General features: G+C 48.0%; 1 protein-coding gene across 1 annotated transcript; it reads right to left on the bottom strand.

Annotated features, from left to right (window-relative positions):
• Positions 1–38,657: 38,657 nt before the first annotated feature.
• On the bottom strand, positions 38,658–41,455 carry FOXL2 (forkhead box L2). The gene has a single exon (XM_047701285.1). It carries the CDS (start codon positions 41,066–41,068, stop codon positions 39,935–39,937), a length of 1,134 nt encoding a protein of 377 aa, XP_047557241.1. The 5' UTR covers positions 41,069–41,455; the 3' UTR covers positions 38,658–39,934.
• Positions 41,456–71,328: the final 29,873 nt, after the last annotated feature.

Below are 71,328 nucleotides of genomic sequence, written 5' to 3'. Positions count from 1 at the left end.
GTTTATATATCTGTAATTTGGGCAGGGCTTGATGGGAAAGATGCATTTTGGCTCCATGCAGCATCAGCTGGGGCAAATTACCCAAGAGTGGGGATCTGCTTCTGAGGTGGCTCACTCACATGGCTGTCATGTTGGTGTTGGCAGTGGTCCACGACTAAGGCAGGGTGGAGGCATGGGGGCCTTGGTTGTTCGTGCAGATTGTCTTTCCTGAACTCAGAAGTCACAAAGCATCACTTCTGTTGTACTTTACTAGTTCAGCCAGTCAAAAGCCCTGTCCAAGTTCAAGTGGAGTGAACATGGACTCTACCATTTGAGGAGGGAGTGTCAGGGTTCATACAGAAATGGAAAGATTGCTCTTCTGGATAATTCTGGGTAATGCTATCTGCCACAGCTACGTCCTTAGCGTCGTCACTCTCACTGACCACCCTATATAAATTAGCTCTTCCTCCCCACCCCAAATAGCCATTATTTATCATTTTAGCCTCTGGTCCCTTCATAGTTCCTACCATTATCTTAAATTATCTTGAATGGGGCATTTGGGTGGCTTAGTCTGTTAGGCGTCCAACTCTCGGTTTTGGCTCAGGTCATGAGGTGGGGCTCTGCACTCAGCAGGGAGTCTGCTTGAAGATTCTCTCCCTCTGTCTCTCCCTCACTCCCACTTGTGCAAGCATGTGCGCGGGCTCTCTCTTTCTCTCAAATAAATAATCCAAAAAGAAAAAAAAGATCTTGTCTATTTATTTATTTGCTCACTTTCAGCCTTGCACAAGAATATCCGTCCTCTGAGAATAAGAGCCTTGCACGAAGAGAGGCAGACAGGAGGCTGACGTTCTAAGCTCTGGCAGTTGCAGTCACAGAGGTGATGGCTATTTAGAGATACATAAGTTTGGAGACGTTGGTGTTTAGACTGACTATGAGGGATGAGGGGAGAAAGGAGGACATTGGGTTGCTGGTCCCTCTCAGATGGAGAAAGGGCATGGAACTGAGGGTGTCCCTGGTTCAGGGTTCCCTGGCAGAGGCCATGCTGAGAACTATATCCTGGGGTGGTGGTGTTTGTGTGGGGAGACTGGCTAGATGCACACCGAATCCCTTTCCTCTTTTCCCCAAGCTTCCAGCCACATTTCCCAGCCCTCCTGCAGTTAGATGGGGGCCAGGCAAAGCTGTGTCAGAGAAATGCAAGTGGAAGCTGATGTGGACCTCTCTCTGGGGTGGCCAATTGAGTGCCACCCTGTAAGATTCGGCAGCCCCCTTTCCCTTCCCTATAGGCTGTGTGTTAAGGATGACCGCATCACAGAGAGGGCAGGGCTGGGCTCTGAGCGATTATGTGGAGCAGAGACCCACTCCCTCACCACCTTTCTTATTTTATGACACCAAATTTTGAAGAGACAAGGACAGTTGTACAGTGAGTGTCCCCACGTTCAGGATTGATTTCAATGTTTCTTCTTCTTCTTCTTCTTTTTTAAGATTTTATTTATTTATTTGACAGACAGAGATCACAAGCAGACAGAGAGGGGGAGAAGCAGGCTCCCCGCTGAGCAGAGAGCCCGATGTGGGGCTCGATCCCAGGACCCTGGGACCATGACCTGAGCTGAAGGCAGAGGCTTTAACCCACTGAGCCACCCAGGCACCCCCGAGTTTACTTTTTAAAAGTATAAAAATAATAATAATAAAATAAAGTTTTCTCATAGGGTTATTGTGATGATTAAAAAAGAAAATATAGGGGCACCTGGCTGGCTCAGTCAGAAGAGCATACAGCTAGCTCTTGATCTCAGTGTGGTGGTGAGTTCAAGGCTAATGCTGGGTGTAGAGCTTATTTTAAAAGAAAGAAAGAGGGTGCCTGGATGGTGCAGTCGGTTAAGAATCTGATTCTTGGTTTCTTCTCAGGTCGTGATCTCAGGGTTGTGAGATCAAGCCCCAAGTCAGGCCATGCACTCAGCTCAGAGTCTGCTTGGAATTCTCTCTCCCTCTCCCCCTGACCCTCCCCTCTGCATGTGTGCCCTCTCTCTCTCAAATAAATAAATGCATAGGAAAGAAAGAAAGAAAAAGAAAGAAAGAAAGAAGAAAAAAGAAGAAAGGAGAGAAAAGAAGAGAGAGAAAGAAAGGGAAAAAATACAGGTAGAACCCTGAGAAGAGTGCTCAGCACCTAATAAGTTGCTAAATAAATGCTAGAAAAATAGTAAATGTAAACAATTGAGGGAAGAAACCACAAGGTATGTTAAAAGATTAGACGAAATGTTGTTCAGGAACAGGATATTAGAATGGTGAGCAAGGGTTACCTCACAGTTTACATACTAATTGCAAAAGAGGGAAGTGCCTTTACAATGAAGAACTCTAACAACCACCATGTAAACTCAGTCTTCAAACGTAACAGGACCAGAGGTGGGACAACCTAACATTGTTGTCCCTCTGGATGGGATGCAATATAAAGTACATCATCTTTGAGATATTTCTTACCAAATAAATAAATACATAAATAAAATCTTTAAAAAAATATTCTGTTAACTTTTATAACATTTTTTTGAAGAATATTGACATCTTTGCAGCATATGTGTTTTATCATCTCTTTAGAAAATTTAAATAGATTTTAATTTTACCTATTGTCCTTTTTCTGGTTCAGGATCTCCTATTACCTTGAGTTGTTATGCCTCTTTAGGCTTTTCTTGGCTATGAGAGTTTCTTAGACTCTTCTTGATTTTGATGACCTTGGCAGTCTTTTTTTTTTTAAGATTTTATTTATTTATTTGACAGACAAAGATCACAAATAGGCAGAGAGGCAGGCAGAAAGACAGGAGGAAGCAAGTTCCCTGCTGAGCAGAGAGCCTGATGTGGGGCTTGATCCCAGGACCCTGGGACCATGATCTGAGGAAGCAAGTTCCCTGCTGAGCAGAGAGCCTGATGTGGGGCTTGATCCCAGGACCCTGGGACCATGATCTGAGCCAAAGGCAGAGGCTTTAACCCACTGAACCACCCAGGTGCCCCGATGACCTTCGCTTAAAGAGCACCAGTCCCTTTTATACCATGCTCTTTTTTTTTTTTTTTAAGATTTTATTTATTTATTTGGCAAAGAGAGAACTCAAGTAGGGGGAGTGGTAGGCAGAGGGAGAGGGAGAAGCAGGCTTGTGCTAGAGAGGAGCATCCTGTTGCAGAGCTTGATCCCAGGACGTGGTGTCATAACCTGAGTGGAAGGCAGACTCTTAATGACCAAGCCACTCAGGTGTCCCTGTCTCTTTTTCTTAAAGATTCATTTATCTATTAGAGGGAGGGAGGGAGGGAGGGAGAGAGAGAAGAGCGAGGGGAGGGGCTGATGGAGAGGGAGAGAGAGAAAATCTCAAGCAGACTTCACACAGAGTTCGGATCCCCTGACACGGGGCTAGATCTCATGACCCTGAAATCATGACCCGAGCAGAAACCAAGAGTCAGATGCTTAACTGAGTGCACAAACCAGCTGCCCCAACTTGATCTCAAAGTTTTGCTGTTATTAGTTACATCAGTGGTTCTCAACTGACAATGATTTTGCTTCCTAGATGATATCTGGCAATGCCTGGAGACATTTTTATTGTCATAACCGTGGGAGCGTTACCAGTGTCTAGTAGGTAGAGACCGGTGCTGCTGCTGACCACCGTGCAATGCATACCACTGTCTTCTACTGCAAAGAATGATCGGATCCAAAATGTCATTGGTTCCACCTGAGTTCCCCTTTGTCCACTAGGTAAAAGCAGCTCTATTTCCTTCTGCTGATCAGGGTCAATTGTCTTTTCCAGTATGGTGACTCTTTCTTTCACTGGCAGGATGCTGGTGAGGAGCTGTAGCTTGCCATTCAAAGGGAACTTGTCTGTCCCCTTGGGTACCGGAACCTCCCACCTTGCAGAGTTCAGAATTGCAGGCACAGGAAGCACAAACTGGGTCACGGGAGAGATGGTTAATGGGCCACTCCTGCTTCCCTGCTTTGGTTCCCAAACCCAGGAGGATGTTCTGTTCCACTGCAGCTTACCTTTTCTGGCTTAGCTGTCGGATGGTCTCTTGGCTGCCTACACTCCAGTCTCACTTTGCGGATCTCCTGCCCTGTCTCCTCTGTCTCCCACTTAGATTAGTTTTTTCTCCTCAGACTGCCTTTAAGCTCCTGCCACCAGGTCTCTGGCTTCCCCCTCCCACCTCTGGGAGGCTTCACGAATTCCTCAGGCGCTCTGGAAGTTACGACCAGCACCTGTATAAGACATGAATTCTAGTGCTATGGAAGGGCTACACAGACCTTTGTCCGGATAAAATGTCCTGAGGCTGTACGTTTACAAAGAACAGGGCAGACTTTTGGAGGAGAAACGCTTAGTGCTGAGTTAATCTATCTAATTCTTGTTATATCAATGCTTTGGTTGGAATGGCATATTTTATAGAATATACTGTGAGCCCCGCCGGGGCTGGTTGGGTTTTTTTTTTTTTTTTTTGGTGTCATTGTGGTTTCTTTTGAATGGGTAATTATTCACAGTGTTCAAAGTTCAAAAGGCACAAAACAGTATTCAATGAAACGTTTCCCTCCTACCTCTATTTTCCAGCTGCCCAAATTCCCCTTTCTAAGCACAACAAATGTTTTCAGTTTTTCCAGATGCCATAACACACACATTTATATTTGTTTAGCCACGTGGTAACATACTATACAATTGTTCAGAACCTGGTGTGTATGGTTTTTGAAAATCTAACGGTGTATCTTATAGCTTATTTCCTCATTCTATTTTTACTTTTACTTTGTTGTGTATGTGTGTGTGTGTGTGCGGGGGTGTTTGTGAATGTAGTAATTTATTTAACTAATCAACTAATTGATGGGTGTTCAGTTTTTTTTTTCTAAATGTCTGAGATTACAAACTGTTGCATGAATAATTGTATACATTCTAGGTGTAGGAGTCTATCTGTAAGATAATAGCTAGGTCAAAAAGCATTTACATCTGTCACGTGAATTTTTTTTTTTTTTGGACTGTATTCCCTATGCTGTACTTTTCATCGCTATAACTTATTTATTTTATAACTAGAAGGTTCTCTTAACACCCTTTATCTGTTTCATCCATACCCCCACCCACCTCCCTTTCGGCAACAACCAATTGCTTCTCTGTATTTAAGAGTCTGTTTTCTGGTTTGTTTGTTTTTTAGATTCCACATAAAAGTGAAATCATGTGGTATTTGTCTTTTTCTGTCTGAATTATTTCACTTAGCACGATATCTTCCTTCCAAATTACCTTCCTTAGAGACTGTACAGATTAGCCTTCTGCTCTCAGTGTCCATTTCTCCAGAGGTTTACCCACACAAAGGTGTTAGCAAACCTTTTTAATCTTTGCCAGTATGAAAGGACAAAGTTAATATCTCAGTGTTTTCTTTTTTAAAAGATTTTATTTATTTATTTGAGAGAGAGAGAGAGAGCATGAGAGAGAGAGAGAGCGAACATACAAGCGGGGTGGGGGGGTGTGGACGGAGAGGGAGAAGCAGACTCCCCACTAAGCAGGAACCCCAATGCAAGAATGTAGCCCGATATGAGACTTGATCCCAGAACCCTGGAATCATGACCTAGGTGGAAGGCAGATGCTTAAAGCCTGAGCCACGCAGGCATCCCCTCAATGTTGTTTTGTGTTAATATTAGCCACATGAAATTGCTGGATTTTTACGTAAAAATAATTGTTGAATATCAGCACTTTTTGTGGTTTCTTTCACTGTGAGATGGAGAATTAATTAATTAATTAATTAATTTTAGAGAGAGAGAGGCGTGTGCACGTGTACATACATACATACACACACATAGGGTGGGAAGAGGCAGAGGGAGAAGGAGAAAGAGAATCTTAGGTAGGCCCCATGCCCAGCATGGAGCCCAACTTGGGCTCTGTCTCATGACACTGAGATCATGACCTGAGTTGAAATCAAGAGTCGGATGCCCAACCAGCTGAACCACCCAGATGCTCCCGTTTTGGCATTTCTATTCTTATCTCATCTTATCTATTTATTTGTAAAGAGTTTATTTATTTGAGTGAGAATGAGAGAGAGAAAGAATGAGAGAGATCACAAGTAGGCGGAAAGGGTAGAGGGAGAAGCAGACTCTCTGATGAGCCGGGAGTCCCATGTGGGACTCAATCCCAGGACTCTGGGATCATGACCGGAGCTGAAGGTAGACGCTTGACTGACTGAGCCACCCAGGTGCCCCTATCTTATTTTATTTTTTATTGAAGTATAACTAACTTGTGTTTTTAATTTAATGCATCTTGTAGATTTTTCCACATCGGCACATATAGATTTGCCTCACTAACTTCAATGGCTACACAATCTTTCACTGGATAAATGCATCATAATTTATTTAACTATTCCTCTGTTGGTGGACATTTAGGCTGTTTCCATCTTTAACAAGACAGCCCCAAACCTTCTTATTCATGAGTCTTTGTGCAAATGTGCAAGTATATCTTTAGGATAAGCTCCTAGGTGCACCTGAGTGGCTCAGTGGGTTAAGCCTCTGCCTTTGGCTGAGGTCATGATCTCAGGGTCCTTGGATGGAGCCCCGAATTGGGCTCTCTGCTCAGCAGGGAGCCTGCTTCCCCCTGCCTCTCTGCCTGCCTCTCTGCCTACTTGTGACCTCTCTCTGTCAAATAAATAAATAAAATATTAAAAAAAAAAAAAAGGGAGAAGCTCCTAGAAGTAGAATTGCTGGGCCAAAAAAAAAAAGGTGCATTTTAAGATTTTGATTGATATTGACTAACTATTCAAATAACAGGTCGAATTAGCTCTTCTGGGAGGAACGGAGTGAAGTCCTCCCCAGTTCTGTCCTGCGACTCATCCAGCATTCCGAAGGACTCACCGCTTTTGGACATTTGGTCTGATTTGACCATATAAGTCTGAAGGTGTCTCTCATTGACACAATATTTCTAAAATTACATTTTATTTTATAGAATGGATGCACCACAGTCTATTTAGTCATCTCCCTATTGTTGGATCTTTATTGAGTTAAACAGAGTTAAGTAGATAATCTTGCAAAGAGCCTTTTGGTGAACAGGTCAGCTCATTTTTTTTTTTAAACTTGAGCATTTTTTTTAAAAGATTTTATTTATTTATTTGACAGAGAGATCACAAGTAGGGAGAGAGGCAGGCAGAGTGAGAGGGGGGAAGCAGGCTCGCCGCTGAGCAGAGAGCCCGATGTGGGGCTCCATCCCAAGACCCTGGGATCATGATCTGAGCCGAAGGCAGAGGCTTTGATCCACTGAGCCACCCAGGCGCCCCTCAGAGAGGCAGCCCCACCCAGGCCAGCGGGGAATATAATAATGGCTGACACTTAGTGCACACTTGCTATGAGCCAGGCCCTGCTCTAAACCCTTTGTGATGTATTTTCTCAAAAAGCCTATGAGTTGGATATCATTATTATTAGTTTAATTTTATAGATGTGAAAGCTCAGGCATACAGGTAAGAAAATATTTCTGGGGCCCTGGACCAGAAAAGGGATGTCAATCTAGCGGCACCTGTCAATCTAGTGGCACCTGAATAGCTCAGTTGATAGAGCATACTCTTGTTCTTGGGGTTGTGAGTTTAAGTCCCACATTGGGCATGTAGAGTTTACTTCAAGAAAAGAAAACCCAAACAAACCCAGTCAGTCTAGTTCCAGTTGGTGGTCTCAGATGGAGACATTTGGCTTAAAGTGTAACCACATTTAAAAATGAGATGTTGTCAAATTATTCTCCAGGAAGGTTGTGGCATTCTCCAGTCCCACTAGAGTGAAGGTGAAAAGGCCCTTTTTTCCTCCAAGCAGGGTATCTTTTTCATTCTCATATCCTGGGTGTAGGGGATATGAAAATGAAATACACCCAGTAGAAGGTGCAGCATGAAGCAGGTGGGTGCCCTGGACTGGTGAGCAAAAGGATGGCTGGCTGGCTGGCAGGATGAAGGGGGGCAGACAGGTGTGGAGCGAGGGTGCCTGGGTACATCAGAAGAACCATAGCCCAGAGTGGTCCTGCCTTGAAAACTCATTCACTTAATACAGTGTGAAGCGTTAATTTTTCTGCTCTTACCGCAGCTAGCTGCCTGGCCCTCCTCACCCCTTCTTTTAGGTCTGAAGTGTGTCCCTCTGAGAAGCCTTCCCTGACCACGCTGTAGGAAGAATCCTCACCTCATTCGACAACTCCTTATTCCTCTTACTCTGCTGTAGTTTCCCCCGTTGCATTTATCCCTCCTGACATCTCCGTACTTCGGTCTTGTTTATTGCCTGTCTTCCCTGCCTCCCCTCGCTGCCTTCACAACAGAATAGAAAGGTCACAAGGGAAGGGGTTTTATCTCTCTGGTTCACTCATTTATCCCCAGTGCCAAGGACATTTCCCAGCATTAGCAGGCGCTCAATCAGTATTTGGTGACTATGGCATTTATTATTCACTGTTCCAGGAAGTGAAGGTGCAGCGGCCAGCGAGGCAGAGGACCTGCCCCCAGTGCCCGGCATGCATCCTGCTGGCAGTAGCATCCGGAGAGCTTCTCCCCACCCTGGGGTCAAGGTCCCTGGGCTCTTTCTAAGGAAGTGTGACCGGTAGAGCCCCTCCCCCGGCTCGGCTCCGCCCCCGGCGGCCAGCCCGCCCTGCAGCGCCCCCTGGCGGGCTTCGTTGCCCGGGCGTCCCTGCGGCGTGAGTGCGCCCCAAGTTCGGCGGCGCGCAGGACCTACCCCCCGCCACCCCCAACCCCGGCTGCGGCGCTGGGAACCCCGGGAGCTCCCGGCCCGTTTCCTCCCGACCTTCAGACACTTCTGCTTTTGCCGGGAGCGAGAAGAGGAAGGAGGGCAAAGGGAGGGCGGAGCGCCGTGCGAGGCCGGCGGGGAAGAGGAAGGGAGGTCGGGGTTCGGGCGTCTTCTCCCACGGCGTCATCCGCCAAGACGTGGCTTTTCAAGTGCGAGTTCCCCTCAGTTTTGGACGGCCTGGCTTTGCCCCGAGCCCAGCTCAGGTCTCATCTTCCTCCCCTTCTCCGCGCGGGAGGCGAGGGGCGGCGAGGTCAGAAGGCAGTGGCGAGGGCCGTGCCAGCGTCCCAGGTACCCGACGTCCCTCGGTCCTGAACTGGGGCTTGGTGGTCAAAGCAGTTGGTGTCTCCGTGTTTGGGGTCCAGCTCCACGGTCCACTGGCACCAGGCGCGTCCCGTCGAGCGCCCAGTGGGTGCGCGTCCTGCCCCGCGACCTGCGGCAGCCGGAGGAGAGGTTAGGGCGCCACCTGGCGGCTGCCCTCCGCCGCCCAGACTTGCCTTTGGGGTCACTTGGCGGGGGGATCTTGGTGTTGGGCGTCTCCTTCCAGGCCCGCCCCTAACACAGGATCCCCAGTCCATTTCACTTCGTGGTTGGGGGCCTGGATCACTGGAAATGTGCAGGGTGCGGCGGGATCAATTTTGAAGAACTGAGGAATGACAAAACAGGGTAGTTTTTTTTTTTTTTTTCCAGAAAAGTTTTTTTTTTTTTTTTAAGACTTTATTTATTTATTTGGCAGACAGAGATCACAAGCAGGCAGAGAGGCAGGCAGAGAGAGAAAGGAGCTGGGATCATGACCTGAGCTGGAGGCAGAGGCTTTAACCCACTGAGCTACCCAGGCGCCCACAAAAACAGGATAGTTCTTGATGATGGAACTCGTTTGTTTGCCTTTGTGGGTGGTGTAGTGACCCTCCCTCCTCTGTAGTCTGTTCCCCCTCTACCCCCCCACCCCGCACCCCATCTATATTGTTCCTTTTATTCTGGTTTTGAAAGGGCACGTGTGATTATGAAAAGAATGCATTAAAAACAAAGAAGGGGCGCCTGGGTGGCTCAGTTGGTTAAGTGTGGATCTTTGATCTTCGGCTCAGGTCATGATCCCAGAATCCTGGAATCCAGTCCTGCATTGGGCTTCCTGCTCAGCGGGGAGTCTGTTTTCTCTCTCTCCCTCTCCCTCTGCTAATGTTTTCTCTCATAAACAAACAAATAAATAAAATCTTTTAAAAAATTTTTAAAAAGATTTTATTTTTTTTGACAGAGACACAGTGAGGGAGGGAACACAAGCAGGGGGAATGAGAGAGGGAGAAGCAGGCTTCCGGCTGAGCAGGGAGCCCCATTCGGGGGCCTGATTCCAGGACCCTGGGATCATGACCTGAGCTGAGGGCAGATGCTTAAGGACTGAGCCACCCAGATGCCCTCCAACTCTTTTTTTCCCCCTAAGGGGCTTTGCCTGAGGTTTTTCAGTTCTCTTTTTGCATAATGTGATGAATTTTTTTCTGTCCTTTTTGCTCTTATAAGGTTCTTGCCACTCAAAGAATTTTATTGTAGTAGGTTTACCTTGTTTTATTAGTAGTCTCTGTTATCATGCGTGAGCCCCTTTTTCAGTTGATTTGAGTTACAAAGGGCCATATGAGGGATGGGCCAAAGTTTGTGCGGTCTACTCCCCTGATTTAGTTAGGGGTGTCCAGTTTCAGAAGTCCAGGTCCTAATAGTGCAAAGTTATGCTGTTCGCATTTTCTACCTTACATGGTACATGACTGGAATTGTTTGTTTCCTAACAAACACATGAAAATACCCAGTTCAACAGTTCTACCAATGTCATGCCCTAAAAAACAGGTATTCTCTTTCTGAGAGCTGACAATCTGGATATGTCATGTAGTTCATTCAGGCAGCCTGTGGGTGGGCAGAGTGGGGACAAGTCTGGGTCCAGAAGTTGAGTGGTGGTTTCCAGGGTTTTGGAGTTCATGAACCTGGGAAGTATCCCCTGTAGTTACTGGGGAAACAGGATAGACTTGTTATTGCTTTGGCACATCGGGGCATTAGCAAAAGCCAATTCTATGATCAGTTCAGAAAAGAAGGGGGCATTTTACAGCAGCAATCTCTAAATGGAAGTTTTTCTCATTTCACTGAGGGCTGGTGGGGCAGTAAAGGGCACCATGGGTTCTGCTGGACATCTGGGAGCCCTGGATGGTTCCCTTTACAAGGGACTGGCTGCTACAAGAACCTTGAGGCCTTGGTGACCAAAGAGGGACAGCCACTTGGGAATGTACGTCTGAAAACAGAGACTTCACAGTATCAAGCTCAGCATTTCACCTCTCTGGTCTGTGGCTGGTCACCATCTCTAGACTCTGGGACTTTGGGGGACAGATCTCTGTCATTGCACTTCCCACATTGTTCTGTAGTTTTCACTGTCCACCCAAGGGCTAACTGGTTAAAGAGAGAACCTCCACAGATCTGACTGCTTGGTTGTCCAGCACAGTGTCCCACACTCAGCAAGTGCTTATGAAATGCTTATTGCCAGAATGAATTACACTCGCTTTCACCCTTTTGTCTTTTCAATTAAATAATTAAGGAAGTACTCATTGTAAGCTACTTTAAAATGAGAGGGGAAATGGCTAATTTCATGCTGGGAGAGGAAAAATATTTGCTAGTTTCCTCACAGGCTACTTTATAGCCACTTGATTTCCTTTAGGTTGTGTGTTTTCTGTTGGCCAATCTATACTCCACAAAACAGAGGTCCTGCCTTTCACTGTCCCACAGCCTCACTGCATGTTTGGAGAGGGAGAGGTTATAACAGCATTGCTCAGTGGACCTCTGACCAACAGAATCAGAGTCGTTTGGGGGGGTGTGAGGTCTGAAGGTTGGTTTTTGTTTGTTTTTTTAATCAGTTTACCAGCGATCCTAATGTGTATCAGGGACTGAGAACTGGTAACCTAGAAGCATCTCTTGGTGCTCTAGCTGCTGAGAGTGAGGAAGGGATGAAGTAGGTAGACACCGTGCTTGAAGAAGGGCGATTGCATTTGCAGGACTCTTCCCCGCCTTGTTGTGGTTTTATCTTTTGTAAAGGGGAGGATGATGATGGCTGTCCATAAGATTGTTGTTGGGGTTATCTGAGTGCCTGGCACTGAGTTAGTGCTTGTGATGGTCATTTTATTTATTTATTTAATTTTTTGAGTAGGCTTCATGCCCAATGTGGGCTTCAACTCATGATTCTGAGGATCAAGAGTCACATGCTCAGGGTGCCTGTCTGGCTCAGTCGAAAGAGCATGCGACTCTGGATCTCAGGGTCATGAGTTTGAGCCCCCCACATTGGGCATAGAGATTACTTACAAACAAACAAACACCTTAAAAATAAATAAATAAAATTTTTTTTGAAGAAAAAAGTCACATGCTCTACTACCTGAGTCAGGTGCCCCTGCAATGGTTATTTTTATGTGTCACTGGTCTAGGCTATGATACCCAGTTGTTTGATCAATCACCAGTCTAGATGTTGCTCTCTCATTATTTTTCAGATGTGACTGACATCGAAATTAGTCGACTTTGAGTAAAGCAGATATGTTCCAATAATGTGAGAGAACCTCTAAAGAGTCAAAGCCTTCAGAGGAAAAGACTGAGGTCCCCTGAAGAGGAAGGAATCCTGCTTCTAGACTGCCTTTGGACTTGAGCCTGGAACACCGACTCCTACTGCAGTTTCCAGCCTGTTGGCATGCCTTGCAGGTTTCAGGATTTCAGACTGGCCAGCCCCCATCATCGCATGAGCCAATTCCTTAGTCTCTCTCCCTCCTTTTGCTCTGGAGAACTTTGCCAGGGCTCAATGAAGGGTGGCTGCCGCTCTTGTCCTCTAACTCGGCAGTGGCTCGAGCTGGTTTGGGTTAATAAGGCTATGGCTTTACAGGTCAGAGCAATGGGCATTATTGTAAGGAAGTGGTAGCAATGAGCTCCCACTGTAGCATTCCAGAGTGTGAAGTCAGATGCAGCGATAAATGCTTGGTGCAGAAATCCTTGTCTCCTTCATCCGAAATACGGAGACTTCCCTCAGGAGGGGAGTCCTGTGGCACATGGCACAGAGCCCCAGACCCAGGGTCTGGAGGCTTGGCTTTGGCACCTGGCTGTGTCACCAACTTACTGTGTGACCTTGGGCAAGCCTCCCCTGCTTTCTCTGGTTTTTGGCTTCCTGAGGGACTTGGGCTGGGCAATGTGGAAGGAGCTTTCTGTCTCAGAGCCTCTGAGTCTAGAGTTTCCTCTGGTGCTTCGACTAGCAAAGCAGGTTTCCCTGCCAGTTTGTTTGTTTACCTGCTGGAGTTTGGTTTCTGCTTCCTAAGTGGTTGCAGGTTGGGCCACTTGTATTTATGCTCAAGAGAGAGGCCACAGGGCTGAATCATGGTTGCCCTAACCTGGCTTGAGAGGATGCCTCAGACCTCACGCTGAGCCATCCCTGTGCTCCTAGGGGCAAGGAGGCTCCAGAACATGGACTAGCCAGGCCCCTACAAGATCTCTGCTGCTGAGGTTTCCTTCCACGTCTGCTCAAGCACACCGCACCTTCCTTCCCCTGCCAGCGTGCTCTGGAGAGGTTGGAGACCACACACAGAAGACCTAATGCTCTTCTACAAACACACATGTGAAAGAAATATCACAGCTGTGGTCCTCTTCAAGTGATCCCGATTCTGACTAATCTCCATCCTGCTGGATGTCAGGGGCCAGACCTTACTGCCAAGTTGTTTGCTGTCCCGGGCTGCATGGTCCATTCGGCCTGGCATCACTGGTGTTGGAGTGCAGTGCTGGCCAAGCTGGGAGCCCCAGGGGAGCCTGTGGCTATTCCCTCCCATCATCTGTCTCCTCCCCAGAGCATCCTCAGGAAAACCTGCTGACACTCAGGTCCACCGGGCCTTTCCTGTCTGTGGGTGAGGGTACCCAGCTCTAACCTTGTCTTCAGTCTCCATCTGCAGAATGCAAGACCTCAACTTGCTGCAAAACCACCTGGTCCCCTCCGTGCTGCCTGCCGGAGTCGCCAGGGAAGTGTTCAGAGAGCTCACGTGGCTCTCACCTTGGTCTGCTCTGTACTGCCCCGCCCCCTTGTGGAATTTTGTTGCCTGTGAAGTCATTGGAGGGTGGCGGCTCCTCACTGTCCTGGCTGTGAGGCTCTTTTCCTGTCCAGGGGGTTATCTGCAAGGTTGGCAAAACTGCAGTCCTCGAGGATCAGAGGGACCACACCGTTGTGGGTCTCCCTGCCGCCGGGCTGTGACCTCCCTTGTGTCAGGGTGGTATCTGGTGGTGTGGGCACAGATGTAGCCCTGCTTGTGGCCAGAGGCTCTTAGAACCCTCTTGAGGAGGACTTCTGTCTCAGCTCGTGGCTGCAGGGGACCCCAACATATATCCCTGATGAGCTAACTTCTCAGTCCCCACATGTTAGATAGGACACTGCTGGTTGCAGTGATGGAAACTCAAGTTGCTCATTTTTTTTTCTTTTTAAAGGAAATTTATTACTTTATATTACTGAAAACTCATGGCAAGTCTTCAAGTATGGCTGGAACCAGGAGCTCAAAAAATGTGGTCAGAACTCAGTCCCTCTTCTGTGCTGTTTTCTTTTGTGTTAGCTTCACTCAGGCTGACTGTTTCCACTTGACTGACCCCAAAAGTTTCAGGCTTCTGTCTTCCTTATAGCTATCAGTCTCGGTGCAAAGGGATCTTTTCTTTGTCTTTAGTTCCTGTAAAAGTTCTGAAATTTGGTCTCCCTGGCTTAATTCATTGCCTGCCACTGAAGATGGGGTGAAACAGACCTCCTCTCCCATGAGACTGGAGGTGGCCCCATCTCAGCGACTGGAGTAAGAGTGAGGGAAGATCATTCTCCCAAGAACAAGGAGGTACCCTTAGAAGAAGGAAGGAGAAGAGATGCAGGTAGAAACAAAGTTTCAGGTGTGTGCCTCACCAGTCACATCTGCATCCCTGCAGGGAGAACACTTGAGGCTCAAGCTGGGTTCCCGGCTGCAGCTAGATGCCCAGGCAGGAGAGGTGTGAGGATCCGTCAGGTAAGAGGCCCACGTAGCAAAGGCTGTGAGGGTTCAGAGGGGAGGGTGAGTGTTTGGATTGCAGGGGTATCATCAAGCAGTGCTTCTCTAATTTTAATATGCATGAGAATCACCTAGGGTCTTGATAAAACCTAGATTCCGATTCCAAGTCTTAGAGTAGTGGTTCTCAAGGAGGGCTGATTTTGGTCCCCCAGGAGACACTGGGCAGTGTCTGGAGACATTTTTGGTTGTCACAACTGAGGGAGGAAGCCTCTAATGGGTAGTCTAATGGCGTCTAATGGGTAGAGACCACTGTTAAAGAACAAAAATTCAACCAAGTAAGTATGGAGATCTAATTAGCTTTATTAAGTGATTCATGCACTAGACAACATTTCTTCCAGCAAGCAGAGGGGATCCCGTTCAGGAGCTTGTGCAACATGGAGACTTTTTATGGAAGGATGGTGGCATAAGAAATTATTAGTGAATGAAAAGAAGGGATTGTTCACAGAAAAGTTAGCTTCCCTTACAGAGAAAGACAGAGGGTGTTTTTAAGATTTTATTTATTTATTTGTCAGAGAGCAAGCACAAGCAGGGAGAGCTGCAGGCAGAGGGAGAAGCAGGCTGCCCATTGAGCAAGAAGCCCAATGCGGGACTCAATCCCAGGACTCTGGGATTAAGACCTCAACTGAAGGCAGAGGCTTAACCAATAGAGCCATCCAGGGATACCGACAGGGGGTCTTATGATATGGATTATCTCATCGTCCTTTGGGGGCTGGAGAGGGCCTGTGTGACAGATTACCTTATTGATTCTTGTCAGAGAATTTCTGACTGACTGTTGGGACTTAGATTTCTCGGGGAGATTGAAACTACAGTTAGGTTAGGTAGTAAGCCCCGTGTTTGGTGACTTGGCCTCATCCAAGTGATGCCATTTTGGGCCTGTGGTTTTCTTTTTAACACCAGGAATGTTGCTAAACATCTTCCAGCATACAGAATAGCCCTTTGCAGCAAAGAATGATCCGGTCCAAAATGCTAATAGTGCTGCGGTAATCTGGAAAGCATGGAACTAGGGAGGACATTTGAAACAGAGGAAATTTCCAAGCAAAGGAACTGAAGGAGGAAAGTGTCTGATTGAAAGGGGCAAGTTGTAGGCAGCCCAGCAGGAGGTGGAGGGGTGCATACTGATGGAATCTTAAAACCTCATACATCCCGGGTTTGTAGAAAGTCTAAGCGTCACCTACAACTTTGCTTTTGAGAATATGCTCCAAACCGGGTGATGGGTATTAAGGAGAGCACGTGTTGTGATGAGTGCTGGGTGTTATACGCAAATAATGAATTGTTGAACACTACATCAAGAACCAATGGTGTGGGGCTGCCTGGGTGGCTCAGTGGGTTAAGCCTCTGCCTTCAGCTCAGGTCCTGATCTCAGGGTTCTGGGATCGAGTCCCACATCAGGCTCTCTGCTAGGCAGGGAGCCTGCTTCCTCCTCTCTCTCTCTCTCTCTCTGCTTGTGATCTCTCTCTCTGTCAAATAAATAAAATCTTAAAAAAAAAAAACCCAATGATGTACCATATGTCAGCTAACTGAACTGTAAAAAAAAAAAAAAAAAAAAGGAAAAAGAAAGTGTGTTCCAGGGGAGTTGCAACTGTATCACCTGTGCATGTTTTTAGAATGCAGAACTCAAGCCCCATCCCAGATCTTCTAAATTAAAATCTCCATTTTAATCAGAAAGGGAGACAGACTATAAGAGACTCTTACTCTAGGAAACAAACTGAGGGTCGATGGAGGGGAGGTGAGGGGGACATGGGGTATCTGGGGGATGGGTGTTAAGGAGAGCACGGGATGTAATGAGTGCTGGGTATTATATGCAACTGATGAATCCCTGAACTCTCCCTCTGAAACTAATAATATACTATATGGTAATTAAATTGAATTTTACTTTATTTTATTTTTTAAAAAGTGATTTTGTGTACTCATTTGACAGAGAGAGAGAGAGCACGCACAAGCAAGGAGAGTGGTAGGCGGAGGGAGAGGGAGCAGTAGGGAGCCTGACACTGGGCTCCATCCCCAGACACTGGGATCATGATCTAGCCAAAGGCAGATGCTTAACTGCTTAATCAACTGAGCCATCCAGGTGCCTCTTAAATTGAATTTTAAGTAAAAATATTTTATTTTTTATTTTATTTTTTTTTTTTAGATTTTATTTCTTTATTTGACACAGAGAGAGAGAGATCACAAGTAGGCAGAGAGGCAGGCAGAGAGAAAGGGGGAAGGAGGCTCCCTGCTGAGCAGAGAGCCCGATGGGGGGCTCGATCCCAGGACCCTGAGATCATGACCTGAGTGGAAGGCAGAGACTTAACCCACTGAGCCACCCAGGTGCCCCAGTAAAAATATTTTAAAAATCTCCATTTTAACCAGATCCAGTTGATTTGCATGCACAGTAAAGTGGAAACACAGGCCTATAACAACTCCTTAGGATGAGCTGACCAACCAGCTTTTATTTACTGAGCACCTACTGTATGCTTAGATTTGAATTAGATAAAGAGTTGACTTTTGGACTGCACATTTGGTTATAGAAAAGCAAAATGAATTCCAGATGTCAGACCTTATTATGGGAAGTGCCCTGCCCAGACTTCCCAAAGGGGCAGATTTCAGCAGTCAGGTTTCATGACAAGTGACCCTGCTCCCTTCCTTGTTCAGAGCTGATTGGAGCTGGGGCAGCTCATTTCCTCAGGGCAGCCACTCCAGATGCTGGGCAGGCTCGCAACCTCTCAGGTGGCTTGCCTTGATGGGATGAGCAGCCCTAGACAGAGTCAGTACTCTCGGCAATTGGAATTAGGAATTTCCAAGAGAGGTTGTTAATTTGCAGAGGAAGTGGGAGGTTGGAGGAGACTCGGTGGCCACCAAATCCAGGAGTGACCCAGTGGTTTGAGGGAGCATTTGAGAAAGCAGAGACCAGGGAGATGTGTGGGGAAGTAGGGAGGCACTGGGTGAGACCAGGCAGTCCAGGAGAGACAAGGCCAGACCACAGAGAAAAATCTGATCTCGTTGGCAGTCTGGTCTCAAGGTCATTTTACTTTTTCCTTTCTTTTTTTTTTTTCCTTTTTTTTTATTAAGTTCAATTAGCCAACATATAAGTACATCATTAGTTTTTGATGTAGTGTTCAATGATTCATTAGTTGCATATAACACCAGTACTCATCAGATCACGTGCCCTCCTTAATGCCCGTCACCTAGTTACCCCTTTCCCACACACCCTCCCTTCTGCAACCCTCAATTTGTTTCCCAGAGTCCAGAATCTCTCATGGTTTGTCTCCCTCTCTGATTTCTTCCCAGTTTTCCCTCCCTTCCCCTATGGTCCTCTATGCTATTCCTTATGTTCCACATATGAGTGAAACCATATGATAATTGTCTTTCTCTGCTTGACTTATTTCACTTAGCATACATTCCCTCTAGTTCCATCCATGTCGATATAAATGGTGGGTTTTCATCCTTTCTGATGGCTGAGTAATACTCCATTGTATATATGTACCATACTTTCTTTCTCCATTCATCTGGGCTCCTTCCACAGTTTGGCTATTGTGACATCGCTGCTATGAACATTAGGGTGCAGGTGCCCCTTCTTTTCACTACATTGTATCTTTTGGGTAAGTAGTGCAATTGCTGGGTTATAGGATAGCTCTATTTTTTTTAAGATTTTATTTATTTATTTGACAGACAGAGATCACAAGTAGGCAGAAAGGCAGGCAGAAAGAAAGGGGGGAAGCAGGCTTCCTGCTGAGCAGAGAGCCCGATGCGGGGCTCCATCTCAGGACCCTGAGATCATGACCTGACCGGAGACAGAGGCTTAACCCACTGAGCCATCCAGGTGCCTCGATAGCTCTATTTTTAATGGCTTGAGGAACCTCCATACTGTTTTCCAGAGTGGCTATACCAGCTTGCATTCCCCTCAACAATGTAGGAGGGTTCCTCTTTCTCTGAATCCTCGCCAACACTTGTTGTTTCCTGTCTTTTAATTTTTGCCATTCTAACTGGTGTGAGATGGTATCACATTGTGGTTTTGATTTATATTTCCCTGATGACAAGTGATGTGGAAATTTTTTTCATGTGTCTGTTGGCCATTTGTATGTCTTCTTTGGAGAAGTGTCTGTTCATTCCTTCTGTCCATTTTTTGTTTGGATTATTTGTTCTTTGGGTGTTGAGTTTGAGAAGTTCTTTATAGATCTTGGATACTAGCCCTTTATCTGATATGTCATTTGCAAATATCTTCTCCCATTCCATAGGTTGCCTTTTAGTTTTGTTGATAGTTTCCTTTACTGTGCAGAAGTGTTTTTTATCTTGATGAAGTCCCAATAGTTCATTTTTGCTTTTGTATCCCTTGCCTTTAGAGACATGTCTTGGAAGAAGTTGCTGTGGCTGATGTCGAAGAGGTTACTTCCTGTGTTCTCCTCTAGGATTTTAATGGATTCCCATCTCACATTTAGGTCTTTTTTAAAAAAATTTATTTAATTTATTTTTTTTAAAGATTTTATTTATTTATTTGACAGAGAGAGATCACAAGCAGGCAGAGAGGCAGGCAGAGAGAGAAGAGGAAGCAGGCTCCCTGCTGAGCAGAAAGCCCGATGCGGGGTTCGAACCCAGGATCTGGGATCATGACCTGAGCCGAAGGCAGCGGCTTAACCCACTGAGCCACCCAGGCGCCCCTCACATTTAGGTCTTTTATCCATTTTGAGCTTATCTTTGTGTATGGTATAAGAAAATGGTCCAGTTTCATTCTTTTGCATGTGGCTGTCCAATTTTCCCAGCACCATTTATGGAAAAGACTGTATTTTTTCCTTTGGATATTCTTTCCTGCTTTGTCGAAGGTTAGTTGACCAGAGTTGAGGGTCCATTTCTGGGCTGTCTGTTCTGTTCCATTGATCTATGTGTCTGTTTTTGTGCCAGTACCATGCTGTCTTGATGATGACAGCTTTGTAATAGAGCTTGAGGTCAAGCATTGTGATGCCCCCAGCTTTGGTTTTCTTTGTGAACATTCCTCTGGCAATTTGGCGTCTTTTCTGGTTCCACACAAATTTTAGGATTTGTTCCATCTCTGTAACAAGCGTCGATGGTATTTTGATAGGGATGGCATGGAATATGTAGATTGCTCTGGGCAGCATAGACATTTTAACAATGTTTATTCTTCCAATCTATGAGCATGGAATACTTTTCCATCTCTTTGTGTCTTCCTTGATTTCTTTTCATAAGTGTTTATAGTACAAATCCTTTACCTCTTGGTTAGGTTTATTCCTAGGTATCTTATAGTTTTTGGTGCTATTGTATACAGGATTGATTCCTTAATTTCTCTTTCTTTAGAGACATTGTTAGTGTATAGAAATGCAACTGATTTCTGTGCATTGATTTTGTATCCTGCCACATTGCTGAATTGCTGTATGAGTTCTAGCAATTTTTGGGGTGGAGACTTTTAGGTTTTCCACATAAAGTATCATGTTATCTACAAAGAGAGAGAGTTTGATGACTTCTTTGCCAATTTGAATGCCTTTTATTTCTTTATGTTGTCTGGTTGCTGAGGCTTTGAGTCCCTTTTTCTTTCCCCAAGGAAACTGCAGAGTCTAACTAAGACAGTATCATCTGACAATTTACATTTAACTAATTTACTTAAGACTATAGACAGATTTAAAGAAGAGTAATAATATCCCAAGTGTATGTGGGTGGCAGGGAGGAAATTTCCAACTTGTTTTCACTTTAGTTCACATACATCACTGTTTTGGTACATATCCCTTTAAGATTATGATGCTAACTACCCCTTAGTCAATTCCCACCTCTTCCTTCTTCAGAGAACCCTAATTTTGTTCAGGGATACCACCCAAATATTGCAGAGACCATAGCTCCACTCTGGACCAATTCTAATTAGTCTAAGCCAGCCACAGTGATCTCATTTTTTTAAAAGATTTTATTTATCTATTTTATTATTTTAAATTTTCTTTTATTTAAATTCAATTATTAACATGTGTATTATTAGTTTCAGAGGTAGAGTTCGGTGATTCATCAGTTGCATATAACACCCAGTGCTCCTTATGTCATGTGTGCTCCTTAATGCCCATCGTCCAGTTACCCCATCCCTATACCTACCTCCTCCTCCAGCAACCCTCAGTTTGTTTCCTATAATTAAGAGTCCCTTATGGTTTGTGTCTCTCTCTTTGATTTTTATCTTCTTTTGTTTTTCCCTTCCTTCCCCATGACCCTCTGTTTTGTTTCTTAAAAACCACATATTGGGAAAGCATATGATAATCGTCTTTCTTTGACTGACTTACTTAGCTTAGCTGAGCAAAACATAATACACTTTAGTTCCATCCACGTCATTGCAAATGGCATACTTATCTATTTTACAAAGAGAGAGAGAGAGAGAGTGAGTGGGGGTTAGGGGTGTGTTTGGGGGGAGCAGAGGGAAATGGACATGCAGACTCCACACTGGACACAGAGCCTGATGCAGGGCTCAAATCTCATGACACTGAGATCATGATCTTGAGCTGAAATTAAGAGTCTCCTCAACTGACTGAGCCATCCAGGTGCCCATGGTGATCTCATCTTTGCCAGCAAATAGGAACAAGTGCGTGGGTCAGCCCTGGCCCATGAGATGAGTGGGGAGGTCTGCTGAGGGTTTCTGGGAAAGTGGTCCAGATAATTAAGAAAAAATCTGGAAGAAATGGGTCCTTTTCCCATTGGACATTTTAAAATCTGAATGTGATGCTTGAACATGCTATGGTCCACAGAGGTAAAAGCCAACAAGTAGAAGGGCTCACGCTCAAATCTTTGAGTGACTGTATCCATAGCTTAGAGCCACTAATCTCTGTGTTCTCATTTGTGAACTAATAAAGCCCTCACTGTCTTAATTCAATTTAAATAATCCAGAAGTATTTGGATGCCTGGGTGGCTTAGCTGGTTAAGCCTCTATCTTTAGTTCAGGTCATGATCCGAGGGTCCTGGGATCGAGTTCCTCATTGTGCTCCCTGCTCAGTGGGGACTTGCTTCTCCCTCTGCCTGCTGCTCCCCCTGCTTGTGCTCACCTTCTCTCTGACAAATAAATAAATCTTAAAAAAAAAAAAGAATTCTTTAAAAAAATTGAGAAGTATTGTAATCAATGCAGAGATGCAGCAGGTTATTCATCACAATTAGATTAATGTAATCCTGAATCAGAAGAGATTTTAGAGGTCATCTGTCAATGCAATTCTATTCTAAGTCCATACAGGGAAAGGGCAAGAATGTGAAGTCACTTTTTCAAGGATGCTATTTATAAGATGGGTGGTCCTGCACAAGTTGTTTACTCTCAGTCGCACTTTCCTCATGTAATAACAGCAATTATAATATAGTTTGTGGGAATTTGGTGAGATAATGATGTGTTAGGTCCAACACAAACTAGGTACCCAATAAAAAGTAGCTGTTATGGTTATTAGCCAGATTAAAAAGGTATGGACTTTGTTTCAATAATATCATAATGAAGGTGATATGGGAAAGACAAAGAGCTATGAAATATAAAGCAAGATGAAAGTGAGCAAAGTCATAGAAATCTAGGGACATGTGACATTAAGAGTTCAGAGTGAGAAAACTTGATGAGCAAAAAGTTGGGATGATAGTTGATTTTTATTTATTTTTATTAATGTCCTGAATTTTTCAAATTCTCTGCAAAAAGTATCTATTGCCTATATAATTACATAGAAATTATTAAAATATACACTCCTCAACAAACTATATTTATTCATTTTTCCTCAACAAAAAATTTAAAGGAAAGAAACAGTCAAATATCAAAGACCCCACTTCATTGTGTTCTTTTTTAAAAGTGAAAAACTTGGGAACATTCTAAATGGGAAAATTAAATAAATTAGGCCACATCCACATGGTTGAATATGATTCAGTTATTAAATAGTTGTAAACTGTGTAGGAATGTGGACAAATGAAAATACTTGCTTTGTCAGTGGTTGGACTTTGAATGATTCTTGGCTTTCCATTGTAATTTTTTTTTTTTTTTTTTTAAAGAGAGAAAGAGAGTGAGAGAGAGTGAGGGGAGAGGAGAATCTCAAGCAGGCTCCATGTCCAGCCCAGAGCCAATGTGTGGCTCTGTCCCAGGACCCTGAGGTCATGACCTGAGCTGAAATCAAGAGTCCCACACTCAAAGGACTGAGCCACCCAGGCACTTCTTTTCATTGTATTTTTAAGTTGCTGTGATTATTGGAGTACTGTTTGTGCAATAAGAAAAAAAAATGAATGAAGTCAAAGAAAGTGAATGTGAAGTCTCACAGGAACATTAGGGCCTATGTCGTACGTTCTTTGCTCTGGTGGTTGGAGGGATGTCTGCTGGCTCTCCAAGCCATGGCAGATCCAGGCACAGAATCTTAACCACTCTGGGGAAGCCAGGAAGTGGAGGTACAGCTCCTTGATTTGGCCAGGGTAGGGAGACCACCCCCTTCTACAATGGGTGATGATCTGCTTTCAGCCTTCCCCCTTGTCTGCAGGAGATTGTAAGGCAAGGAAACGGGGTGGCTCTTTTTTAGTATTGTCTTCATTGATGTTCTGTGCTGTTCGTGAAATGAACACCAAACTAGGAGACAGACCAGTGTAGCATGTTCCCCTGAGCAGCTGTGAGGGACCTCGGCTCAGGTAAACAGGTAAAATGAAACATTTTCTGGGGTTCTGGGGAATTCCTGCTATGCTTTCCTCCTCAGGTGCTGCGTTTGGTAGGCCCAGGTCCTAAAGCTGAGAGCCCCATGAACTAACTTCCACCGAGGCGATGGGGTCTGGAAGTGCCCTTTGAAGAAGGGCAGTGCCTGACCTTAACCAGCACCACCAAGGGTCTAATGGCAGGTATCATACCTGCCCAGCTGCGGAGGGGAGCTCTTTGGACGGCCAGGGAGGGCTCCGGCCATGGAGTCCTGATTTTCTTTAGGGCCATCTGTAACCAGGGAGGGAGGAGGTGGGGGTCTCTGGGTGTCGCGGCGCACGGGGCGGGTCAGCTGAGTCCTGTTAGCCGGGACAGGCTCCCGCCGCGTAATGGGGACCATGCCCGCACTAATGGGAAGCAGCCGCAGCGCCCGGCAGAGCCTCTTCCTCCCACCCGGCCCCAGAGAGGCCGAGATAAAACGGAAGCGCCGCGAGAGGCGCTTTGATTTCAATACGAAACAAATTATTCCTCCCGGAATGGAACAAAATAAGTCAGAATGGAGTCTCACGGCCGTCATTCCTCCCTGCCAGGCCACTGCCGGCGGCCCCGGGGCCTGCAGATCCCGCGACACTCGGCGGGGACCGTACTCTGGAGGGCCGCGGGGCTACGTGGGCGGGGAGGTTGGAGTCCCAGGTCTCTGGGCCAAGGGCACGCGCGCGGGCGCGGGGAGGGCCTAATCCTGTAAGTCAGGCACCCAGCTGCTGGTCGGGCTCCTGATCGAGCTGGAATCACCTCCCTGCCGGTGGTCCTCAAAATCTCCTGGAGGACTTGTTAAGGCACAACCCTTGAGTCCCAACCCCAGAATTTCTGACTCTCTAGGTGGGGTCTCATAATTTCCATTTCCAGGTGCTGCTCGAGCTGTTGGCCCAGGGACACTACTCTGAGAATCGCTTGACAAACATGTAGGCGGGAGCATTCAGTGGGCTGAGTCCCAGAGAGGTTGGCAGGGGGGAAACTGGACAGTAACTGTCGCAGGACCCACCGACTGATGAATATGCTTCCGCTTCACTTTCCTTTGGAGCCTGTTTTTGTTCGACAGTGAACCAAGCAAGTCGTACTCCAAAGCTCAGGGACTGGAATTTCCCAGCAGCCTGTGTAGGTAAGGGGGCAAGTGCCAAAAGCCTTTGAAGAACACTGGTAACTGCCCTAGGACTCAGGCAGTGTGATGCTTCTGTTCAGATCCCTGACTGCTAGAGAGGCCCCTGGCTTTGTGTCGCTGTGCCTGGGCCAGAAGTCATCTCTGGCAGGGAGAGTCTCTGTGTTTTGGGGGGGAGGGTGTTATAGGGCGTGGGTGGTGGCGAGGACAGTGGCAGTATTTCTTGCTGGGGTGACATCTGAGGTCATGAAAACTGCTTAGAGATCTAAGAACCCAGAAGAGATTAGACTTACTGTGAGTTTCAGCATGGGGGCTGAGACGAGTTAGTGCCGCCCCTCCTTGCATTCCCTAGAGTAGACCAGTGGTTCTCAAACTTGAGTGTGCATCAGAATCACCTGCAGGCCTTGCTTTGTTGCCCCACCCCCAGAGTTGCTGCTTCAGTGTGTTCGAGGTAGGGCTGAGAGTTTGCATTTCTAACAAGATGCCAGGTGATTCTGATGGTCTGGGTTCCACACTTTGAAAACTGCTAGCTTAGGCTGTATTTGGCATCTCCAAGCCCTTTCTGTAACCTCGAAGTGGTCACGGTATCTGTGCCCAGCCTGTACATCCTGCCTCAGCCACTGGCCTTTGTGTGACTGCCTTTCCCAGTTTTCTGAAGGCGATTTGGTCTTGCTGTCTGTCTACCTAGTAACAGGGCCAGGGAACAGCTCTCAGGGTCATTCAGGCTTGGGAAGAGCCACATCCCCAAACTCCCATCCCCATTCATGCACTCAACCAGGCATGACAGTTCCCTTCTCCTTCCTATCATCCCTTATCCTCTTCCATTTGCTCAAGTCCCAGCCCTGGACCAGGCTGGAAAGAATAGAAGTTGAGAAAGGGATCCCTTTCATATGCTCTTAGGATCCATGCTTAGGCCAGGCCTAGAGGGGTCGCTGTTGCACTTCTGCCAGTAACAGGATCTCTTCAGGATGATTCTTCTTTTTAAAGATTTATTTATTTGACAGAGAGAGAGAGATCACAAATAGGTAGAGAGGCTGACGGAGTGGGGGGAGAAGCAGACTCCCTGCCGAGCAGAGAGCCCGATGAGGGACTTGACTCCAGGACCCTGAGATCATGAAGGGAGAGGCTTAACCCTCTGAGCCACCCAGGCACCCCTGATACTTGTTTTTTTTTTTTTTTTTTTTTAACTCTGTACCTTGCACATCATAGCTATTTGGGAAATATTTGCTGTTTGGCTGATAAATTGTTTGGGAATTTACTAGGAAGGGGAAAAAAGCAAAACAAAATGAAGATATTCCTGAAGACTGCCACAGACTAGGACAAGGTTTTGATCATTGTTAGCCAGTTTGGAGAAGGAGGCACAGTCTTAGGCTCCTGTGTCAGAAGCTCCTGTGTGGGAACCCTGAAGCACAGGCCTGTGGGCATGAGCATACAAGGTCAGTGGGATTGAGAGTTGGGAGGTTTGAGACTGCCTCAGCAAGCTGGAGACCTTGGGAAAAAAGGGACAGATGATCTGTGGGGGGCTGGGGTCAATCATGGCCATGGGGAGGCCTCCCTTGTTCTAGTGGCTCAGCATCTTCAGAAAAGGCAAGTGTCTTTAGGAATGCAACCAAACATTTACACCAATAGGTTTAGAAAATGTTAAATGTGAGGGGCAACTGGGTGACTCAGGGGGTTAAGATTCTGTCTTTAGCTCAGGTCATGATCTCAGGGTCCTGGGGTCAAGCCCCAAGTCAGGATCCCTGTTCAGCGGGGAGTCTGCTTCTGCCTCTCCCCCTGCCTCTCTCAAATAAATAAATAAAGTCTTAAAAAAAGAGAAAATGTTAAATGTGAATAATCATGGCATTTGAAATTTGGATTAGGATGTCAATCTCCAGTTTAGATGAAAATCAGCCAGATACAACCCATTAGGTTTTAATAATTTTCCTCTTAATTACTTGTACTTTGAGGCTGTGTATTTAGGAAATGGCTAAATTGGCTGTAGGTTTCTTATTTGGTTATTGCTGTGATTCTCAATGTTAACTGTATATTGGATTCACCTGGGTTGCTTTGAAAAATCCTGATACCTTGGCTATATCCCAGATGTAAAGCCTGGGTGCAATATTATTTTGACTCCCCAGGTGATTTTTGGAGTGCAGCTAACTATTTTACTGCATTGTTGGAGGGGCCAAAATGAGACAAATCAAGTTTTGGGGTGGGTGTCTGCTTAGCCTTCAATGAGAGCTGTGACTGCTCTCTCCCCTCTGGAAGAGACCATCAGAAATAATTACAGGACCCTCCATCTTGCCAGTAGCTCCATTTGACAAGACCAGGGGTGGACCTCCAGGACCAGATCTGAACCAAGTAGAACCAGTTTCTCTCACAGGAAAATGGAATTGGGACTCAGAGATTATAGCTGTAACTGCAGTCCTGTCCTGAACAGAGCAGAGGAGAGGCTGGTCAGAGTAGCTGGCAAAGTTGGTCTGCAGAGGGAAGCTACCTGGGTTCCTGTCATCATCTCAGCTCCTGTTCTAGCCCTTCAGGAAGTCTGGCTGCCACCCCACTCAGGGCTCCAGGGCTTACCTACAAGTCCTTATAACAAACCCACATCCCCACTGTTTTGTTTAAGCCAGCTCCAGTGGATTTATGTTACTTGTGACCAAAGAGGCCTGACATGTATACAGACAACAGCACAAAAAAAGCACACAAAAACAAACATGTATTCCCTCCCCCCCCACACGCACACGCGCGCGCGCGCACACACACACACACACACACACACTCACAGACACACAAACATCCGGTGTTTGAACAGGCTCTTCCTAACTCCATGTGGTCCCAATGGAAGTTTCTTCAGAATCTGTTTTCTGGAGTCCACTTGGAGAAACCTCAGCTTTCAATTCAATTGGGAACAGCAGTGGTCCCCTACTGTGGTTCCATAGGCTTCATCAGAATCACCTGGAGGAACTGACTTACAGTTACACACGATGTAGATTGCCAGGCACTGGCCCCAGAAAGGCAGGAGCTAGCCAGTTTGAACAGGACCCTGAAATCTACACCTTAAAAACTTTCTCCATGAGATTTTGATAGGCGGTTGAGTCTACTGGGATCAGACAAGCTAAATTAATGTAATTTATGAAATTCTTCTTTAGTTTTATTTCTAGATGGAGCTGGCATCCCTATCAAGTTTGGGAGATGGTGTTTTGTTTGGGAGATGGATAAAAGCCTACTCTGAGTCCAGGCAAAATAAGACCCAGTGACTTTCAGGCTTGTTGGAGCCCATATACACAAGCAGTCAGGCCAAAGGGACCCTTCCAGATTGACTGCTTGAGCTGGTCAAATAAGCCAGGTCATTTGCTTTGCCCTCTTAGCTTTGTAGACACAACCAAAAAAAAAAAAAAAAAAAAAAAGTGTGTGTGTGTGTGTGTGTGTGTGTGTGTGTGTAAAGCAACAAATGTACCTTTATTTTAGAAACAAAAATATCATTTCTGACCCAACAATAGCCGGATCCCTGTGAATGAAGGGTTTGCATATTTTCCTGTTTTAACGGTTCTAGTATAAACAGTCCAAGCCCAGGCCTGATTGTCAGAAGGTCCTGAGCAGTCCAACCAGAGTGCTGGAATGACTTCTTCAGCCCTGAGAACCTGGACCTGGCTTGGTGCCAGGATTCAGGTTTGTGTTTAACAGTAGCAATGGGGTCAGGAGTTGAGGGAGAGGGCAATTGCAGTGATCCCCAAGACCAAAGCTAATGCCAGAAGCAACAGCAGAGGCAGTAGGAGCAGTAACTATCATGTATTGAGGATTTCTTTGTACAGGCAACAGGCTAAGTGATGTAATTATTTATTTGAATACTTTAAAAGTTCAGTGTGGTAGCGTTATTTTTCCAATTTTAAGAATGAGATTCAGAGAGGTTTAGCAGTTTTTCTGAGGTCATGCAGCTCAAAGGGGAAGATTCAGGCTACAAATAAAGGCATATTTGTCTCCTATTACAAGATACTGCACACGGGGGGCCTGGCTGGCTCCATCAGTTAGTGGTGTCTGACTTCAGCTCAGGTCGTGGTCCCAGGGTCCTGGGGTGGAGCCCCGAGCCAGGCTCTGTGCTCAGCAGGGAGTGTGCTTCTCCCTTTCCCTCTGCCCTTCCCCCTGCTTGTGTTCTCTCTCTCTCTCTCAAGTAAAAACAAACAAATAAACAAACCCAAGATAGTGCACACAGAAGCTCAGGTTGCAGACACCACCAACTGTGGGTATAGGGCTTTGGTCCTAGAAGCTGTCCAGGGCAATTCTTCAAATACATTGCTCGTCCCTGCTTTCTTTCAAGACATTTCCCCCAGCACTCCAGCTCCACTGGTCGGTCTTCTGGAAAGGAAGATACTTGTCAGCAAGGACTGGAGGGCTCTTTCCCAGCTCCAGGCAATCCCAAAGTTTTGGGTGAATACTTTGTGCTCTGCAGGTGGGATGACTCTCCTTTTTGGGCTAACAAAGGACTCAGGATTTATTGATCAATGACTGATTATCTATTTAGTGACCCTGGGACTGAGACTAAGTGACTTTCCTGGATCTGAAACAAAGAGATTTGTACTGTTATATAAAAAATCATGGTTCATGGGGTGCCTGGGTGGCTCAGTGGGTTAAAGCCTCTGCCTTCGGCTCAGGTCATGATCCCAGGGTCCTGGGATTGAGCTCCGCATTGGGCTCTCTGCTCAGCAGGGAGCCTGCCTTCCCCTCTCTCTCTGCCTGTCTCTCTGCCTACTTGTGATCTCTGTCTGTCAAATAAATAAAATCTTAAAAAAAAAATTCCCTTTCTTTAAAAAAAAATCATGGTTCATCCATATGATGGATCTTTAAGCATTCACTGAAAATCAGGTTTCAGGGGCACCTGGCTGACTCCGTCGGAAGAGCATGTGACTTTTGATCTTTGGGTTGTAAATTGGAGCCCCACATTGGGTGTAGAGATTATTTAAACAAATAAGCTCTTAAAAAAGAAAATCATGGGCGCCTGGGTGGCCCAGTGAGTTAAGCCTCTGCCTTTGGCTCAGGTCATGATCTCAGGGTCCTGGGATGAAGCCCCCCCACATCAGGCTCTCTGCTCAGCAGAGAGCCTGCTCTCCCTTCCCGCCTGCCCTGCCCCCCCCACCTGCTTGTGATCTCTGTCTGTCAAATAAATAAATAAAATCTTAGATTAAGACATGGAGAAACCCCAATGGTGAAAGGTTACAAGATGCAGGATACAAAGTTGCAAATTCTATATAAAATATGTGTTTAATGATGTAAAATTATATAAAATATATAAATAAAAGAACAGAGGAATGTCACCAGAATTTTAGCTGTGGTAACCTCATGGGGGAGGGACGGGATTTCCTATAAGTTTTGTTTTCTTTACAAATTTTAATGTTTTATTTCTCCAATTTTCATCGATCTGAATTATCTTTGTAAAGGAGGGAAAATGTGGAAACGTGAAAAGTTCTAATATAGGGCACTGGAAGTACACAGGTATGATTATTGATTGATTTGGATCTCACCTTGGACTTTAGCCCACGGAGTGTCTTCTCCACTCACTGTTTAGGGCTCATTTCAAGGGCGAGGATGGGCGAATTTTGGACCAGTTGCGTCCCCTCTAGCAGAACCTGAGAGAGGCTCTGTGTGGGGCAGGTCAGAAACTGGCCCCTGCAGGTCCTGAAGCACTCTTACTTTGGTGGGGGAGACAAGTGCACTGAAACAGAGGCATCCCAGCGCCAAGGCTACTTACTGTTCAACGGGGTTGGAAGTTAATCCGAACGGGAGGACAGGGTTTTCTTGGTTTGGGCAGTTAACCCTCGGGATACCAATCCACGCTATGGTGCTGGAGTAAAAGGGCTTGAACGCAACCCGGGGCTCTCCCTGGGTCCCTGGGGTCCCCAGAGTCGGCCAGTGGCCTGCAGGGAGACGCCTGACGGACGCCTGTGGGTTGCGGCTTCCCACGCCCTGTCCCGCGACACCCCGAGGGCCAGTCGTCTGGGGATCTCGGCGGAAGCCGCAGAGCAGCTGGATTGGCAGCATAGAGCTTTGGCTCTCTAAGCAGCCCCCTAGACCCAGCACTCAGAGTCTTTGGTGCCCGCGCGGGCAGGGGCCAGAGATTGAGAAACACGGGAGGATCTAGACTGTGGTTGAAAGTGGGGCGGCCAGGATCCAGCGAGAATGGATCGCCTTGCCCTGCGCGAACCCCTTGTGGGCTCCGATTCTGAGCCGCTGAGGGAGGTGGCAATGCTGTCGCTTGGTGCCAGCAGAGGGCAGCCTCGAAGCTATGCGGCTGACTGGCGACCTCGCCGTGCAGCGGGCTCCCTTCCAGCGCCCAGGCTTTGCTGGGTGAGGGCGGCCTTGGAGCCCAGAGGCCAGCGATCTCTGTCTGCAGGAGTTGGGCGCCAAGGCCCAAGGGCATCTGGCGAGTTGTGGTCAATTACCTCCCTCTGGCAATCTCAGTTTCGGAGACTGGGGATTTGGGGCGGGTGGTAACCAAATGCACCAGGAGAAGCAGCAAGAGGCAAAACCCTGCACACAGAGGGAACACATGTATACACACACACACACACGTATACATATATACACACAAACAGATTCCAAGCTCGTAGGAACCTTTTAAATGATACTAGTGAGGGCTAGGATATTCTTGTCCTTGGGGAGTGAAGTCAGAGGCTAGGAGCTGGGTGGGTCCCAGGGCTCTCAGGAGACGTGGCTCAAGCAGGGACCCGGAGATCCGTGCTGGGGACAGAAGAACTGTGGTCTAGGGATCCCAACAGACGAAACTGGGGATTCCAACCCCGACAATACTCTTCTGTAAAATGGTGGTCTCTGGTTCTTGTAGGGCCTTGAGAGATTCAAGACAGCAGAAACTCAATGAATTCAAGTTTTATCCCTGTCCCGGCTATGGCATAACATAGGGCTCCTGGGTTTGCCTGCTCAGGTGAAAAGATCCTGTCACCTCACTGTTTGCATAACGGGGTTGTACTGGAGACACAGGCCCTTCAGGCTTTGGGACCAAGCTGCTTGTGGCCGGCCTGGAATTTTGGATGCTCTATCTCAGCGCTCCAGAGAGCCCTGAATTCCCCTGTGTTCAGCACCAGGTCACCGAGCTCCAGCAGAGCTCAATTATTGGATAACGAAATGAAGCCCAGTGACGGCCAGTTGAGTCTCTCGGCAAGCCTGGAGAAGGGCCAAAGCCCTTGGGCCTGGGGTTGCTTGGCGCTAACCAAGCCAACCTCAGAGCGTGCTGGGCAAACACATCTACCTCCACAGTGGGCAGTCTTTATCTGGCCTCCGTCTTTTACAGACTGTGTGCATATGGGCATCTGTTAAGTTCTCTCAGTTTGTTTCTCCGTCTAAAATGTGAAACGAGAGCATTTCCCATGGTAGTTGTGAAAATTGTGATTGAACACTGGCTAGGTCTGTGTAAAGGTGAGGCGTAATTACCATTCAGGAGTGGCCAACTTCATTGGTGCTTGCACTATGTGTGAACAGCATACATGCAAGAACAGCATCCAAACATGTGCACACGAACATCACTCGTGTGAAAATATGTATACCTGTCTCCCTAGGTGCATAGCAAATGCACACGTGTATGCATCTACCGTACATGCACATAGATACGGGACACCCTCGTGCAGACGTGTGCAGGCGTATTCCGCATGCGAACGCTGCTCTTTGTGCCTGGAGTCCGAGTGTGCGGCGCTGCTCAGCTGACCCGTTTCTCCCGAACTGGGTCACTGCCATCGGGGGAGACTTTCTGCTCCAGGGTGCGGGAAAGCCCGGATCCGGTCAGCGACTCGGCGCCGCCAGGCTCCTTAATCTCTCATCTGCCGGCCGGTGAGCAGCTCCAGTTTCAGTAGGGACCAAGGTCCCCAAACGGGCGGGTGGGGGCAAGGGGCAAGAAAAGGAAGAGGTGGAGGGCACTCCAAACACGGGAAGCTGCAGGGCCTCACTCCTCAGGTCTGTCGCCTTTTCTTTACCTCCCTAGGTCGCGTCCCCAAGGAAGACAAAAGAGGTACCCTGATCCTCTATTTAGCGCAGGAAACATGCCCTGGGCACCCTATCCTGACAAGCCATTCGGAAAAGGCGACCCGAGAGTTCGGGTCATTAGGGAGATAAGCGGCGGCAGCGCCGGCCTGGGTCCCAGGCCCTGCAATCGATGTGCGTGGGAGGCGCACACTGTGGGCAGGTCGCTCCACCTCCTCACCCGCAGGTAGCCGGGTTCGTCTTCCCTCTCTTGGGTAGGATTCCAAGCCATGCAACCTTCGCATCACCTAAGTGTGTCTGCGGAGAAAAGAAGACACGCGTACTCTGGGAAACCAAGGCCGCCGCCACGTAAACGCAACGCGGCCGAGGCCTGAGTTCCGCGGCAACCCGTGTTTCTAAATCACAAAAAGCGCCAGGACAGGGTCACAAACGCTCTCCCGTCGTCTCCGCAGACCATTCCGGCGGACAGGAGAGCTTCACGCAGAAAAGTGGAGGCTAAACGCTGGGGGAGTCTCCCGGGGCTGCGAGAAGGCACAGAGGCGCCGCGGCGACAGACACCGCACGGGTTCGGATCCTGCCAGCCAACCGAGCCCAGCCGCCGCGAACGCGAGTCTCCGCTAAAGCGGCGCACGGTTCCACTTCGGAGGACCACGTCGGGCGAGGTCGGGCGGGGAACCACGGTCGCTCACCCTCTGAGAGCCTTGAAGCGGAGAACGCAATGCTGGTGGGAACTTAGTGGCAGAAAGAATTTAGTGGCGGAAGGCTTTCGGGGGACGTCGGGCAACGCGGCGTGGGGTCGCGGCCGGGCCCTGGCCTGGGAGCCCGGGTTCAGGCAAGGCCGGCCTGCTGGAAGCGGCCGGTGGGACTGCCCCGCGGCCCCCTCCCTCGGGATTCCACAGGGCTCTGACCCGGCCTTTATCTCGGCGCGGTCAGCAGTCGGGGGCTTCAGGAAAGAAGACAAAGGCCCGGTGTCACTGCAGGCGGGGGCTCGGTTTCCTGACTCTGCTCACACAGCCTTTAGCGTTGGCCGGGGTTGGAGGGGGGGATTTTTAAAAAATATGTGTCCAATTTCCTTCCCCCACTCCCCTAAACAAAGAAAAAGCAAAAAGCATATTCGCCTTCCCTCCTCGTCCATAGAGATGAAAGTTTCCTGGGATCCTGCCCTTTCCTTTTCTTGCCTGCCTAGAGAAGGAATTTTCCTTTGGACATAGAGGAAAATCCCGGGAAAGGTTTTGCTTGATTCGGCTTGTTGGTATTATTACCAAGGTCAGGCTGAGCTCCCACCTCGGAGAAATGGAGTTGGCCTCCCCGCATGGCGGGGGGCTCGGGTGGCCTCTGGCCCCTGCGTTCGGTAGGTATCGCTGGGGACATTCAGGGTCTCTTGCGCTTCCTCTGACCGACCCTCCGGCGGGAGCACCCGGTGCTCACCCGGGCCGGGGCATTTACCCCGAATTTTGTTTAGAGCCGCCTGGGAGCGCTCACTCCACTCCCGCTGCTCCGCGCTGGCAGCGCCGCTACCAGGCCCGCAAACCGGAGGCTCCGGCGGCGCAGGCCCGGGTCTTCAGAGCCACTGGCCCCACACGAATCCCGCTCGCCACCCGCCGGCGGCGCCTCTGCTCGCCGCAGCTCGGCCCAACCCGCTTCCTGCGTTTGCCCCTCAAGTTTCCCGTTTCTGCACAAAGACCGGGGCGGGGGGTGTCTCTCCCACAAGCGGCCTCCGCCACCTACGGCCGGTCGCTACCTACTGCTTTTCTGAAAAAAGGAGGGGAAATGTTCCAACAGCTCCGCGTTCCAGAAGGAGGCGCCTGAAGGCAGGAGGCGCCGGCCGAGGAGCCTGAGCGTGGCCGGCTGCGCCCGGACTCAAGCGCCAGGCTGGCTCTCACTCCTCAGGTCGGCTGGGCCTTTGTCGGAGAAAACCTCAACTACCGGCGAAGATTGCCTTAGGAGAAGAGAGAGGGAGGTTGGAGGAGCCCTGGGCTAGGCCCTCCGATCTGTGTCCCCAGGGCTCAGGTATTCACCGCCGGGACAGCAGGATGCGCTCTTGCTAAAAGCCCGGGGACTGGGACAGTGGGGACGCAATCGCCTGCGCTCTACATACATTGGAAAGGTGCTCCATGGTCTGGGCTCTTGGGGGCTCCAGGGTGGCTGTGGCCACTGCACTAGAATGTCAGACCCTTTGGGATTAAAACCCAAGGCCTGCCCTTCCTTCCTTCTTTATTTCCTTCCTTTCTCCCCTCCTTCCTTCCCCCCATTTCTTCTATCTTCCTTCTTTCAATATGGGAGGGAAAACCATATTGACCATCTACTACAAAATGGGCATTTTGTCTTTAGAACATTTAATTACTCTAATAACCCTGCAAGGTAGATATAATTGTTTCTATTTTATAGATGACAAAACTGAAATTCAGAATGTTTGTTTTGCTCAAGGCCACACAGTTATTAAAGCAGGTTGCTGGGTTCTACACTAGGTCTTTCGGGCTGAACTGGCCTTGCCCCACCCTGCACAGGCCACCTCCATGGGCTGACACTGTCTCAGAACAAGCTTGTCAGAGCTTATCACCAAGCTGGAGCCTGTGTAGCAAACAGCAGGATAGCAGAATGTTCTGAGGGACAATCTGCGTGTGGCTCAGTCCTGTGCTCCTTTCTCCTCTGGCTGGCCACCCCTTTCCCAGCTCCCTGAACATCGCACATTGGCCTGCAGGGCCTGTGCCACTCGGAGATCCCAGTGGGCAGCTGGGCTCAGTGCTCTCAGGTCTCTCCATAAAGTTTCCAGGCTATTTGCCCCACAGATGGCTAGGTGACCTCTGGATGGCCCCTTCTCTTCTCAGGACTTCTGTCTGGTTCCTTAAATGTAAGCTGAGAGCGTTAGGGTTCATTCTTTTGTGACAGAATGGCTCCCTGTCTCCAGAAAGTAGAAACCAGATAAGACTGCCTGGTTTTAAGAATCCTCAATCTCTTTTGTCCCTATAGCAGAACTGGGGCATGAGGGTTACTCACAACCACTCCATGCCTCTGGTCCCCACCACGCAGGAGAGGTGTGCCTTCTGGTCTCATCCTTTCCGATAGGTCCCACAGATCTACTCCAAGAAGCAGGGCCAGCCCTAAGGAGGCAGCTGGACCAACAAGGCATGGTCATCACCAGCTTAGCTCCACAGAGTGGGGGTACCGCTGGGCTCCTGAGCCTGACCAAGCAGCTTCCTGGCCTGGACACCCTCTGTGGCCCAGTGGTTCTGGCGCTCCAAGCCTCCACTAAGGGAAGAGCTTATTCAAGAGCAGACTGTCTTGGTCTGACCCAGTTTCCTGGCCCATCCTCTCCTGCCTCACTGACTGCAAGAAGCCCTGGTCTGCCCCTGATTTCCACCTACCACCAGAGGGCTTGTAGAAACCTGGAGCTCCAGCCTCCCTTCGTGGGAGAGCCAGGAAAGTGCCAGAAGGCACCTAACCTGGGGTAAATATCTTGAGCTTCATGCCCACCCAAACTGGGCATGTGGGGGCAGTGAACTCTTTAGTTATGCAAAGGGAAGCAGGCTCAGGACACCCTCTGCAGTAGAGAGTGAGGCCATCCCAGAAAAGACCCCAGTTCCCCTCCATTCCATAGTTCCCTGGGGCATGCACTGCACTGGTGAAGATTTTTCCCACAGCCCCCTGAGAACAGGACACGTTACCTCCTTTAACCCGTAGTGTTTTGGCTGGGCAGTCTTAGGGGGCAAGGATGACCAAAAATTTGTGTGTAAATGTGAGGGGGGTTTCATATGGTCAGTAATGAGTGTCAGGATGTTTACATGCACACAAGCAAATACACACTCCTCATTCAATACCATGTGTAGGAACTCATTAATCAGGACAAGCAGAAATTGGCAGGGTTTTTGCATCAAACTCTCAGCTGTATTTCTAGTATACCTTGACAAACATAAATACATACATCCCCATGGTCCAGCCATCTAGACCAGACTATATATGCTAAGGCATGATTGCTATATATGAGGAACTCTCTCAAATACTTCTGCCCTTACTTAGGGAATTCCTTAAATCATCTTCTCTAATAGAAACTCGAAAGTGCAAGGAAGGAGAGGAGAGAAAGGAAATGAGAGATGAAGAAAGGCAGCCACTGCCTCAAACTCTTAGCACTGGGGAAATGACCAAACTACAGAGTTATGGAGAAACCCCTAGGGCTGGAATTAGAGACAGATGTCTTCCTGTGGGCATCCATTGGGAAGTGGGGTATAATCTGTCTCCCTTCTCTGTGTGGGATCTCTCCTCCAATCCCTGTGATTGGAAAGCAGGAATCCCTCACTGATTCTTTCATTTTATCCTCCATACTTGGTGAGACTGCCAGTGAACTTTGGGTGCCTCTTGCCTTTCAGCTCTTGGGGACAGAGAGAGGCTGTCCTCCAGTGCTGGCCTAGGCCAATTTCCCCTACCTCCCTGAAGTCTCTGCCCTGGAGACTTTCCTCTTTTGCCTTCTATGCTGGGGATAGCAGTTAAGGGGTGCCTAGGACCGACCCTGGAACAGACAGCATCCATCAGCTCAAGTAAAGGCTCTATATGCATTTTTTGTTATCATTCAGCAAGCCAGGACTATATACCAAGAACGTAAGTGCACACATTACCAGTGACTTATGAATGCAACACACACTGTGGTCCCAGTAAGCACTCCTTGAGCATTAGGCATATGGTTATTATGATGCCCAAGATATGTGCCCTCTCCAGAGGCAAATGATAGATATACACACCCCCCATCCTGTCACCAGGATACGACTTACACTATCCACACATATTTGCAGCAGGCATCGACTACACAACTACCCACAGCATACATGTTCACACCACAGAAAGCACAGATAGACACAGGCACAGAAGCCCAGTTTCCTTTCTGCAACTTGTCTTAGCCAGACAATAGTGCAGTGGCTCACTAGAAGCACCCAGATACTAGGCCTGACCTGTCTCTCGGGCTTACCACCCCAGCTGAACCTTCCTCTCCAGCCTGCTCCTTCCTGCTACCCTGGCATTGGCAGGCTCCAGTGGAGGCCTCAGGATGATGCTCCTTAGAACAGCAGTGGCTTCATCCTCCACCTTTCAGTATCCCCAGGGATGCCCAAGGGAGAAAGCTGTCCTGGGTCACAGCCACTTCCCCTTAGGCCCAACTACACATAATAGGGATCCCACCTTCATGATCCCACAGCAGGACCGCTAGTATAGGCTGAAGTGGGAAGCCTGCAGCCTTTGTCCCTGTTACTAGCTCCCTCTGATCTGCTTGTCAGCCTGGACCTGTGGACCTTGCTGTCCAGGCCCAGAGTGGGGGCAGTGAGGGACACATGGCTGGAGTTCGGTCCAGCCCAAGCTGCACCACGGTGGAGGGGAGAGCTGGCTGCTACCTCTCATTTCATTAGCAGACTCAAGGCTGAGCACTCCTAATACTCCTTGAGCTCCCGGTCTGTAACATGGTCAATTGCCCATGTGCCTGTGAGGAAGCACCGGTCTGAATTCGTTGTTGGAGGAGTCCCAGTAGAGGAAAAGAAGGAAAAAAAAAAAAAGATTTCTAGAGCCACGCAGTATGTTCATTCCTCTCTGATACTCCTAAATCTCTTACACATATCTCGAGGAAAATGAATTCTGATTATTAAAAATAATAAGGGAATCAATGTAAGTCGCTCCTTCCATTTGTACAGATGTTTGCAGCCTATAGAACATTTCCCCAAACAGGATTTTTATCTATTTGGAATAAACTTTTCTGGTTATTATATTTGTCTGGAAAAACGAACGTATTCATTCAATATAATGAACACACAGTCCATACACCTAGTGCGACAGCGTAAGAGGTAAAATACAAACTCGAATAGGTGCAGAAATCGAACAAATCCTACCTACACCCACGTCTTGTGAACAAACCACCACTGATAAAATCTCTTTGATGACGTTATACAGTCACTACAGACCAGTGATGACACAGAAAACAAACAATCCCCCCAGAAAACAGAGAGGCAGCAACAACCACAAACGTCCTCCACTCGGGCTGCCTTCAACCCTTATTTATCTGAAAAAGGATAAAACTTGGCTGGAAATCTCCCTCTTTTAACCTGCAGCTCAACAAACGTAGGCAAGGCAGAAATAATATAAGTCCGCTTTAAAAGAAAGAACAAAAAAATTTATTTGGGAATTGACAAGACGATAACAACAAACAAACAAACAAAACAACAAAAGTGCTCTAGTTCTTTCTAGAAAATTTGGTCCTCCAAACGACACACTACAGAACAACCAGGTCTAGGGATTTTCGGGCCAGCCGGCTCCGGGCCACAAGCCCGCCTGGTCCGACTGCTGCCAGGTTTCACATTTCTCCTGCCCAAGGTGGGAGAAGCAAGACGTTTGTAAAACAAAAATCAGTGAGAGGACGAGTCGTCCCTGCAGCGTCCGCCAGGAGATCCGGGGAAATTTGTTTTTGATTTGTTTTTAGAATGATAGAGGGGGGAACCCCCCAATTCGTAAAGGAAACCAACTTTTACTGAACATATTCTACCTCTCTGAACATAGGTTTTTGAAGGCCCGACAGGAATTCTACTTCAAATCTCTTGGAAGAGATTTTCATGTTTTGCTTAGCAAACTCCAAGGCCACAATACTTCGCCGGTTTTCCCGGTTAGGTTTTTTCCCCCTTAAAAAAATATTTTAAAATGTTATCTAAAACAGCCCTCCCGATCTTTTGGGCGAAACATTAGCCAGCCGCCAAGGGCCTAGAGTTGCCCGAAGCGAAGCGCCGAGACAGAGAGCGGAGGACACGAAGGCTGTCTCAGCGGGGATGTGTTGTAAAACCCAGCGCAGGCCGCCTAGCGAGGCAGCTCCGCTTCCCGCTCGGGCCCAATCCCCGCCCCATCCAGTGGGCCCGGGCAAGCGGCTTCTGAACCGCTCCAAGAGGCGACGTGGAGCAAACACACGTTCGTCTCTTTCTCGGGCGACGCGGGTATCATTGCCCGCCCGGACCGGCGCTTCCAGCCAAGGACTGCGCGGCAGCCCGGTGGGGAAAGCCGAGCGCGAGCGCACCGACCTGTGTGAGAAGGCCAAGAGGTCTGCACCGCCGACACCCGGCTGCACCTCGGCCCCGGCACTTCCTCTCCGCTCTGAATTTTGGCAAAGGGTGTCCAGCCTGGACGCCGGGGCACCGCGAGGAGACGAGGCCTGCAGAAGGCGCGCGGAGAGGCGGCCTGTAGGCCGGGGGAGCGAGAGGGCAGAGAGGGCAGGGAGGCGAGCAACAGGAGGGGAAGCGGAGGAGACAAAAGAGGGGCAAGAGGAGCTGAGGGGAGCGAGGAGGCTCAGAGGGCCTTGGACGCTGGCTCAGAAGATGGCCCCAGAGGGCGCGTGGTCCGGCCGGCGGCGGTGGCTGCGGCTTCGGCTAAGGCCGGCGTCGCACGTCCCTGCATCCTCAAAGCCGGCGTGCGCTGGGCTCTCAGAGATCGAGGCGTGAGTGCAGCGCGCCGGTCTTACTGTCGTGGTCCCAGTAAGAGCAATGCATCATGGCGAGCTCGGGCTGCCGGGCGCAGGCGAACTGGAGGCCCGGCGCATTGGTGGGCGCGGGCGCCGGGGGCGCGGCGGTAGCAGGGCTGGCGGGGCTGAGCTGGCCTGGGGGCGGTGCGGCGGCCCCGTGGTGCGGCGGGGCGGGCGGGGGTGCGGCGGCCGCGTGCAGATGGTGTGCATGCGGGTGTGAGTGGGGATGCGGCGGCGGCGGGGGCGCGGCCGGCGGGCCTCCAAGGCCGTTGTACGAGTTCACCACACCGGGAGGCAGCGCCATGCTCTGCACGCGTGAGTACGGCCCATACGAGGCGGCCGGGCCAGCCAGCCCCTTGACCACCGCGGCCGCTCCCGGGCTGCCCGGGCCCGCGGCGGCAGCGGCGGCGGCCGCCGCCGCAGCGGCCGCCGCCATCTGGCAGGAGGCGTAGGGCATGGGTGAAGGCGGCTGCGGTAGCGGCCAGGAGTTGTTGAGGAAGCCGGACTGTAGGTACTTGGGAGGCGCCAGGTAGCCATAGCCGTCGGCCCCGGCGCCCGCTACGCCGCAGCCGCCCGCGGCGCCCCCGGCCCCGAAGAGCCCCTTGCCGGGCTGGAAGTGCGCGGGCGGCGGCCGGAATGGCCGCTTCATGCGGCGGCGGCGCCGGTAGTTGCCCTTCTCGAACATGTCCTCGCAGGCCGGGTCCAGCGTCCAGTAGTTGCCCTTGCGCTCGCCGCCGCCCTCGCGCGGCACCTTGATGAAGCACTCGTTGAGGCTGAGATTGTGGCGGATGCTATTCTGCCAGCCTTTCTTGTTCTTCTCGTAGAACGGGAACTTGGCGATAATGTACTGGTAGATACCGGACAAGGTGAGCCTCTTCTCTGCGCTCTCGCGGATCGCCATGGCGATGAGCGCCACGTACGAGTACGGGGGCTTCTGAGCCGGGTCCGGCTTCTCGGGGGCTGTCCCAGGGCCGCCTCCTCCTCCCTTGCCGGGGCTCGGCGGCGGCGGCGCCTCTGGCTCCTTGGCTGCGCGGCCGGTCTCCGGGGCCAGCAGGGCCCCCGCGGCGTCCTCGGGTTCGGGGTAGCTAGCCATCATGACAAAGCCGGCGCGCCGCGGCCGGGCAGCCCCTGCTCTTTTTCCTTGGTGCTGGCGCGGCGGAGTCCGGGCGCACCAAGTCCGCACACGGCCGAGTCTCAAACTTCTGGAGACTGCGGATGCCGCCCGTGCTCGCTCGCTGGCGGCCTCTCGCTCCGCTCCTCTCCTCTTTCCCTTCCCCTAGGGAGCGGCCGGCGGGAGTGGAGCTCAGCCTCTGGCCATGGGGAGTCCGCCCAACAGAGAGGGGCTTCGGCCCCGCCGCCCCTCCCCGCCCAGGCCAGTCCCCGCCTCGGTGGGTTTTCTTTTCGGCGCTCTTCCCCTCCCCCCACCCTCCGGTTTCCCGAGGCAAGACCCGCGTCTCTGGCGGAGCTGCCTCCTGAAGTCCCTAGTGCGCCAGGAGCCTCGCTCAGTTCTGATTCGTATGGGCTCCGCCGAGTTCCGCTTGCGTCAGGCGCCTTCGCCCCTATAGCGGGGCGGCCAGTCGCGCACGGGCGAGTTCATCTCCAAGTCACTTTTTGTAAACGCCCCGCACAGCCCGGACCGGCCTGCCCCCTCTCAGCGAGCTGAAGGGGCCCGGCGGACCACCCGGCTCACGCTCTCTCAAGCCCTTGCAATCCGCGGGTGCTCGCTCTGCGGACTGGGCCGGGAGATGCCGAGGGCCCAGGCGGGGTCCGTCCACACTCGGCCAGTGCCCAAGGAGCTCGGGCCCTAGCGCGCCAAGCCTCCTCGCGGCTTTCAGGTGAAAGAAAACGACTCCCCTGCTCTGCCCTTTGCTAAGGTCTTCGGGCAAAACTTCTGCCTTGGGGCTGGGGGAGGGGCGGGATGGCGAGGGGGCCGGACGGCGCTGGGGTGCAGAGAGCTGCGCGGTGGCTTTGGGAAAATCAGCCCAGAAACGCGTGTCAGTGAACCGAGAAACCTCGGCCTGGCCTGGCCTGTCCGTCGCGCTTCCAGAGTGACTCGGCCGGATGGGGCTGGGGAGCCGATCCGGGAAGAGGCGCCCAGGAGCTCCGTCTGAAGCGCCGCCCTTCCTTGCGCTGCCCCTGGACCAGACCCCTCCTCAGAATCCGCGCTGTAATCCTACGAGTTGGATTTGTGGTTTAACAACACCAAGTAGACCCCACTCTAGTCCTGCTCCTTCACGGTCGTTGCTGTGGGGCTTTGGGGGATTTTATTTGTATGTGCACCGGTATCACATATAGAAGTCATGGGGAGGGTCTGTTCTTGAGACACGTGACATACCAGCTGCCCAGGTGCTCATGTGCTGGGACAAAAACAGAGGTATGCACACTTACAAGGTGAGATTTATATTTATGGGGTAATAATTTATAATTACAGATATGTAATGGTACGTGTGTCACCTATCAGTAAATGTGGTTCTGAGATGTTGCATCTTCTTTCTTTTTCCTCTCTCTCTTTTCCCTCTCCTCCCCTCTCTCCTTTCTTCCCCTTCCCCCTTTCTTTGTCAATATTCTGTCACAGACTGAGAGGAAGAGTAAGAGGCTGTGAGGGAGGCATTTGTTCGAATCTCTCTCCTGACAAGACATTTGTTCTGATCTTTCTCCAGGGCCAAGAGGTGAATGCTCCTACCTTCAGGGGAAATTAATGCTGGCAAGGAAAGGCAGCTCTGCTTTTTAACAGTTAACTTAGCCTTAACAAAAGATCTGCAATCATTAAGTGTGAGAGAGATGTCTGTCTTGTGTTTTGAATCTTCATACCCCAAACTGCTAGGTACTGAGGGGGCCAGGATACTTTGAGGAGGAAGGTGGACTGAATGGGTGTCATGCAGGGATGTCCTATGTCTGGATGAGCATGGCTGGAGTGGCTGTCCCAATGCTGGTTACTACCACTTCCCCCTAGCCCAGTCTCTGAGGAAGTCTGAAGAGTGCTTTGTGGCCTAAGGGCTCTTACGGGCCCAGCACCTAAGGCGCAGCACCCACAGCCCACCTGCCGGTGTTGCCTGCTTCTCACTCTGCTTTCTGATCTACACTCTGAGATTAAAGGAAAGGAGGACTAGGTGAGGGGTTCTTTGGAATTCAGTATCTTGAAAATGACTCCAGAGAGGTCAGCAGGGCAGTCTGGTCTGACCATTACAGTAAGAGGGAACAGGGCTCTCCTAAACTCACCTCAATAAATATCCTCCTCTATCTACCCACCATTGAAAATATCTCCAGGTAGCTTGATTGTTTTCTTCCACTGCTCCCAGTATACACCGGGGTAAGCAACACCTCTTCAAAAACCTCTGTGGCTGTCTCCTGAGCAGGAGTGCAGGTGTTTTTCTTCTTTCTCACCAGTCGACCCCCATCCATGCCTAGGCTAGGGGTGGGAGTGGTGTGAGGTTTGGGTCTGCTGCACATTGACCCTAGTGCCCATCCTCCCCCTCGGCCTGGACCGGGGGAAAAAACAGCTGGTTCTGGCCCCAGCCTGGGTGTGTGTGTGTGTACACGCGCGCGCTAGCGCTCTCCTCTCCTCTTTTTTTTTCTGACCACCCAGGCTGGCTCTCTGTCTCTCTCTCACCCTTGAAGGCATTTCCGCTGCTGGCCTGCAGCAGCCAGGTGTAACAGCATTGTTTTGTGTGTCATCACTTCCCCGAATTCCAAACTCGGCTCCCTTTTCAGCCTTTAAAGAGTGTGTGTGTGTGTGTGTGTGTGTGTGTGTGTGTGTGTGTGTGTGTATGCGCGCGCGCGCGTTTGTAGGGGGTGGGGGTAAAGGAAGGAGTTCCTCTGAAGGAGTTTCTTAGTGGACAGAGGAGGAGTCCTGCTCCTTTCAGGTATTGATCTCCCCAGGAAGCGGTGGGGCGCGCCTTGGTTTACTTCTCAACCCTCTAGGGCCGGCTGGGTAGGGCCCCGCTTCCTGGCGGGGTCGGGATCCCGTCTGGCAGGCAAACTGCATCGAGGCTCGTGGCGGGGGGTCATCCTCTCTCCCCGCGGCATTGCGGCGACGCCGAGCCCCAGCTCAGTGACCTCGGGGCGGTGCCCACCTCCGAGGGCCGGGCTGAGCTCCTAGCCTCTCTGCCCGGGGTTCCCGGGGCCTGCGGCCGCAGCTCAGGAGCCGCCAGTGCCTTCTGCCGGTCCTCCCGCGCGGGCGCCGCGGGTTGACACGGTGCGGGCGACCAGCCGACGGGGCGCGGCCCCGACAGCCGCTGCCAGCAATTCACTCGGCCCTGAGGGAGGGACGAAAGGAGACGCTTCTCTCCGCAACGCCGGGAATCCCGCAACAGTCGCGGAAGCGGCTGTGCCTCCCTGGATGCCTGCGGCAGGGTCTTGCCAGGTGAGCCGCCCAGCGATCCCGACGCTCGAAGCGCGCTTCCCGGGCACGAATCGCCTGGCCCCGTGTCGCCGCCGGCTGCTTGAACCGGGTCCCGCGGTGTCCTTTCCCCTGCGCGAGGACAGATGAACTGAGCCTGCCGCAGCCATCTCTTTGTGGATATGGCCTCCGCGGCGCGCGCACCGGGAAAGGGAAGTCTGGATGCGTTCATTCGCACATCCCTACACGACTGCACACCTCAACGGTCAGCACTACTCCCAGCTCCTCCTACACCCTCATGGACTTCAGGTCTCTCTACTCCCGTCACATTCCTCCATGCACTTCTCTCCAGTCAACCCTGTACCCTCTGCAGTTCTTCTTTTCCCCACTGCCCTCACAAATACTAGTTCAGATCCTGCAGATTTTGGTGGAAAACGTGCCACTCTGATGCCTGGACTTTAAGCCTCTTTACACACTTGGGCACTCAGCTCAAGACACAGAGTGACCTCTTGTCCACAAGTCTGACTCCCAGAAGCCTGCAGATTCTTTGATGTCTTTGGCCCAGGGTTAGGGTGACTGGGCGGCCACCTGATGTTCCCTTGGTGAGGTTGCTGTTCAGAGTTCTTTGGGAAGCTCAGGTACAGAACATATCCCTGAGGCACTTTCACACAGGTCATTCACACAAGCTCCATCTCTGTTTTGTAGCTGAACTCCCTGCCACTCTGACAGGCTGCTGCGGGAGTGCGCGGGCTTGGTTCTTCTGCACACACCCACACAGCCAGGCCCCAGGCCAGCCAGTGTTATTCTGCCTGTTTGGGATTAGCAGAGACACTCACCCAAATATGTGCTTGGGAGAAAGAGTGAGAGAGAATAGGGAAGTGGAGAAGGAGGGACAGAGAGAGAGAGAGAGAGGAAAAGCCACCACACTTTCTGGAGAAGACCTCACAGATGAGAGCTGTTTCCAGTTGGTATCTTAGTGAATCCTACCGGCCAAACCCTGTGGAAGGCTGGGCTGGGAGGTAGTAGGCTAGAGTTCTGGGCTCCTCCATACTTCACCGATGTTGGGCCTCAAGTTCACTATCACCTCTTTGCCCCAAGGAGTGTGTGCCCTACCCTTCACCAGGCAGACTGCAGGGCAGTGGTAGGCATTTCTCCTGGTTGAGCCTAATTCAAGGAGAAAAGGTGGCAGGGTGGGGTGCGGGGGGTGGTTCCTGGACCTTCCCTCTCCAAAGACTTTTGGGAAGCTCCCAGAGAGACAATTCTAGGGAGGCAGAAACTGCTCACAAGCTTCCTTTGGTGTTCTGTGGCTGTAACTCCCCTGGCCCCAAGCCATTTTCTTCAGCCCTGAACAGTGAGTACCCTGCCACTAGGTGCCCCCACCCCATGCTTGAGAGCATGATGTGTTGTTTAAAGTGTCTTGTTGCCTTTCTCCACACCCAGACTATAAGTCTTGATGGGTAGAGACTCTGTCCTCCGCTTGTCACTCAGTGGACTTTAAGCCACTGAGTCAATCCACCGGGATTGACTTAATGCATTCCAATGTCATTGCAAAATGCCTTCACTCCACAGAGAGAATTGAGAGATGCCTCTTTCCTTGTAATAAAGTTGGAATTTCCAAGAAAGGGACTGCAGGTGGGGAAGAGTGGCTGGACCATGGAAGGCCAGCTCAGGATCTGAGAGTCCCCCTGGCATTTGGGACTATATGCTCATTATAGCTGCACAGCCATGGTGCTGAACCTTAGGCAAGGAGACAGGCTACCTTTCTCATGTTGAGGACCTGTGTGAGACACTTAATAAACTTTACTAGAGATGGAGTGGCCTTTGCATTTGCAGCAGCCAGCTTATAAGGTAAAACCTGCTGTCTGGCCAAGAAGGCCCATGCAGAGGTGGCTGAAAGAGCCCTTCCTCTTCATCCTCATTTCCTGCTCAAGTTTCTCTCCACAAATGGGCACCGTGTAAAAACCTTATGTGCAGGAGGGCATTTTTGATGCCTGTCTTTGATGAAGTCCAGAGGAAGGGGAAGAGAAGGGCTGAGTTTTGTGTTTTGCACTACTGGCCTTCTGAAGATTTCCCTTACATCAAAATGGGGTATGTGTGTATGTGTGTGTGTGCTGTATAACTTGCATATGTAAACAATATGCATCTCAAGTATACAGCTTGATGTATTTTTATATGCAATATACCATGTAACCACTGTCCTGATCAAGATGTGGAATGTTAGGGCGCCTGGGTGACTCAGTCAGTTGAGCATCTGACTCTTGGTTTCCACTCTGGTCACTATCTCAGGGTGGTGAGATCAACCCTCTGACTTGGGCTCCACACTCAGAGGGGAGTCTGCTTGAGATTCTCTCTGTCCCCCTGCCCTCCCCACTGTGCTCTTTCTTTCTCTCAAATACATAAATAAATCTTTAAAAAAAGATATTAACACTTTAAAAAAATTTTTTATTTATTTGACAGACAGAGATCACAAGTAGGCAGAGAAGCAGGCAGAGAGAGAGGAGGAAGCAGGCTCCCTGCTGAGCAGAGAGCCCTATGTGGGGCTCGATCCCAGGACCCTGGGATCATGACCTGAGCCAAAGGCAGAGGCTTTAACCCACTGAGCCACCCAGGTGCCCCAAGATATTAACACTTTTGTCACCTCAGAAGGTCCCCTTTTATTTTTTCCTCTTTAATATCTACTCCCAAGTATAATTGTATTCTGATTTCTATCACCATAGATTAACTTTGCCTGCATATAAATGGGGCATACAACATGTACTCTTTTGTGTCTGGTTTCTTCTGCATAACATATTTTTGGGATCCATTCATCTTGTTGCATATGTCAGACATTAATTTCTCTTTATTTCTGTATAATAGTCCACAATTTGCTCATCTGCTCACCTATGAATGGACATTTGTATTGTTTTCAGGTTTGAGATATCATAAATAAAGCTGTTGTCAACATTTTTGTACATGACTTTTTGTGAAGGGCATTTTATTGTTCTTGAGTGAATACCTAGGAGAATAGGCATATATGTAGTTACAGAAGATATTGCCCAATGGTTTTCCAAAGTAGAACAAACTACAGCACTGTACAGACAGATATATTATAACAGGGCCTTTTCCTTATAGATAGGATTCTCTAAAAACCACTGTATACTTCCAGCAATTATCATCAGCATCATTTTAAGGAGTATAAGAGATATCCTTTAATAAGCGCATATTTTGAGCCAGGGACTTTTCATGCGTGCTCTCATTTCATTTTTATGACAAATCCAAGGTGTTGGTACTATTCTCATTTTATTTTATTTTTAAAGATTTTATTTATTTATTTGACAGAGAGAAATCACAAGTAAGCAGAGAGGCAGGCAGAGAGAGAGGAGGAAGCAGGGTCCCTGCTGAGCAGAAAGCCCGATGTGGGGCTCGAACCCAGGACCTAGGATCATGACCTGAGCCGAAGGCAGCGGCTTAACCCACTGAGCCACCCAGGTGCCCCCTATTCTCATTTTATAGATGAAGAAACTGAGGTGCAGGGATGTTTGGGGCATTTGCAGAAGACTGGATCAGGGGCTGCCTACTTCTGGATGCTATAGAGCAGAACTTAGAGGCCATCTTTCTCTGAGAAGAGATGGGTATTTGGTCCTCCTCCCAAATGCTGAGCCAAGCCCATGACCATGATGCTTGAGGGGCATTAGCCTGGGTATCTCTCCATCTGCAGGGTTTGTCCAGGAATGTTCATCTTCTCCTAGAAGGAGATTAGAACCTAGAGATGTTGCACCTTGCCTGGGAAAGTGTTAATGTAGGGAGGCAGATCTGTGTGGTCTGATTTGGGAGAAAGCCTGAAATCTGGAGAACTGCACTTCTGGCAAGAAGACTTGACTGGGCCCTGCAGGCAATGGTCACTCAGAGGAGAACCAGCAGCCTTCTTGTGGTCCTAAGCACGTTGTTACGAAGTAGCCAAGCCCCTGGGCTTGAGTGAGAGGAGTGTGCTGGCCCTGTGGGTGGAGGCGATATATGGGCACTATGCTCTGTGCAGCTGGCTCCTCCTCAGGCCCCTTTTCAGACTAATTGAGGGCTTCCTGGGCTCTGGGTTTGTAATTGGGGGTAATTGCTGACAGGCTGCTGTGGTGGTACAAGCAGGCTTTTGTTGGGGAAACAGTGGTCAGGATTTTGGTGCTTTGAGTGGGAACAGTCCAGCATTCTGGTATGCTCTGTTCCAGGTACTTCTTGGTACCTAGCCTTTTGCTAGGAGGTAACATTTCTGAGGAATGGGGATTGGTAGTCTATTTGAACAGGAAGGGACCACTCATTTAGGTGATGGAAACTCAGGTCCAGAAATATACAAGGGCTGCTTTAGGCCGCAGAGGTAGCACAGATGGGAAGGAGGTCCTGGTACTCTAATTGATGCACGCCCCCCACAGGCTGGGAGGCACCAGTGGTTAACACAGACCTCTGTCCCAATTCTTATGAATATTGGCCTGGGAAATTATGGAACCTTGCTGAGTTTTAAAATTTTATCATTTTTTAATTTTTAAAAAAGATCTTATTTATTTATTTGAGAGAGAGAGACAGTGCATGGATGGGTGAAGGGGGAAGGGCAGAGGCAGAGGGAGAAGCAGGCTCTCCACTGAGCAGGGAGCCCTATGGGGCTTAGGGCTCTATGCCAGGACCCTGAGATCATGAGCTGAACCGAAGGCAGATGCTTAATTGACTGAGCCACCAAAGTGCCCCAAATTTTATCATTTTTAAATAGGCAATATATTCACATGTACCAAAAATTAAAAATATAGAAGGCTTACAGTGAAAAGTCTCTCTTCCACCTCTGTCTTTAGGTCACCCATTTCACAGGTAGCCAGTGACTCTGGTTTTACATATATCCTTCCAGACATAGTTTGTGCATATACAAACACATGTACATACATTCTCCTTCCCTCCTTCACCTTTTGCACATGGCTGCATCTAACAATCAGTGTTCTATATCTTAGAAATCTTTCCATATCAATGAATTTTCTTTTCAGAACATTAGACTTTAGAGTATTAGGCTTCTTCCAATCTTTTGCCTTTTTTAAAGATTTATTTATTTATTTTAGAGAGAGAGCTTGTGCAAGCAGGGGGAGGCTGAGGGGCAGAGGGAGAGAGAGGGAGAGGTTGAGAAGCAGACTTCTTGCTGAGCATGGAGCCCAGAGCCAGGATGTGGATGCGGACTCAATCCCAGGACCGAGATTATGACCTGAGCCAAAACCAAGAGTCAGAGGTTTAACTGACTGAGCCACCCAGGCACCCCCAATCTTTTGCTTTTATAAATAATACTGTAATGTATAATCTTGTATATATCTAATTGTTGGTATTGTATGGGTTTATATCTGTAAAAACATATGGTAAGTATGTGCATATATCTGTAAAAAAATTCTACAAGTAAAGAGTTATGTCAAAGAGTGTTAAAGGGTTTGTGCATTTGTAACTTTGGGATATTACCAATTACCTTCTTATTAATGGAAATATTACACACTCCCATAAGAAGTGTACAGGATTCCTGTTTCTCCACAGCCTAACTAACACACGTCTTTCTTTTTAAGAAATAAATCTTACAGATATAGTTGAGGACCCTCCTGTACCTTTCCTTGATCCCTCTCTGCCCTCCCTGTCCTGAGGAGATCACCAGGATAAAGTTGGTGCTTAGTAATCTCATAACTGTTTTTATACTTGTACTACATGTGTATCCATTTCTAGGCAATACTTAGTACTGTTCTGTGTTGCATAACTTTATATTAATGGTATCCTGCTGTTGTAGAAAGACACGTGCTTGCTTTTTCATAACCTTATGTTTCTGAAAAGTTCCTAGTTGATACACAAAAACAAGCCCCATTCATTTTCACTATGTTGCACCATTCCATTGTGTGCACACACCACCGTTTATGTATCCACATTCTGTGGAGGGATGGTTGGGTTATTTACTATTCTTTACTCTGTTACCAGTAGTCCTTCTAAGGACATTCTTATATATGTTTGCTAGTGCTTCTGTGCTACAGTTTATTGAGAGGTGCTGGGTCAAAGGGCACAGACATCTTCAAATTTTACCAGTTATTGTTGAACAGCTTCTTCATCTGTAAATTAGAGAGAGTGATGTCTGTACCCTGGGAAGTCAGTGTCATTGTCAATGAGTGAAACGGTAGTGTGAGAGAATCTGGGTTTGGATTTCAACAGATCTAGACTTAAATCCTGACTCTCTGATTTATTTGCTGTGTGATTTTGGGCCTGTTATTTAGCCTCTCTGTGCTTCAGTTTCCTCATCTGCAAAACAGTAATGATAGTATCTAGGTCACAGGGTTTCTGAGAAGACTAAATAGGATTCAGTGTGAAAAGTAACACAAGGTCTGGCACAGAGGAGACACTAAAAAATCTTGGCAATTATTATTATTATTATTATTATTATTATTATTTTATTAAGTAAACTCTACCCCAGATGTGGGCATCAAACTCATCATCCCAAGTTCACCCAAGTTCAAAGATTTGCATGCTTGAGGTGCCTGGGTGACTCAATTGGATAAGCATCTGCCTTTGGCTCAAGGTCATGATCTCGGAGTCCTGGGGTGGTGTCCTGCATTGGGCTCCCTTGGGGAGCCTGCTTCTCCCTCTCCCTCTGCCACTACTTCCTGCTTGTGTTCTCTCTCTCAGTCAAATAAATAAAATCTTAAAAAAAAAAAAAGAGTTGCATGCTGTATTGACTGAGCCAGCCATGTGTCCCAATGATGGTGATGATGATGATATATTTGATCTCTTTGTTTTTTTTAACATCTTATTATGATAGATTTCAAACCTAAAATAGCAGAGAGGATAGTACAATGAACCCTTATCTGGTTTCCTCTGTATCCTCACCTTTTTCTTCACCCATCCCTGATGAGATTCTTTTGAAGTGAATCCCAGAGATCCCATCTAATACTTCACTCATAAATATATAAATTTATATCCTTAAAATATAAGCACTTAAAATAAGCATAGCTCCTATACCATCACCATACCTAAAAATTGAGAGAGATTTATTTTTAGTATATCAAATTCACAGTTAATATTAAAATCTCAATAATCTCAAAAGGGTTTTACTGCTGGTTTGTTTGAGTCAGGATCCAAACAAGATCCATACACTACATTTGGTTTATATGTCTCTTAAGTATCTTTTAATCTATAAGTATCTCTCCTCTCTCTTTTTCCTCCTTGCAATATATCTGTTAACAGTAGTGGGACATTTGTCCTATGGAGTTTCTCCCAGCCTGGATTTGGTGATTGCATCCCTGTGGCATCTTCTAGCATGTTCCCTGGTCCTCTATTTCCAGTGCATTATAGATCTAGATGGTTGGTCGGGTCACTTTTGATATTTTGGCAAGAACACTTCACCAACACTCTTCTGTAGTTCCATCAGGGGACACTAAAGTCTGTTTTTTTCTCTTTTGGATCTTCACAGCCATTGATGACCACTGTTTAGAGCCATTATTCATTAGTGTTCATTATCAGAATGGTGATATTCTAATTATGTCATTCCTTCTTTTTAAAAAATTATTTATTTTTATTAACATATAATGTATTATTTGTTTCAGGGGTACAGGTCTGTGAATCATCAGTCTTACACAATTCACAGCACTCAGCATAGCACATACCCTCCCCAGTGTCCATCACCCAGCCACCCCATTCCTCCCACCCCCCTTCACTCCAGCAACCCTCTGTTTCCTGAGGTTAAGAGTCTCTTATGGTTTGTTTGCCTCTCAGGTTCATCTTGTTTCATTTTTTCCTCTCTTTCCCTATGATCCTCTGCCTTGTTTCTCAAATTCCACATATCAGTGAAATCATATGATAATTGTCTTTCTCTGATTGACTTATTTTGCTTATCATAATACCCTCTAGTTCCATCCACGTCATTGCAAATGGCAAGAGTTCAGTTTTTTGATGCCTGCATAGTATTCCATTTTCTTTATCCATTCATCTATCTATGGACATCTAGGCTCTTTCCATAGTTTGGCTACTGTGGACATTGTTGCTATAAAAATTGGGCTGCACGTGCCCCTTCAGATCACTACATTTTTACCTTTGGGGTAAATACCCAGTAGTGCAATTGCTGGGTCATATGGTATCTCTATTTTCAACTTTTTGAGGAACCTCTATACTCTATACTGGTGCAGAGTGACTGCACCAGCTTACGTTCGCACCAACAGTGTAGTGGGGGTTCCCCTTTCTCTGCATCCTTTCCAACATCTGTCATTTCCTGACTTTTTAATTTTAGCCATTCTGACTGGTGTGAGGTGGTATCTCACTGGGGTTTTGATTTGTATTTCATCGATGCCAAGTGATGTTAAACACCTTTTCATGGGTCTGTTGGCCATTTGGAGGCCTTCTTTGCAGAAATGTCTGTTCATGTCTTCTGCCCATTTCTTGATTGGATTATTTGTTCTTTGGGTTTGAAAAGTTCTTTATTGATTTTGGATACTAGCCCTTTATCTGGTATGTCATTGCAAATATCTTCTCCCATTCTGTTAGTTGTCTTTTGGTTTTGTTTCCTTTGCTGTGCAAAAGCTTTTTTATCTTGATGAAGTCCTAATAGTTCATTTTTGCCCTTGCTTACCTTGACATTGGTGATGTTTCTAGGAAGAAGTTGCTGTGGCTGAGGTCGAAGAGGTTGCTGCCTGTGTTCTCCTCCAGGATTTTGATTCCTGTCTCACATTTAGGTCTTTCATACATTTTGAGTTGTAAGGAAATGGTCCAGCTTCATTCTTTTGCATGTGGCTGTCCAATTTTCCCAACACCAATTGTTGAAGAGACACACATATATTTATATGTATATATATGTATATAGATATATATACATATAATATATGTATATTATGTGTATCATAAATATATATTTATATATATATTTTAAATCATTTTTTAAATTTATTTTCAGCATAACAGTATTCATTGTTTTTGTACCACACCCAGTGCTCCATGCAATCCGTGCCCTCTCTAATACCCACCACCTGGTTCCCCCAACCTCCCACCCCCCCAACCTCTTCAAACCCTTCAGATTGTTTTTCTGAGTCCATAGTCTCTCATTGTTCACCTCCCCTTCCAATTTCCCCCAACTCCCTTCTCCTAACACTCCATGCCCAGTGTGGAGCCTAGCACAGGGCTTGAACTCATAAACCTGAGATCAAGATATGAGCTGAGCTCAAAAGTTGGAGGCTTCATCAACTAAGCCACACTGGTGCCCTATATGTATATGTATTTTAATTGTCCCCCCCCCCCCCCAATCTTATGCTAGACTGTGAACTCCCTGAGGGCAGTGGTTGTGTTCTTTTTTTTTTTTTTTTTTAAGATTTTATTTATTTATTTGACAGAAGAGATCACAAGTAGGCCGAGAGGCAGGCAGAGAGAGAGAGGTGGAAGCAGTTCCTGCTGAGCAGAGAGCCCGATGAGGGGCTCCATCCCAGGACCCTGGGATCAGGACCTGAGCTGAAGGCAGAGGCTTTAACCCACTGAGCCACCCAGGCGCCCCCAGTGGTTGTGTTCTTAATATCTTTGTATATTTAGTGCCTGATATATCTGTGTCTGGCAGAAAATGATAAATGAATGTCTGTAATTCCATACTTAGTGCTTCTTTCTTTCAGGTGAACATTAGTCTGAGAAAAGATTAGATATTCAAATGTTATAAGTCATTGACCACTTTAGTATGAATTGCTCCAGGATTTAATTATAGTTCTGTGAAAGGTAGACACCAGGAGTGGGTCCAAATGTGCGTGTTCTATGATAGCGAGGAGTCAGCATCAAGAGGAGGGGAATTCAGGATAGGAGAGGGTCCTGGAAGGCTCTAGGACGAAGGCGATCAGCAGCCTCAGGCACAGCTTCCGGTGTGCCTAGCCTGACCGCGCGCTAGAGTGCAGGACGCTGACCAAGCGCAGCGCGTCCCATCGGGCCGGAAACGGGGCTCGCCCGCGTGTAGGGGGCTTCCTCGCTTTGTACCGCGCCACTTCCCCCACCAAGGCCGCCGGAAGCGGCGTCGGCGTTCGGGGGCAGGCGGGTGTTATCTTTCCCCGCCGCGCGCAGGAAGCCCGCAGGAGCCCGAGGCCAGCACGCAGAACCTTACCACCCAGGCCGGGAGGGCTGGGGGTTCTGCGCAGCGGTCGCCTGGTCATCTCCCTGCCTCCTTGATGCTTTCCGGGAGACCGGGAGGCCTCTGACTTTCCTACCGTCAAGACCAGCCAGCTCGCACTGCCTCCCACGGCTAAGCCCTGCTCCAGTGCTTGTCCCAGGAAGGGAATAGAGCATTGGTCCTGAGATGGGGGATCTGAGCGCAGCTTCGCTGTGGCCGCTTCCGGAGACGTTTTAACAGGGGCTTTTAAGGCCCAAAGAAGGTGTAGCTAAGGCATTCTTTAGGCAGGGCACCACTGGAGACAAGGTGAATTCCACACGGAGGGAACACCTTGTGTGAGAGTGGCTGGTACTTCATTAAGGACAGGAGGGACTGTCCTTCCTTCCTCCTTCCTCCTTTCTTCCTTCCTCTCTCTCTCTCTTCCTTCCTTCCTCCCTCCCTCCCTCTCTTTCTTAATTTCTCTCCTCCCCTCACATCCTTCCCTTCCTTTCCTTTCCCTTCCCTATTTATTTATTTGAGAGAGAGAGAGAGAGCCCATGGATGCCGGTGCAGAGGGACAGTGAGAGAATCCTCAGGCACACTCCCTGCTGGGCGTGGAGCCCTATGCTGGCTGGATCCCAGGACCCTGCAGAAACTGAGATCATAACCCCAGCAGAAACTGAGTCCGAGGCTTCACAGACTGAGCCCTCTGAGGTACCCTGGACCTAGTTTTCAATGAGAAATGGGTGCCCACGGGTTGTGGGACTGGGCAAAGGCTTCCAGGACATTATTTATATGTCAAGGGATGGTCTTTCCTTAATCTGAATATCATTTGAATAGAAAACAGAATCATGTAGGCTTGGGTGTGCCCATGGCACACAGTTGCACATTGATATTGCATACTTGTATGCTCACATATGTATATACAGGTGTACACACAGATACATGTGTGTCTTCCCTTGTCTCTGTATAGATGTGCGTGCACACCCACCCCCACACACCCACACAGCCCTTCTGTGCCAGGTTGAGTCTTAGGAAATCTGCCCATGTAGAATGCCTATTATACATGGCAGTCTGTGTTTACCGAACGCTTCCTGATGTTTCTTAATTTTTCAGGTCTGGGAAGGAGATTTCTGTTAAGATCCCACCGGATTTTCTTTGGCACCTGGGGCTTTGTTTTTTCTTCAAATTTTAAACTATAGGAGCCATCTGGGAGAAGGAGGCTTCTGCCATGTGTGGGTTTGCTTGAGACTGCTGCCCCCAAAGACTGCCTTTAGGCACCACTGCATGGTTGGTAGAATTTATCATTCATTTATTCATGCATTCAGATGAACTTACCTAGGCATCTCCTCTGAACTGGCCCTGTGCTAGGCCTGAGGATCCAGAGAAGAAAGCTTTGTTCTTGCCCTTGGGGGAGAGCAGCTCAGTAGGGAGTTGGATGGGTAAACAGACAAATGCAAATATGGATGATAAGAACTGTGATGGGGAAGGTCAAGGCTGCAGGAGTGTAGGGGAAGTCCTTCTGGAGGAGGTGAGGCTGGGGCTAAGTCTTGAGGGATGAGTAAGGCCAGGGAAGGTGTGGGGAGGACTTTCAAGTAAGAAGTAAGTACATAAAGGCCCAGAGTTGAGGGAGGAAGTGGTGCTCTCTGAGAACCAACGGTGGCTGGATTTAGCAGCATCCAGTGTGGGGAGGGGCAATGGACAGGGCTGTGAGGCTGGACAGGTTGGTAAGGTCTAAATCACTGAGGGCTAAGGGTGCTTCCCTGAGAGACTTGGACTTCATTCTGAGGCCACTGGAGGTGTTCTGTGGGAGTGAAAGGGGGGCTTGTATGTTGGGAAGAGGATTCTGGCTGCAGTGTGGATGTTGGGCCGACAATAAGAACAGGACAGGTGGATGGAGATAAGGGCACGCCTTGAGAGGCATTTAAGAAGTGGAATCTAGGGGCACCTGGGTGGCTCAGTGGGTTAAGCCTCTGCCTTCGGCTCAGGTCATGATCTCAGGATCCTGGCATCAGGCTCTCTGCTCAGCAGGGAGTCTGCTTCCCCACCCCTCTCTGCCTGCCTCTCTGCCTACTTGTGATATCTGTCTGTCAAATAAATAAATAAAAACTTAAAAAAAAAAGTGGAATCTATGAGGAGCACCTGGGTGGCTCAGTGGGTTAAGCATCTGCCTTCAGCTGAGTTCATGATCCCAGGGTCTTGGCATCGAGACCTGCATTGGTCACCCTACTCATTGGAGAGCCTGCTTCTCCCTCTCCCTCTGTCTGGCATTCCCCCTGCTTGTGCTCTCTCTCTCTGTGTCAAATAAATAAATAAAAATCTTAAAAAAAAAAAAAGGAAGAAGTGGAAACTGAGACTGGACTGATTGAAGGGGGAAGGAGGGAGGAGTTAGAACCACTCCCAGGGTCACTGGATGTGGTACCTGGCCATTAGCTAAGACAGGGAAGGCTGGAGGCACAGGTTTCTTGGGCCAGATGATTGTATGGGACGTGTTGCATGTTGCATTTGAGGTGCCTGAGGGGCATTTCAATAGAGATGTCTAGAAGGCTGTGGGACACGTAGACCTGGTCTCAGGAGAGAGGTGGGGCAGGATGAAGTCACCCAGGGAAGATGTGGGGAAAGAGAAGAGAACACTGGAAGAGATAGATGGGTAGAGTGGGGAGCCTGTAACATGGCTGGGCAGGAGCAGCCAAAGAAGCTGGAGGTGAGCAAGGGTGTGCCATGTTGCAAAGACCTTGGGAAGATGTTGGTCAGGCCTGCTCAGGACCCTCCCTCCACCCACCCTCTCTAGTTCCCCGGGCCTGTGGCACCTTGCTCCTTATGGAGTGATTGGTATTTCAGTGGTGACAGAGTCTCTCTGATGGAGAATATTCAGATACTGCAGTATACTAGTTGTGGAACAAAGTGGGGGGGGGGTTTCTTATGTGCTTTAAATACAGTTCTTTTTTTTTTTTTAAGATTTTTAAATTTATTTGGGAGAGAGAGAATGAGAGAGAGAGAGCATGAGAAGGGGGAGGGTCAGAGGGAGAAGCAGACTCCCCCCTGAGCAGGGAGCCCATTGTGGGACTCCATCCCCCGGGACTCCAGGATCATGACCTGAGCTGAGGGCAGTCGCTTAACCAACTGAGCCACCCAGGTGCCCTAAATACTCATAGTTCTTATTCATGTAACTCTTACGAGGTGCTGGTTACACACTATTATGTTTGATCTTTAAACAAGTCTTTTTAGATAGATAGTATTTTCTCTACTTTACAAATGTATAAACTGCAGCTCAGAGAGGTTAAATGTCTTGCCAGGGTCCTTCAGCTAGTTAGAACTGGAGCTGGGATGTGGAGTCTCTTTGCTTCACAGGACCCCCACCTGGTGGTTTTTTTTTTTTTTTTTTTTTTTTTTTTTTTTTTTTTTTTGCATTTACCGCCCTATGATTTTTCCTTACTGCACATTCAGTGGTGGCTGCCTCCTGGATGGGCATCTGAGGCTGGCCATGCTTGCCCACACCCTTCAAACCTTCAGGCCACGGGGACTTCAGAGGAGGTCTGTATCCCAGATTAGCCCTAAAGACAACATGCTCCCAAAGAAGAAAGAGGAGGTCTAGGCACAGCCAAGGCCTCTGATGGGAAGGGCTTCCCGAGAATCAGTGGGGAACTTCCTCCTGGAAAAGCCAGGAGAGGGGCAGTTCCTCTCCTGGGCCAGGCATCGGGGAGTCAGGGCCCCAGCTGTTCCTGCCCAGCCGCCCACAGGCCTGAGCGCCCACCGGAGACAGGAGGCCCTGCCTGCTCACTGCCCATTGTCCCGGCACCACAGAGCCGCTTCCCATGCGCCTCCTGTTTATACAGGAAGCCCCTGCTCAGGGATGCCACCTCCCAATCCTGATGGCTGGATGCAGGCTTGAATTCCTCCCAGGCAACCCCAGGAGTCAGGACTAGAGTGAGTTATCATTGCTTAGGGGCTTTAAGAATTATGATAGCAGAGTGGATAAAAAGTGTGGCCTTGCTGTGTGGTTGTCGTGGGTGTGAATTTGACCACTTGTTAGTTGCATGACCTGGGACTTTCACACCAAGTCTGTGAGTGCAGGTTCCTCCTCTGTAACCAGGGGAATGTGATTCCTACCTATCTCACAGGTTTGACATAAGGATAAATGATATATGGAAATATCTGGAACATAGTATATATGCTCGATAAATTATTGATTTCATTGTTGTTGTTCCTTGTTCTTCTCAATTTCAGTTGCACCAAATTTCAGCTGTCTTTCCATTGCAGGGGTGCCTGGGTGGCTCAGTTGGTTGAACAGCTGGCTATCTGCAGCTCAGGTCATGATCCCAGGGTCCTGGCATGGAACCTCATGTCCATTCTCAGCGGGGAGCCTACTTATCCCTCTCTTTCCCTCTTGTACTCTATTGGCTAACTCTGTCTCTCTCTCTCCCCCAAATAAATAAATAAAACCTTTAAAAAATATGTCCTCCCAATTCTGTGACACTTCTCCCTTTGAGATGCAGGGTCTACGTGCCCTCCCTTTGGATATGGGTGGGTTTGTGACTACTTTGACCAAAATGGTATAGTAGAGGTGATGCCGAGTGATTTCTCAGGCTTTATTTTGGTTGTTGGAACATTTATACTTGGAACCCTAAATCACCACGTAAGAATCTAACTACCTTGAGGATATCTGGCTGGCTTAGTCCATAGAGCATGTGATTCTTGGTCTTCGGGTAATGGATTTCAAACCCCACATTGGGCAAGGAACGTACCAAAAGACAAACCAAACCAAAACAAAAGAATTAACTCTGGAGTTTTGTAGGCAATAGGGGCATTCTTCTTGGGTGTACTATCAGTGGGTGGGAATAGTTTTTTCCATTTCAACAAAAACTTATTGAGTTTCAAAATGGTAGACTGCACGCCAACTGAAATTTCCTCCCTTACCCACAGAAGGTGTAAAAATTAAAAAGATAAAATAACAAAACAGAGTTGTGCTTAAATTATTGAGTGATACTCTTGGTAGACCAGTAATGATAAAGTTCCTAGAATAAAGAAGTCAATAGAATGTGACAGTCATAAACTGAAGAGGTTCTGAGTTCGTGGCCAAAACATATATGGGATTATGTCTCAGAAGAGGGGTGCACGCAATCAAGACTCACCAACCAATAACCATTTGTCAAGCACTTACTGGGTACTGAGCTTTTGTCACTGTTATCTGTGTATTTCTATAGTCAGTACTTGTTTAGAGTTACCTACATGTTTCCATTTTCTCTGCTCATCCATTCCTTCCTTTCGAGTTCAATTTCCTTCTTCCTGAAGTAGAAGGTTTCATAGCGTTTTCACCAAAAGTTTGTAAGTAGTAAGTCTTTTGCTGAAATTTAAAAACTTCATTCTCCCTCTTACATGTTAATATAGCTGGATGTAGAACACTGAAGTTGACAGTTACTTTTCTTTAGCACTGGAAGATCCTTGGAATATTCTATTACTTTCTGGCTTCTGTAGAGAAGTTGAGAAGTCTGCAGTAAACCTAGTTGTTCCTTGATAGGTAATGTGTCTATTCTCTCTAGTTGCTTTTAAAGTTTTATTTTGGTGGCCTGCAATTTTAATATGATATATCTAGGCATGAAATTACTTTTATGTAATCTGCTTGGGGATTGGAGTGATTATTCCTTATTAAGATTCATATTTTTATCATTATTGAGAATTCTTGGTTGTTATATGTTTTAATATTATCTCTCTCTCATTTTGTTCTTTCCTATTACATATTTGTCAGACCTTCTCATTCCCTTTTTTTCTTTTAATTATCTTTCATTCTTTCCATTGCTTTCTCTCTCTGTGCAATCTTTTTTTTTTTTAAGATTTTCTTTATTTATTTGACATAGAATAAGAGAGAGAGCACAAGCCAGGGAGCAGAGGGAGAGGGAGAAGCAGGTTCCCCACTGAGCAGGGAGCCTGACACAGGGCTCAGCCCCAGGACCCCAGGATCATGACCTGAGCTGAAGGCAGATGCTTAAATGACTGAATCATCCAGGGGCCCCTCTCTCCGTGCAATCTTATGAGTGATTTCCTCATAGGTGTTTCTAATTCAGTAATTCTCTTTTCATCTCCATCTAATCTACAACTAGACTCATGTATTAAAATTTAAATTTTGCATTTCTAGAAGTTTTATTTGGTTCTTCAAGAAACCTGCCTGGTATTTCATTATGGTTTCTGTTTCTTCTCTTTTTGTTTTTTATTATTTTAAATACACTTATTTTTGGGGCGCCTGGGTGGCTCAGTGGGTTAAGCCGCTGCCTTCGGCTCAGGTCATGATCCCAGGTCCTGGGTTCGAGCCCCACATCGGGCTTTCTGCTCGGCGGGGAGCCTGCTTCCTCCTCTCTCTCTGCCTGCCTCTCTGCCTACTTGTGATTTCTCTCTGTCAAATAAATAAATAAAATCTTTAAAAAAAAATAAAAAAAAAATAAAAGGACACATCCTTAAAAAAAAAAAAAAATAAATAAATAAATACACTTATTTTATTATCTCTCAGAATGTTCAGTTATTAGAAGCTCTTGATATGCCATTTCTTCTATTGTGTCTGAAAGCTCTTGTTGATGGTAAACATTTTTTGGTATGGTTTGCCATTTTCTTTTCTTTCTTTCTTTTTTTTTTAAAGATTTTATTTATTTACTTGTCAGAGAGAGAGAGAGAGAGATCACAAGTAGGCAGAGAGGCAGGCAGAGACAGAGGGAGAAGCAGGTTCCCTGCCGAGCAAGGAGCCCGATGTGGGACTCGATCCCAGGATGCCGGGATCATGACCTGAGCCGAAGGCAGCCGCCCAACCAACTGAGCCACCCAGGCGTCCCTGTGGTTTGCCATTTTCATTGGTGATTTCTTTCCCTACAGTACTTTTGTACTGCCTGACTTGTAGGAATGACCATACAGAGAGGTTTTATTTTGCTTAACTATTTGACTTGGAATATCTGCACAATGTACATGGTATATGTCCAACTCTAAATCATCATCTGGTGTAAGCTTGGTGTTCAGGCTTCTCGTGGGAGACCAAGGAAGAGACTCTCTGTCTCTGGGCTGCTGGGAGAGTTTTTCTAGCCCTCTTTCACTAAGGATGCAGCTCTTCAAAAGTCTGGACTTTAGGTAGGATACTCCTAATTTAACTTGAATGATCCCAAAGCGCTGTCTCTTGTCCCTGTAAGATGGTGAGAACTGAAGCTTCTCATCTTTAGAGATATTTTCCAGTCTATAAGCCCTATTAAGGGTTTCTCCAGTATCAGCTCATGTGTTCCTCTTCTGGCTTTCTATTCCCTCTATTTCTGGCATCTAGGGATTTCTCTTTCTTGAGAGCTAGAAGTTGAAAAGTGGATATTTTTATTTTTAAGTCTAGAATTTCTGTGAGTTTGTAATGGAAAACCCCCCTTTTTTTCCTTATAGCTTTTGGTCACAAAGAAACCTTTCCAAACTCTTTGCATATGCTCTCTCTATCATCCTCACAAGAACCCTGTGACACAGGTGTTATTCATCTCCTTTCTTTCATGTGTTATGAGACTGGATCTTGGCACATATAAGTTTTGTCCTAGATCAGACAGGTAGGAAATGGCCTTGGCAAGATTTGAACCCAGGTTTCTTTGATTCTACTTAATGTAGCATGTAGGACATTATGGTAACTCCCTTTCTCCCATTTTGTTATGAAAATCATAACATAATACATGTACAATCCATCCAGATTCCATAATTATCATTTTTCTTTATTCGCTTCATTATTGTATCTATTTACTCATCCTTCTCTCTCTCTCTTTAAAGATTTATTTATTTACTTGAGAGAGAGAGAGAGAGCAGTGCGGGTGGGCAGAGAGAAGGAGAGAGAGAATCTCAGGCAGACTCCCCACTGAGTGTGGAACCTGATGTGGGGCTTGATCTCACTACCCTGAATTCATGACCTGAGCCCAAATCAAGAGTCGGATGCTTAACTGACTGAGCTAGCCAGGCACCTCCCATTTACCCATCCTTGTATTCCCCTATCTATCGATCTTACATTTTGATACATCTCAAAATAAGTTTCAGGCATTAGTATGCTCCATCCCTAAACAGTTCAACGTGCATATTGTTAACTAGAGTTAAATCTATGTTTATGGTTCTTTTATCCCCCTAGTTACAAATCAGCCATTATTAGCTTTGTCATCCATGAGTTTTGATTAATGTATACACCTGTGTAATGCGAATCCATTTCAACATATAGAACCTTATCACCTCTGTAAGAAGTTCTCTCCTAACACTTCTTAGTCAATCTTGGCACTCACCCAGAGACAAGCACTCTTTTGATGCCGCCCCCCCCAGAATAGTTTTGCCCGTTCTAGAAATTCATGTAAATGGATTCTTACCAGGTATACTTTCTTTGGCACATATTCTTTCATTCAGCATAATGATGTTGAGATTGAATTTGTGTCATGTGTGTGTGTTACCAATAGTATGTTAATTTTTTTTAAGATTTTATTTATTTATTTGACAGACAGAGATCACAAGTAGGCAAAGAGACAGGCAGAGGGAGAGGAGGAAGCAGGCTCCCTGCTGAGCAGAGAGCCCGATGAGGGGCTCCATCCCAAGATCCTGGGATCATGACCTGAGCCGAAGGCAGAGGCTTTAACCCACTGAGCCACCCAGGCGCCCCAGTGTGTTAACTTTTATTGCTGAGTTGTATCTCATTGTTTGGTCATAACACAGTTTATCCATTTTCCTATTGTTAGACACCTGAGCTGAAAGTGCAGAGGGTGTTCAGGGGTCAGGAACTGTCTAATACATAGGAGCTGTATTCAGTGTTTGGAGGTCATGATAAAGTTATTTATTTATTTTTTTTAAAAGATTTTATTTATTTATTTGACAGAGAGAGATCACAAGTAGATGGAGAGGCAGGCAGAGAGAGAGAGAGGGAAGCAGGATCTCCGCTGAGCAGAGAACCCGATGTGGGACTCGATCCCAGGACCCTGAGATCATGACCTGAGCCGAAGGCAGCGGCTTAACCCACTGAGCCACCCAGGCGCCCATGATAAAGTTATTTAAACATGGGTGCCTGGGTGGCTCAGCCGGCTGGGCATCTGCCTTCAGCCTGGGTTGTGATCCCGGGGTCCTGATCCAGGGTCCTGGGATCTAGCCCCACACTGGCTCCCTGCTCAGTGGGGAGCCTGCTTCTCCCTCCGCCTCTCTCTCTCTGTGTCTTTCATGAATAAATAAGTAAAATCCTTTTTAAAAAGTTGCTTAAGGGGGCGCCTGGGTGGCTCAGTGGGTTAAGCCTCTGCCTTCAGCTTAGGTCATGATCTCAGGGTCCTGGGATTGAGCCCCGTGTCGGGGGGCTGTCAAATAAATAAATAAATAAAATCTTTTAAAAAAGTTGTTTAAATACTTTAATAAATACTGTTATTGTAACAGTTTCTTTTCTTTTTTTTAGAGAGAGAGAGAGAGAGAGCACTCATGCATGTGCACAAGCGGGTAGTGGGGAGGGGCAGAGGGAGAGGAGAGAGACTCCTAAGCTGACTCCAAGGTCAGTGCGGAGCCCTACACGGAGCTGGATCTCATGACCCTGAGATCATGACCTCAGTCGAAATAAAGAGTTGGACATTTACCGGACCGAGCCACCCAAGCACCCTGTTGTAACAGTTTCTGTGACATGGTGGGGAGAGTCATGTAGCAGCCAGATTATAGTTAGTTGAGGGAGATGAGAAAGTGCAGAGAAAGAACTCGTGGTTTTCTTAAGATGAGTAGATGAAAAGTGAGGAGCAAAGAGTAGTAGCTAGAGGGGTGTTCCGGGGTCAGAAACAGTATATATACCATATATAACATAAATAATATATAATATAAATATATTTAATAATATGTATGTTACAAACAATATATATAAAATAAATATATATAACATGTACACATATATTTATACATATATAAATTCAACCCATATATGTATATATGTATAAACATAAATATATTTCTATTTAATGGGAATAACAGAAGCATGTTTTTACTGTGGGAGAGGGGAGAGAGAGGAGGGAGATGGGAGTCCTGGCTTCTGGGGACTCCCATGGCTTCCCTCCTCTTGGCCCTGAGTGTCAGGTTCTGGGCAGAGCCCATGGTCCCTGTGGCTGCTCTCTGGCTTCTATTGGCAGAGTCTCAGGTCCTGAATCTTTCCCTCTGCCAATCTGATGTCCAGACTGACAACTGAAGGGACAGCTGAACTTGGTCTTGGCCATCTGTTCAGATGTTGATGTGCTGGGAGAGAGGGAATGCAGGTGTTACTGAGAGATGATAGTAGCTTCGCTGGGCAGCAGGGAGGAACCTACTCAGGATAATCAGGCCGTCTCTTGTGGTGATGTTCGCATGGACCTTGCCATGGGAGAAGGGCAAAGACTCCTTCCAGGTCGAAGAAGCTGTGGCTTGGGGAAGGGCTGATCCCTCCCTTGTGAGCTTTTGCTGGCTGGAGCCTCGGGGTGAGATCACCTGCTGACTGACATACAACATTCCGGTGCAGGGGCTGACCCAGGGGCTCGCTTCTGTCCACGTTAGGTTCTCAAGATGATTTGTTGGATTGATAAAAGAAAATCTGCTTTTAAAATAACTCGGGCTTTATTGGGTGCGGCTAGGAGTGCTACTGTTCTAGAGTGTTTAACAAGGACCAGGGAGTTCTTGTGACTCTTTAAACGATCGCTTTTTGGGAGAGGTCAGGCTTGTCATGAAGTGCTTTTCCAATTGGCTCTCAATACTGGACTTTTGTAGCTTTAATAAGTCTTTATTGATTTATATCAAACACATATATTTTCCTCTTTAAAAACTCAATTATACTGAGGTATAATGATCATACCTAAAATGCACCTATTTCAAGAGTGTATTTTGGGGAGTTTTGACATATTTAAACATCAATGTAATGAATAATCAAGGTATAGAACACTTCCACCTCCCCCAAAATTTCCTTTGTTCCCCTTTCTAGTCAATTCTGCACCCCACCCCCAACTCCTCAAACCACAGATCTGCTGTCTCTTACTACAGATTAGATTTGTCTTTCTGGAGTTTCCTGTAAATGCAATAATACTGTGTACTGTCTTTTGTATCTTTATGACTTCTGTTGCACAGTGTAATATTTTCTAGATTCACCCATGTTGTTGAGTTCATCTGTGGTTCATTCCTATTTATTTGAGTAATATTCCATTGTGTGTATAGATCCTAATTTACTGAATAGATAATATGGACACTTGGTGCAAAGCTCATTACACAAGTACCCTAATGCCTAACCAATCAGTTCCTTTTTACGGGCAAGCAATATGAGCAGCTTCTTGTATATCCTTTTGAGTTATTTTATGCATTTAGAAGCAGGTATGTATGTGGGATCTTCCTCCAGTCCTTCAAGAAATGTATCTAATTCTGCTTGTGTGTATGTATAATCTTAGAAGTGGAACTATAAGAGTATAAATTCACCAAAAAATCATATGTATGTAATTTTGACAAATATTTCCAAATTATCCTCCACAGAGGTATAACAGATTCCCCCCAACATTTTTCTTTTTTTATTTAGTTTTTGAAAGACTTAAACATACACTGGAGATGGACAAGACAAGGAACCTAGCCTGGATTGGGTCTAAGGAGGTGCTTGGCCCACAGGAGCCCTGATTCCTGATTCTAAAAGGGGAAATGATTGGATCAGATAGGCAGCACGCATGTGTGTGTGTTCGTGAGTGTGCATGTACGTGCGTGTGTGTGTGTGTGTGTGTGTGTGTGTGTGTGTGTGAACAGTCCTCATCCTTGCTGCAGCCAGGGTAGATCTTGGAATATGCCAATCTCATGCTTTTGCTCCAGTGGCTTGTTGGGGGAGCTCTTGGGGACAATCGGAAATTCTTACCTTGGCCTCTAAAGCCCAGAGTGGTGTGGCCCTGCTGTCCCCCAGCCTCCTCTGATGAGCTCTCCCTGGGTTGCTTGCACTCCAGCCCCCTGGGGTTTCAGTTCTTGTCTTTCTCCTTCCCAGCTCAAGCGGTTCTCCACATCAGGAAGCACTGCCCCCATGCCCACATGCCCCTCAGCACGCTGGCTTCTTCAGGACTGATCCCCACCCAGGACAGAGCCTCCTGGTACCATTCTGGAGTGTTTGTCATGATTTGTGTTTACATATTTCTCCATTTTGACCCCCTTAGTGTCTATTTCTCTCTTTATAAATGTCACGCAGTCAGGGATCATGTATGTTTTGTGTACCATTATATTCTCTGTACTCTAAAGGAGATTAGCACATAGTAGGTGCTTGGTAAAGTTTGTGAAGCACTTTGATAGCACACGCATGTAGCTTGTAGTCAGAACTGGTGGAGAATTCTGTTCCTGCATCTTGGCAAGTTACTAAAACTTTCTGAGCTATAGTTACCCCATCTGAAAAATGGGCATAATGAAATTGAGTCTCGAAGCAGTTGGGAGTACTTGGAAAATACTGGACAAATAGCAGGTGCCTGAGCCCTGGTAACTATCACAGTAGCATCTTTGATGCAAAGCCCATGAGCACTCTTTTTTTTTTTTTTTTTAAAGATTTTATTTATTCATTTGACCGAGAGAGATCACAAGTAGGCAGAGAGAAAGGAAGGGAAGCAGGCTCCCTGCTAAGCAGAGAGCCCGATGCGGGACTCGATCCCAGGACCCTGAGATCATGACCTGAGCCAAAGGCAGCGGCTTAACCCACTGAGCCACCCAGGCGCCCGGCCCGTGAGAACTCTTGTTCATGAGCAGCTTGTGTTTCCGGTGACCAGTGACAGCTGGCCTCAGTGTCTGCGGTCAAGCTGGACCACAGGTGGGGGTTCGGTGCCTCCCTGCCCCAGGAGGTGAGAGTGACGTTGGAGCTGGGGCTTGAGGAGGTCACTGTGCCATTTGGCAGCTGCCACCAAGACCTTGGAAGGAAGACAGCCCTGGGGCACCTCCAGTCACTGGCTTCTGACAGGGAGTGGAAGGGAGCAGCAGGGAGCCATGGGAACAGAGGAGGGCGGGGAAGCCAGGTGGTCCCAGGAAGCTGCAGGCTTGCTGGCAGGCAGGAAAGGAGCTGATGAGAATGTCAGGGCTCTGGAGGGGATAGGGTTTCTGCCTCCTCCAGCTGCCCTAAGCTGCCTCTGCTGTTTTCCAGAGGGACCCAATTACAACCCCCTTGTGGAGCCAGGGCTGCCAGAGATCACGCAGAGATAGGAGGCGGCTCTCAGCAGGACGGCAGGGACCTTTTAAGCTCCCCTAACCATACACCTGTTCCTGATCATCTAGGATTTGGGGCCTGGTTTGGGGAAGATGTTAGGACTTCTGAACAGGGTCCCTCAGATCTCCACAGAGCCTCAGGCTTTCAAAGTGTTCTCATAAGCACTGACTCATTTGATCTTCTTCACAGCTTGGGAGCTGCCTGAAAGGGATTGTTGGCTTTTTTGGACAGGGTCCCTGTGGTCCAGAGAGGGGGAAGCTAGTTGGCTACGGTCACCTGGCAAGCAAATGACCTAGGATTTCTGTCTCTACGAGTCTCTTCCTTGTGCCACTGGATAACCAGTCAACATATAGCAAGAATCTCCAGCTTGCCACAGGCCCCACCATACCCCACTGGCACACATCATATCCCTTATAGTGTTACCTGACTGGTCCTGGAAGACATTTGAACAGCAGCCCCTGCCCAGCATGCACTGTGTGCTCAGTTTTGTCCTGGGTGCTGGTTGGGTGCTGGAGGATACGAAGGAAGGTGTAGTGTTCTGTGTCCCCAAGGAATGGGTGGCCAGACATGCCCTCTGAGAGAGCTGTGTATAAAGTTGAGTATTCTCTTAGGAGGCCTTGTGATGTTGGGCCTGAGGATGCTGAGTTGGGCCATGAGCTGGGCCTCGATGGGGGATTTGGGTAGGTTGGGAGAAGGAAAGGCATTCCAGTGGGAAGCCTATACTAGCAAGTATAGGAGGCAAGAAGGGATTGGGGTTTCACAGGATAGAGAGATGGTTTTTCTGTGTAGAGTGAAGGGAAGTTTGGAAGTTAGATGGCTTTGAATCCATTCATACCACAAATGTTTCCTGAGAACCTACTGTGTGTTAGATGCCTACTGGGCACTTTACACACCTTATCTAATTTCATCCTCTGTATAGCCTTGGGGATAGATTTTTTTCTCATTTCACAGATAGATAAGTATGAGTATACAGATGAGGTATCAGGAAGTTAAATGATTTGCCCAAGCCCCACCTGAGTCTAAAACCCATGCTTTTCCCACATGAAAGGCTTCTGGGGGAAGGTAAGTTTGGTTATATGTGAAGGTAGGTGGTAGGACCTGTGTGAGTAAAGACAAGGAGGCAGCACCACGTTGGCTGTGCATGGTAGTCAGTGAGGTAAAAGGTTTGATTCATGTACAACTTCCTGTTTGGGCCCTGATCCCTCTGTCAAGGGCCTTGTTTGGCCCACTCAGTGGTCCAGCTGAATGCACCTGTCTCCTCCAACAAGTGAGGTCACCAGCTGGCACCCTCCACAGACTTTCTGCTACTGACAGTCTTTTGTTGCCTCCACCTAAATGTCACCCCTACCCTCCCTGCCTGTCCAAATCCTGCATACCCCTTAGGGCTCCACTGGAAATTTCAGATCCTCCAGGAAGCTCTCTCTGACCTTGGCTATAATCTCTTTCTCTCCTCTGAACTCTGAACCTCTTGTCCTGCTTCTTAGCTGAGGGTGCTCAGGAGCCTCTCTGAAGTCTGTCATATCTTCCCAGTCCATAAGCTCCCCATGTTCTGGCAGGGGCCACAACCCCAGTCCCTTCTCTGCAATTCTCACGCACCTCACGGACAGTGGCAGACTGTTGATAAGGCATCTGTTGTGGGTCGGGCAAAGGGGCAGGTCCTTCCCACAAATTTCCTGATTTAGACTTCACAGCAAGCCCTGGATCCTGACTAGCCCCGAGTGCAGAGGTGGCTTGAACAAGGTCCCCGCTCACAGGCTCCCACAGTGAGAGATGTGAGTGCAAGAGAATGGGGGCCTGGTGAGGTGGCTAGCCCCTTGCAGGTGCCTTAGAGCACACCCTTCTTACTTTTCCACTTTTTGTTTTGCATGCTGATGGGGGGTGTGTGTGTGTGTTGTGGGGGGGGCAGTGTCGCCATAAACCCATCTCTGCCTTTAATCAATTTCCATTTGGCGAGTGAGCCTGGGTGGCCTTCGTTTATGATGTTACTCTCCTCTTGGGGTCAAGATAACCCATGGGGTGAAGATGAGGGCATTGTGGGGATCCTTCACCAAATCCAGCTGCCCACGGCTCAGCCCACAGAAGCCCTGAGGCTCCGGTCCTCCTGCTCAGGAGGGATGAAGTAGCCTGGAGGCAGGCCGCAGAAAAAGAATGCAGCCTTCTAGCAGGCTCCTCGACAGAACATCTCTGGGAGGCCCCTCAGCTCTTCCATACTGCTGCTCTGTTGGGGAAGCCAGGGATTAGGGGCCTAATTCCTCGGAGATTCCTGTTTTTCTAAGCTTCACACGCATTGCTCTTTAGGAAAGGCCCCTCATCTAATTAGCCTGAGTCAACAGCTCCATTTATTTGGACACGTGATGTTATGAATGGGCTGCTGCTGGTGTGTTTTTGTACCGCATATCTGGGCTGCCCTTCCAGGATGGCATTGGGAAGGAGGCACGGTGGGCCACCAGGCCAGTGTGAGTCTAGCCTGAGAGGGGCTCCAGTGGGGGCTGTAAGGGAGACCCCAGGTCTGCTCTCCAGGTGGGAACTGCTTCCTCTTGGATTTCATAACAAGAACGTGACCCATGGAGTGCCCACAGACCCAGCTTCCTCTCCTGTTGGTGTTCCTGAACCAAAATAAAAGAGGGATTAGGGGCCCTTTAACTGGAACTCCTTCCTTTGTCCCCAGTCAGAATCAAAAGGGACTTCCGCAAGGGGCTTTTGATGATCACAGGCCCTTTACCACATCCATAAGTACCCAGGACTTTTGGAGAAAAAAATGAGTACCAATAGTTACTATTTATTAAGCATTTACTATGTGCGGTATGCTAAGCATATTGTACAATAAATCACATAAACACACATATTTTTTTTCTTCTCTCTCTGTCCCCTCACACCTTATCTGCGTGGGGATGGTGCAAGCCCTCCTCCTCTCCCGCACTCCTGCCTCTCCCCACTTCTCTCTCCTCTCCTTGAGCTTTGCTGTTTATCCTTCCAGATTCTTCTCTACACATTTACATACATAGGTATCATATGTCATTTCTAACTGTAAAGACAACTTCCATTCCCAGCAGGTCACAGACTTGGTCTCAGTGAATTGTTGTGCATCTTTTTTTTTAAAAAAGATTTTATTTATTTATTTGACAGACAGAGACCACAAGTAGGCAGGGAGGCAGGCAGAGAGAGAGGAGGAAGCAGGCTCCCTGCTGAGCAGAGAGCCCTATGCAGGGCTCGATCCCAGGACTCTGGGATCATGATCTGAGCCAAAGGCAGAGGCTTTAACCCACTGAGCCACCCAGGTGCCCCACATCTTACCTGTTCCTCTTCTCACTGCCTCTTCTTCATGCTTTTGTTATTTGTGGCAAATGGGTCAGTCGTTGTGGGCATTTGATCCATGGGGTCACATGGAAGTAACCCTGAATAAATGGGACAGGAGCTCTGCCTTGCTGCCTCCTTCTTGTCCCCTGAACTACCACCAGCCTCACTGTTACACCTAGACCGCTTTCTGCTTTGTGCACAGCAGAGCCAAATGGAAGCAAGAAGCATTGTCACCCTTTCCCCAGAATAGGGCTGATCCACACACACACACCCCAGACCGCAGAGTGCTTGCGACAGAGGGTTAATCCCTCTTTGGACAAATAGAACATTGCTGCGAACAGCCGCAGCTTAGCTGAGTTCCGCGCAATTACCACGAGTGGGGAGTCTGGGAGGGCAGCTGCTTTTTGCCTGTTCCTGCCTGGGAGGTAAACCCAGTGGGAGGACCGGACTCCTAAATGTTGGCCTCTTTTAGTGGTGGTTCAT

This window comes from Lutra lutra, chromosome 1 (genome assembly GCF_902655055.1).
Source record: "Lutra lutra chromosome 1, mLutLut1.2, whole genome shotgun sequence".
In the NCBI taxonomy this organism is placed as follows: Eukaryota; Metazoa; Chordata; class Mammalia; order Carnivora; family Mustelidae; genus Lutra; species Lutra lutra.
This window is presented reverse-complemented; position numbering and strand designations above follow the sequence as displayed.

Coding starts and splice junctions, on each gene's coding strand:
- FOXL2 (XM_047701285.1), bottom strand. CDS start 41,068: ATGATGGCTAGCTACCCCGAACCCGAGGACGCCGCGGGGGCCCTGCTG.